Genomic DNA, 72,089 nt, shown 5'->3' with positions numbered 1-72,089 from the left:
GTCAAATAATAGATGTAAAAAAAATTGTTGTGGGTGCCTGCAGTTGATTTGCTGATTCCTATTCCAAACTTTAAATGTATATCAGTAGCAATATTAATTTCTTCTTTTATCATGCTGGCCAGATTTTATCAAGGTCTTGTATGACTCGACATCACTCTTAGCATCCATTATTTTTCTGTATGGATGTTAGGAATTGTCATACTACCATACAGAGGTATAGGCTGGATTATAAATGTAAAAAAACTGTAATGAAACATAAAATACTTACACAGTGGACCCTTCTAAATTTTCTCATACACACGCAAATACTTTTGTGTTTTGTTGTTGAATGTAACGGGGTGTCACACGGCGCAAGCGCTTCTCCTTCATACATACGTCACACATAGACGAGAGACCTGCATATGTGATGTGAAAATCTAGAAATTCTTATTCTGCGTTCGTTTTTAACTGCCAATTATGGCTTATTGTCGGGTTTTTTTTACGCTTTTTATTGAGATATTCACGCTTTGCATTTTGCCATGATAGCTTTTTCATCGACCAAAATCCTGTGCGAGTGGGTGCTGCCTGCAGCAGCCAATAGCGATTCAGACTTGACTTTTAACACCATGGCTCCCCTTCCAGCAGGCCAAGAAGGAGCAAGTATGTCTGCGTGGTGAGCTGCCTTGGCGTCTCGGGCAGAAAGGTCCCACAAGCTATTATATGCTTGCCAGTGTAACCAAAATGTGTTTGGATGCAATCCTTCTTGATAACCTACATATGTTTTTCCTTCTGACCACCACTGGTACACTTTAAGTGTAGTTCAAATGCTTAGAATCATTACTGTACGTTTACACTAAAAACAAAGGTTATGATGATAATGAGGATGAATTACTGCCATGGTGCAGGCAGGTGTAAAACAATGAACATTTGACTGTGCAGCAAAGTATGAATTACATAGATGGTGCCGACACTTCTGGGTAAGCCTACGTTGATATAAAAGTCCACTCAGTCGATACTTCCATGGCTACTAACCCGAAGTCGCAAGATCCACGCAGTCATGGAGAGGTGAAGTGATGGGACTTATGCATGAGCCAAAACAGACTTGGGAGCCACCATTATAGGATCCCCTCCCCACTCAATGTTCATCTCAAATCTATCATGGCTCGTTTCAGAGTTGTGGTTGGATGAGCATGTGTGTGTAGGTCGGCCTGCCTACACACACACCAGCCTTCTGCATTTTAGCTTATTTACGGCAGACAATAATCGTTCATTGTCTCAATAAATATCATACATACTACAGACAGTATTTTTGTTGCAAAAAAATAACTTTTTTGCCACGTCACTGGAAATCACGAGTAACTACGTTCTTCCACAAACAGTGGGATAGGTGAATTCTCAATTGTCAAGCAAAAAACATGCTAGGGTCCACTGTTTTACATTTTTCTTTCCCCGATTATTAAAGGAAGATAAGGGAGATCAAAGGGGGAAAAAAACACGGTGTTTGGTATATCATGTCATTTGAAGACATTGCACAAGCCTAGAACAAGCACCGCAAATACTTGATGGAGAATATGTTGGTCGACTCAGTCACTCTATATTCTTTTGAGTTAAAAAATGATCCAAAGAACTTCACCCAGAGCAAGAAGTACATGTACATCTGTAGCCAACTACTGACAACATTTAATTCTACATTTTAAATTGTGCTTTATTCTGGAATGGTCACGTCTACTACTGACAAAACTTGGTTGTCTTTCTTTTTGTTTTCTTTTTTATGGTACAAAATCTTGTGTAAGAAACTAACCCCCCCCCATACAAATAGTGATTTTGTTTTAAGTGTTGGAGCAAAATCCTTTCTTTTTATGTTACGCAGAGTACCGGTTCACAAATCTTATTTTAACCTTTATGGTGTGATGGGAGTGGGGCAAGCTGAGAAAATGTTAGCTGTGGAACTGTATACAAAGTGTTTTCTGGTTATAAAAACTCTGAAAATGAAAGATGTGTCCATTTAGATATAGACTTCTAAAAGTTCAGATGAAATTAAAAATCTGTTCCAAATCTTATCCATTGTATGCCTGCATTTTTTTTTTTAAAAAAGCCTTTGCAAGTTACTTCAGTAACATATTGTCAGGGCATAAGCGTGTTGGTTGCAGAAAAATGGCACAGATACAAATGTGATCATGAGGCTATAGTTTTTATTGTATTTCAATTGCAACTGAAGCCTTGACTTCTGTGTACTTCATCTCGGTGGTCCTGATAGAGAGACTTATGGAATGTTTTTTATTCAAAAATCATAATTAGTGAATGAGTGAATGACCGAAGCGGTGGTAAAACATTGCCATTAGCTCCATTAGGATACTAAGGGCTTAGGTTTTACACTTCCATCTCCAAACACAGACAGCATGCATATGCCCAAACCACTCAACTTTGGTTTCGTCAGACAAAACAACCATCAATCCATCCATTATCTAAGTTGCTTCAACTCACAATTGTCACAGGAGTGCTGGAGCCTATCCCAGCTGTCTTCAGGAACCCTGAACTGGTTGCCAGCCAATCGCAAGGCACACAAAGACAAACCATCCACACTCACAATCACACCTAGGGACAATTTAGAGTGTCCAATCAAACTACAATGCCTGTTTTGGTAATGTGGGAGAACATTGAAACTCCACACAGGAAGGCTGGATTCTGGAATTCAACCCCGGACTTCTGCATTGTTAGGCGAACATGCTCAACCACCATGTCGCCCGATCAAAGGAAAGGAAAATGTTTCAGATTTTCTATCCAAACATCAATGAATCAATCAAAACTTTATTAAAAATGCAAAATGCAACATAAAAAGAAGACCTATCTACAAGCTCACACACACACGCACCCCCCCAAAACACACTTACACAAAACCTGATAACTGTTTAAAAATTACATGGCAAGAATCCATATGAGAAAAAGCGTACACAAGGGGAAGCCCACGGCCACAGGGAACACCATCATCAGAGACCCATGGCCCAGATTGACCAGGTCGACCCTAATCATGGTGTAGATGCCTCCGGTCCACTGGGCCTTAAGAGCTCCCCGGCGGACGCCCGTCGACCAACCCGCCAGCCACTGAGAAGGCCAGCCACACCTCCCAACGCGGAGGCCAACACGAGGAATCACATACAGACTAATAATAAAAATAAAATTGGAAAAAAAAGTCAGGCTTTTATGTGCCACCGTGAAAGCATCCATTCATTATCTTCGCCTCACAAGGGTCGCGGGCATGTTGGAAGCCATCCCAGCTGTCTTCGGGGTACACCCTGGACTGGGTGCCAGCCAATCGCAGGGCACACAAAGGCAAACAAGGATTACTTATGACAAGGAGCCTCAAACAAACTTCAATTGAAAACATCAACTCCCGTTAATCAAAATGTATTGTTACTGTATCTATGATATACAGTATGATTTGTTCTCTCCAAATGTTGGATGTCTTGCGTTTTCCACCTAGACCAAGATTAGATTTTTAAAGCTGCAAAGCACGGCTGGTCCTTCTTTACAGAAAATGAAAAACTGAGGCATTGTTTTTTAATTGTGGGCTAACAGAATTGATTTTAAAATGAAACAAAAATGATTAAACTTAATATATTGTTGCACAACATTTTGTTGAGGAAACATTTCCCGGTGTCAGAAAACTTGGTCTCAGCTCAACTTTTGTGTCCTCACTGACTTGTTTGCCTTTGCGCATGATGAGATCACTTTTCGCTGAGATTTGGGAGAACTCTGGAAGTCCATTTGTGATTAGGTGCAAAACCCTTTTTGTGCTCATTTACTTTCTTGACCAACCAATTACTATTGAATTGTAACATGTATCTGACAGTGTTTGATAAGGTGTGGTTTCTAATCTAATTGACTCATCAGGTGTGGTTTAAAATTAAACTTCTAACCACAAATGTTTGGAAGCCAACTTCCATAAATCCAGTGCTTTTTTTATGGGAATGAGACCTAATGGGTTATTTACAGCAGTTTATGTCAATGCCAACCACAGATAGAAAAAAATAACTCTTCCACTTAATGACTGAAGGTACATAATGAACCTCTATATAAACATTTGGTGAATCGTTTTTCTAAGTGGCGTGAATTTTTTTTCTAATGTGAAATATATGTCTTGGCTAAGTAAAAGTTTAGAAACATCGATTTACAACATTAAAGAGCAACAGCAGCCCTGCGTAAGCGAGTGACAGCAGCCACTATCAAGTTCCGCAGTCACTAGCTACCTTCTATAGCACCACCCGGCCAACAGTGCTTGCAACCGTCTGCAGGCCCGAGAGGTGAGTAAGTAAGCAGCAGTTGATTTAGTAAATCAAGAATTTCATAAACATATATTTTGGCAATATCGGTAGTAAACTAGCAAAAGGGCACCTAGACATGGTCACTCTGTCCGGGATGGAGCCCACAACCTCGAGTTTGGGAGACAACCATTGACCCATGCATATGGAAATTGCTGTCAACATTTACATAAAAAAAGGTATTTAATTATCTCTTTTATAAATCCAGATTATGGTGGATACAGTAAATTTTACTGATGATTGGTTGTACTCTTTTTCCGGCCTCCCTCATGCCCATATCCTGGACTAGAACACGCTCAATCATATTACTGTACTTTGTTTTTGCTTACCACCTCACCAATCTCAACCATCTTTCACAAGAACTCTGCCACTCAAATTTCTCTCCATTTCCAGGCCTCTCAAAACATTGTGACTTGTTTTAGTATATACATATATATATATATATATATATATATATATATATATATATATATATATATATATATATATATATATAATACAGTTTTTACCCATAACCACAAAATTAATCTACAAAACAACAAGTTGTTTTTCCTACGAAGGAGAATAGTATTTTTCACACAGCCACATTTTTTTTTTAAGAATACCTTTTTTTGGGGGGAGGGGCATATAGAAAATGATTTCATACCCATTCAAGTTATTTGTGCTCCAAGTAGAAATTTCTTACGTTTCCTAGTTACAAATCCAAATTTCCTTGTTCCTTGTTACAAGTCCAACTTATTTTTGCACCAAATTTACCTCCATATAAAACCACCTATGCTATGCACTGGAGGCCCAGGCATGTGCTATCCATCCATCCCTTATCTGTACCGCTTCTTCTCACTAGAGTCGAGGGCGTGCTGGAGCCTATCCCAGCTATCATCGGGCAGTAGGCGGGGTACACCCTGAACTGGTTGCCAGCCAATCGCAGGGCACACAAAGACGAATAACCATCCACGCTCACACTCATACCTAGGGGCAATTAAGAGTCTCCAATCAACCTGCCACGCATGTTTTTGGAATGCGAGAGGAAACCGGAGTACCCGGAGGAAACCCACGCAGGCGCGGAGAGAACATGCCAACTCCACACAGGAAGGTCAGAGCTAGAATCGAACCCACGACATCTACATTGTGAGGCCATCGTGCTAACCAGTCGCCACCGTGTTGCCCAGGCATGTTCTAATAGGCCTCATTCTCTTAAAAGGTAAGGACCGTAACATGCACCTCTCTCCCAAAAGTGAGCGACACAAACGTGATGAAACACTGCGATTTTTGTTTTACCGGATTTTTCAATATTTAGAATAACTGTCATACTATAACACATTTCTACATTGTGGAACTAATAAAGGTAGCCTTTACTCTAACACAACTGTTACTGCCAATGTGCACTGCTGTGTGATGAATAAGTCTTTAAAAACAAGTTACTATATTTCCCACAATCATTTAACGTGAATGTAGTCAAACCCCTTCGTAAAGAAGTGGATGTTAAACCAGATTTCTTTTGTAATCACATATCAATATCTGTCCTTCCTTTTCTGCTCAAGATTCTCAAGAAAGTAGTTGACTTTGTGCAGAGCAGCAATTTATTTGATGATATTCAGTCATGGTTTAGCATTTGCATTTCACTAATTCAGAAATGCGTTGAGCGGAAATGCATCACTTGGCAGTCCAACCCAAAGTATATTTATGTCTCAGAAAAAGTGTGCACTGACATTATTTACGTCACTCTGTCACCCACTTCTGGCGCAAATTACACTTAATAACTCATCATTTAGGTCATCTTCAAAAGGAAATGCTTGTTACATAGTAAGTGTGATTATGTGCTATTTGGAAGCGTAATAGCTCGTTTTCTTTGAAGGACCATCTCATTAATTAAAAAAAAAAAAAACACTGTACTGAGCCAAACCTGTCTTCAACAATTTTCTCCCATTATGAGGACATTCCTAATGAATATGTACAAGAAACCTAACAAAGTCAACTGCGTTATCTACCTAAGGCAGTTTTAAAAACTTTATAAAAACACATTTTATTCAGAAAGACGAGTGTGTAGGAGACAAAAAAATAGTTTCTATTTTTATTTTTTTCTTACTCAATAAATCTAGTCTGTACTTTACATTTTAAAAGACAGTGGATGAAGTTTATGTGAACGTTTGAGTTGCTCACTTTTGGGGGAGGGGTGCATGTTACTGTCCTTACCCCGTACATTTCGACGATCCGTCATTCACCATCAGCCGGCCCGCCAGTCCATCAGTTTTTAGTCTTTTACTCCATTATTATTTTTTCCGCACTTCAGTCAGTACGACTGTCAGTAAAAACAACTGTTTATACAGGTAACAGCACATTATTTTATTCAAGAAGAATCATGTCACTGAGCTGGCTCTGGTCCATGTCATCGTCTGTCACTCACAGGTGTGCTTCGCTCTGAAGCTCACGCTACTTAGCCTATTATCAGGTCTATCACTATCACTAGGCACAACGCCTTACGCCTGTCCTGCCAGCATATCTTATTCATGATCTCTAAAAGTTGAGAAATGCGGTGAAAAACAATATAAACAATGTAGCATAAATTGATCAAACATGGATTGGAACATAACAGAAATTTCGCAGAGAGCTCGCAACAGACAACTTTTTATTGTGAAAGCTACTGATATGACGCAGCGCGGTCACACTGAAATTTCTGATGTGGACAAGGCTAATGCGTCAACGTGTGCTGCAAAACATAAACATGATTTGCAAAGGTAGTCTATGCATTTTGCTGTAAAAGGTTTCTATCGAAGCGCTCAAGCTAGCTGCTAGCTGCTAGTCAAACTGGTTGCGTTGCATCAACCACCCCCAACCTCCTCCCCCCAACCCACTCACCACATGTAAAGTCTTAACATTTGTGCTACATGTCTTTTTTTAGGTTTAGGTTTTTTGTGCTTTTCTTTGTCCTCCTGGAGGTTAAGATCAGGGGGTGTTGTTATTATTTGTCAACTGTGGGCATGTGAAGCTCTTTCAGACTTTTCTGTGATTAAGGGTTATATGACCTGACTTGACAATCAAGTAGCCTTGTTTCAAGAAACACAAGTCAGGGTCAAGACAAGGAGTAGAATTCTTATTTCATCACACTTATGCACGAGACTTTGTGTTAAAGTGGATTCTAAAAATAACTTTTCGTTGAAGCGTCCTGCACAATATTTTGGATTTTTTTACATCATACGGGAGCTCATGCGATAACCTCTACACAATCGGTCTCTCCCGTGATTCCCACCAAGAGATTGGGGGAGGGGGGCGTGGCCATAATGCTCATTACCAGGAGGCATTTTTAAACTTTTTAGTTTTGTATTATAATTTCTACAAAACAAATTTATAAAATAGGAAATGCAAGCTAATATCATTTTCCTGAAAAAAAGAATCATAATTTGAGCTTCTTATTGAAAAATGGACCATCCTGGGTAAAGGATATGTGATCTTGCTCAAGTTAAACTTCTGCCAACTGACTTGATTCCTTGTTTCTCTTGTGTGCTGTCTACAGTGCGTCCTGCCTGTCCGCCCAAGCCCCGCGTCATCACCTGGGAACCCCTGAACCTGCATTGACCTCTCCACGTCCTCTCACCTGGCCTGCATTCCACTGGACCCCCAACTTTAACTACCTTCTCCACAATAAACCTCTGGTTCATGCCACTTCTGACTCAGTTTGCTCTTGCGTCCACTTTTCACCTCCACGGCTTCAACACCGCCGGAACATGTATGGTCAATAGGAGGTGTTTCTCAAAGCAAATGAGGGAGAGACTTGACGTGTGCTAGGGTGGTAGTTTAGAACAAGTGAAACTTATCAGCACACATTACTTTGTGGAGTGCACAGAATAGGTGTCCGGACATTTGATGAATAGTTTTTTTTTTATGTATATACCTACACTCTAAAATTTTACTTGAACAAATTTAGAACCTCTTCTATGCACTCTTTTATAAATGAGGCCCCTGGAGAACACGCCATCATTCGCCACTGATTCAAACTTTTTGCCCTAATTAACATACTTCTCAAATACTCTCTGTGTAAATATAATGAACAATTGTAACTTATTTTTGGCAGTTTGGTTTTACTTTCAGGTACGAGTGAAATAATAATACAAGCTACCTTTCAAGGCTAAATAGTCTGTGGCGCAAAGCTCTTTCATAGTGGAGCTGTATTGTGACCATGTGTCTTTTTTCCCGGACTTGTCAATGATGCTGCAAGAGCTCATGAGGCACACCCGTTTCCTTTTCTTCACAGCAAGACCTCTGTGCTATGAAAAAGAAAAGGGTCTGTTGCCTTCCTCCACTGCTGTTACCGCTCTTTTGAAGCAAAGGGGAGGTGAGGAGACTGAGAGCAAGACTGTGCACACCACAAAATGACTCTTATTGCTATTGTCCTGCACGTGTTTTTGTATTTTTAACTCAAATAACCACAATTGTAGATGTACAGAACAAATGCTCTCACATTATGAATATTTTAAATCAACATTCATTCAGTCTTTAATGGTATTTGCTTATTGATTTATTGTGTCTTGGTGCAGATCATGTCAATTCCCTGTGATGGTTTCAAGTGTAAGCTTTGTTTTTTGGGGTTCTGTCTCTTTCTATCTCTGGGTTTGTTTGTTCTTTTTATATATAGTATATATCCCACCTTTATCTGAAAAAAATGTTTTATTCAAATCTAAAACCCATTTTTCTAAACCGCCCACTTTGGAACACCAAGTGTAAGGGAAAAGACAGAAACAGGTGCAGAAAGTAAGACCAAGGCTGTGTCAGAATGATGGAAAGCATACCATGGAACAAAAAACATGATCCCTAATTCGAGAACATATTCTTCCAATTCTCTTGTCGGTCCCATCTGGCGTATTTCAGTAGGGCAATGGAATAAAATTTGAGGATATACATTGACTTGAGTTGAGAACATACGCAAATGGAATTAAGATCTCTTCTGCAGCGCAACCCACCCAGAAAAAAAAATTTAAGTAATTGGACAGTGAAATACAGTGCTGTGTAAAAGCTTTAGTCACCATTAAACTTGACAAATTTATTGGAGCACAGACCTCCACCAAGGCAAGGGGAAAATGTGGGATAAGAGCCAACTCACCTTTGCCCCTAATGAGGACAAGTGGAAAAGAAAATTAATTGATGGATAATCATCATCTTCACATACTGAACAATAATTAGTTTCACCGCTTGCTTCATGCTGTTTAACTTATTAGGTCAGAACTGCCTCGAATTTTAAGTTGGTTGGGCATGTCAATACACTCAAGCTTTAAAATGGCCTAAATCACTCTGACAACACTTTGGCAATTTCAGCTGATTGGTCAGAATACGAATTCTGGCTCAATGCTATCGATTCATCATTGGGTTCACAAAATACCTCAAATTCACGACAGCGTTTTTTTTATTTTCATATTTTATTTTAAACATCTTTATTTATACAGCACATTTCACAAATATTCTTGAGCAAAATTAGATTTTTATGAATATATTTATTTAAGAGAACCACATCAGGGGTGGGCAAACGTTTTGATTTGTGGGCCCCAATGGGTTCTAAAATTTGACAGGGGGGCTGGACCAGTAGCAGATGGATTGAGTGTTTTGGTAACCAAATCTTACCAGAGAAAAAAATACATTTAATACATAGAGAAAACATGCCTTAATTTTAAATGAAAATGAAATAAAGCATTACAACAAAATATCTGTCTTCGAGTGTGCCTCCTAGTGAGGGTACATCAGACTTAAAGGGAAAATAAAACATTAACAAGGTTTATTCATTTAATTTTTTTTCAAGTTTGGCGGGGCCGGATTAAAACATATAACGGGCCGCATGTGGCCCCCGGGCTGTATGTTGCCCATGATATCTTAGATTGACCGTGATTGATTGTGGATTGTGGTCATTTGTAGACATACTGCAGTGTATGCAGGTTTTTATTTCCCAAGATGGCGTACCTAATGACAGTGACCTCTTTGCCACCTATTGATAGAGAACAGAACAATGACTAAATGTACATTTGGGACACATTGAATTAAAAAAAGTAACAAAGCTGTGGGCTTGTCAATACTACTCATAAATGTCTTCCTAATGAAATTCAAGTCCACAATAGGCTTTGCATTGACAAAAAAGCAAATCTGAAGCAAACCAGACCACTAATACAACATGTTTTATCTAGGATTATACCGCACCAAAACATATCACCATTAAATGAAGACCATTAACTCTTTCAGATGAGCATCTTTTAGTGCTTTTGATTTGCAAACGTGATTCGTTGAATTTTTATGCATTTTATGAAGATTGACTTATTTCCTGCTTTGTTTTAAACTGCATCTCTTGGTTAACATCTTTAATGCCTCAACCACAGTGTTCAATTTCAATTGTATTCTTCTTGTTCTGTGTCGCAGTCCTACAACTCTGCCCTATGAGTGATGTCCACCAATATCCCTGCCAGTAAATATGGAATGATCTCTGCAAGCTTTTTGCAAGGGCACCATCCACACATCACGTCTTTATTTTGCCCATTGTAGGCAACATCTGAAGTAAATTATATTAATTGCATAGTTAATGTCTTACTTGCAACAGTTTACTCGAAAATTTAATTAGGATGCTTCTTTTGCTCTGCCCTTCTGTCTATTAACCTCTTCTGCAACAGTGACTAACACAATGAGTCAGTGTGACGGAAAACCATTCCGCATAAAAATGAACTTTTTTTAAGGACAATGAACACAACAATCACATTACGTCCTTCTTTGCCTAAAAGTTTTCATTTTCAAACCATTTATTCTTGCGACACAAAATAAACAAATTTTATGAATTACAATATTTCACTCTTCCTTCTATGCTTTGCCATAACCCCGTTCAAGAACACATCATTTGGCCGCAACATATCTATCTGACCTTGATTTATTTACATTCCACCAGAAAATAATTTTATGAAAACAAAGATAACATTCATTTTCATTGTCAAGGAAATGTATAATTTGACAGAGGAAAAAACATTTGCCATCTTTATTGTGAAATTTGAGGAGTGAGATTCCTTTTTGACAGGCTGTGTTTATTGGATAATGGTTAAGATTGTTCCTTGTTACCAACGTCGTAATTTCTCTTGGCAGGAGTAAGACAATTGCTGGTCGACAGGGGCACACTGCAACAAGACCGCTCCCACTCCTGTATCCAAGGCTTCTACTTCTGCGATCTCGTAAAAAATTGCTTAAGGCTGACAAACGCTTTCGCTTCTTCCGATGTCCAATCAAATTGGCGTTTAACAGATGTCAGCCTTGACAGAGGTTCTGCTTTACCACTCTATTTGCGGGTGAACCGCCTGAAAAATGTAGAAAATCCCAGAAATCTCAGCAAATGCTTTCTCAATGTAGGACTGGGCCAAAAACCACAGAATGAATTTTGGCAGGGTTGGGTCTCAGTTTGCCTCCGTGAACCACAAAAACTAAACGTCTGAGGAGTGGAATTCACACTTCTCTGTCTTCACAGACAAACATGTTTGTAGAAGATGCTGAAATACAAGACGGACATGCTGTTAGTGTTATTGAATGTTTCTGGAAAAAAATAGACTGTCATCAAGATCGACAAAACAAAGCTGGTTGATCATATCTTGTAGAACGTCCTTACATTATCTAAGCCGCTTATCCTCACAAGGGTCGCGTGGTTGCTGGAGCCTATCCCAGCTGTCTTCAAGTAGTAGGCCGGGTACACCCTGAACAAGTTGCCAGCCAATCGCAGGGCACTCAAAGACAACCATCCACACTAACATTCATAGCCAGGGACAATTTAGAGTGCACGGGGAGAACATGTTGATTCCAACAGCGCTGCGAATATCGGGTTTCGTGAATACGGTAGAGAAATGCAACTGACCAAAAGATGAATCCATCTAAGACCAGGGATATTTTTTTTGTTCTGGTTATATCATTCAGACCCCTCTAATCAACACATGGATGAAGCGTCTTGTCCTTCCTAGTATATTGTTATACAAGATTCCTCCAGTGGGCAGCAAGCCGTGTGATGTTGGCGCCCTCCTTCTGCCTACCGTCTGAGCTGCCACAGTTCCCACAGTCGATGACGAAATAGTCAGACACTTGCTGACACGATTCCCTGCATGTGCGCAGTTTAGGCAAAGATGATGCGATCTAACGACGTCAATCGACCTCCGCCAAACTGCATGTGTTCCTTTGCAGCGAGGGCTTGCCGGTCCGAAATCGAACAGGTTTGGGAATTGTTACGAGTGTACTTGCTTCTGGCTGTAGGTGTCACCTCTGACTTCCACCTTCTGAGCTCCACCACTCTCATTTGTGCTCATGAAAACGGTTGTCAACCCTAATAGCAAGACCAATTAGCTACTCCAACCAGAGGTCTCGTCCCGATCTGCCAGTTCATCCTTTATCGGAGGATCTCATAAAAATTGCCACTTTAGAACTGTCTTGTGAATAAGTGTGGGGCTGTTGATCAAAAATGAGAGAACACTGATGTAAAGATTGATGACATGATCCTAATTCACCATCATAACGAGAGGCGTGGGGAACATTCGTATCACGGGAACAAGAAATACTAGTGTCCTGTAATGCCCTGGCATTGAATCACAAGTTTAATGCTCCTAATTCAGAAGTGAGGGTAGGGATGGCTTACATTGCTTCATGCAACACATCATCATAGCGATCGACCACCATGCTTAGGCTTGACAGTGCCAGACGCAAATGCTCTGAGTCCGTGGTTTCCATTTAGGTGCCGGATAATTCTGTAAAGGATGGCTTCAAACGTGACGTGGAACCCAAATCAAACACAACAACCATCTGCCGTTGAGTAGATTTTACTGTAACCAAGGATGCACTCAAGGTGAAGGCACAAAAAATGGAAAGGCTGAACCAAAAGGTCATTGCAGCCCAACAAACCAGTTATTGTAGTAAAACTGGACACAGCAACAGAGGAAGGAAGGTGCCTAACTAAGAAAGAAATCAAAGAACGAAAACTCAACTGAGATAAAAAAAAAAAAAAAAAAGCACAAATCTCAAACCTACACAAGGTTCAGTGGAAGAAAACTGCGCAAAAACATTTATAATTACTAAGATTTGTAGACTAAAGCAAACTAGAAGAACGAAGTGGGCCAGTGAATATTCAAACCAATCTGCAATAATCTGGCACGTTCCTTCCTCTGTGACCGAGTTTAAATAATGTGGCAAATGATTGCTCAATTACTGATTACTGTGAATAGAAAATAAAACTGAAGCAACAGGAGCGTCGCCACACGCGCTGTCGCATTGTTCGCTATCTTCTGGATAATGAAGAAACACTGGACAAAAATGACATCCATAGCAGAGTTTCAAGGTGAAAACCACTGCCGAAAAATAAACATACAGGCTTGTAACACAACAAAAAAAATAGTCATGATTCCGAAGGCATTTGAGAGAATATTCCATGAACTGACAAGACAAAGGTTGAAATTTTGCAAACTTTGTCAAGCTGTTTCTGCACAACTCAGACTCCTGACTTAACGGACTCCTGAATAGTTTTGGCCGCTGTTCATCCAAATGTCAAGTTCTTTAGCGCAAGACAGCTCATGCTTACCGACAAATCGAAAGACATCAGGTTAAAGCATAACAAAACCCACTACTTGCCTGTCATTGATGCCAGCCCAACAGAGCTCAACACTATACATACCAAATCTTAAGTCACTCCATTGCTGTTGCTGCTATACTGAAAAAAAATGTGGTGATAGTCATAGATCAAGTCATATACGCCAAAGCCAAAGAGATGTAATGGTGGACCACTTCTTTCATGGACAGCCTTGTCATATGGATGGGATGGTTTCACACAGCCACTCCACCTGCATTGTTTTATTGAACTCAAAATGTATGAGAATAAGAATAAACTTATCTGCCGGATAGGGTTTTAGCACCATTTCCCACAGTTATGACTTGAAAGTATTTCCAAGTGGCAATATTGTTAGTGCTTAATGAATTAAAATATCACAATATTGATATGTCACTAAGATAGTTAAAATACAACTTATAATCGACAATGTGTAATATAAGGAGCCAATTCTTTACAATTCCAAGGTAGTTGAGGACCATATGACGGCAATACCAATAAAATACACTTGATAAATCAACCCGTAACATAAATTTCAGTCACACACAGAGTGTGTGGCAAAGCTCTTCATGACTGAAGCTGGCCAGCTAGCAGGAGACTAATGCTTGAGGCAAACTTTACTTGTAATAAATAATGCCAAACTTTACATAGCAAATAGAAAGCATTTATTATTTTCTGCAAGCATGGAAGCTGCTCCTTCCGGAACATTGTTTTTTTCACCTACGGCTGTTGCATATGCCATAGTAGGCTACTGCATTGCTTGCACATTTGACAAACTTTAAAATGTTATTTCGAAAGAAAATGTGCGAGAATTACAAGTGCCAACAAACAAAATGTGATTACAAAAAAACAAACTTCAAAGATCCAGGTCTTCCCTCGCCAAGGTTCATTGGTCTCAAACAAAAGCAGATACACGACATCGGCTCACCACTTTACTGTCGTGGCATTCATGTTTTCAGCCACTTTTGTTGGTCAGCATTTATTTTGATTAACTGTGAATAAAATGTTACATCAACTAACAGAATTGACTTTCAACTTACTGTCAAAGTGGGTCATTCATTTCAATACTTTGATCTATTCTGGAACACCTCAATTCAATTTTAGGGACTTTAAGTAAAGATGGACAGTTCGCTGAACAGTAGAACAATTAGCAGGCTATAATGTTTGGTTTCTTTTACCTTTGAAAGTGTCATATAAAAAGATGAACTATTTTCCAGAGAAGGAATATGTTCAATATTTTATCATAAATTATTTTTCCTAAGCAGACTTCCTAAGCCCAAACAAGCAAGAGGAAAGCAAATGTCCAATAATGATTTGCTACACAAACTTGAAGCATATGCTCGTAGAATGAAAGATGATGAAAGAAAAACATTTCCCTCATTTTCAAATTTAATCCAATGTCTCTGAGGGGGGGTAAAGAAAAATGGGATCCGGGCATTACATGATGTAATTGAATTTCATGATGCTTTCTCTTGCCTGAGGGGAGAGGGCTGCTGACGCAGGTGGACTGAAGCCAGGGTGAGCTGGAGGACAATAAAAGGTGTATGAAGTACTCATTTAATCTCAACTGCAAAGTGTTCACACATACAGCAACTTCAGCTGCTGCCTTCAGGGAGGAGAGTCTGTGTTGCCGGCGTATCAAAGGTAAGATGCTGCTTTGTTCAAGTCATTTAATTCTTGCTGGAAAGACATTATATGCATTGGCCAATTGTTAGTGGAGTCCACATAAAGAAAGCCTTCTCAGTTGGATTACTCGGGGAAAAAAAATATTGATTAGGTAGTTATTGATATCTTTACTTCTTACTTTAATTCTTTAGATGAAGAGGACCTTTGGGATTTTGCTGGTGTCTCTCATTTTTTGTACAATGTTCTCTGAAACCATCGGGCTGGTTATTGCGGTAAGACCTTTTTTTTTATTGATGACATTTAATTCACTATTGCATTCATAAATGAGATTGTCAATATTTCTGCAATTATATTTCTTGCTGTAATATCAGAAATGAAACTGAAAAAAAAAAAAAAATTTTAGATCACTCTATTAGTTGGTTGTAGGAATATATACATAATTTTATGGTACTTATTATACCACCACCCAAAGTAATGGCAATAGCTGGGAATCTTGTCATCTGCATCAAAGGCAGCAAGCATGTATTACGACACTACAAATAATCATATGCATTGATAATCACTAAAATAATTTATTGCATATGTTTTTTTTCTATTTATGTAGTTAATACACCAGTATGCTAAAGATTTATAGATGAATAAAGAATTTTTTTTTTTTTTAATTTTTTTCATTTATCTTTTTTTAAATGTTTAGTTTTATATTCTTGATTAATATCAGACATCTTTGAAAAGCTAACTGAGCTGACTCAAATTTAGAAATTAAAAGGTGAATTAAGTTTGAAATCTGAATTTTTATTCAAAAAAGTTCAAGCTTGGAAATTTAATTTTTACAGAAACAAGCAATTAGGGCCACTGGTCACCCCAAAAATGATCTTCTTTAACCAAGGAAATGGACATTCTTGGTTAACCTTGTAATAAAAAGCAATATATAGCCAAAAAATGATTCTCATCCAGTAATCTGCAATGAGGTTTTTGAATTCATAAAATATTTGACCAGATTAAGAAAGTCTCTCGATCAATATTTGTTACATCCAGTATATGGCGGGAATTGTCAATGATATTTTTCAGCAATAACTTTTCAGTCTTCCATAAATGGAATCATTCTGAGCTGTAACTATTGCAGATATTCAACAATCTTAAGGACAGAACACTAATCTGTGGACCCATTTACTTTTGTCCTGCTTGACCACGCAGACAAAGGAGAAGAGGGGATGGACTCTCAATAGTGCTGGCTACCTTTTAGGTCCCCGTAAGTACCGAGTACAAACCTACTGTTCAACATATCATTACACTATACTGTTTCACCACCATGTGTCTCATAGCTCTTAACTAAATTTCAGTTTTATAGTTACATGAAAGAGGTAGGATTTCAAGAATCAAAATACCCTTTAGAAGTCGTCCCCAACCACCAGACCCGGGGCACGGCCAATTTAGTTGCGGGCCGCACAGAGAGACAGACAAAAAAATGGGACTAAATGGGCTTTCACAATTGCGCTTTTCTACCTTTGATGTATTCAAAGCACTTCCGTACCGTTTCCTCATTCCCCTACTGATGACACAGCATCAGGAGCAACTGGGGGTCCCGTATTTTGCTCAAGGACACTTTGACATGGTCACAATGGCCAGGGATCGATTCCCCAACCTCTGAGTTGAGAGACGACCATGCTTAGCAATAAGCCATGCAGCCAGTGGACCAAAGTAGCAATCAAAAGTGTCATCTTTTGATAACGCACGTTTGCAAGCATCAATCATGTTAACGGCGTGTGTAACTTAACATAAGAACATAACTTAAAAATGATATTTACATTTAAGATGTAGTCATCATTCACTATTATTCTATATTGTTCTACGTTTGTTGTACTGTTGAATGAAAATGTTTGAAATAAACGAGAAAAATACTTTTTTTTCATTTAGTTTTAAAATGGTGATAAAATGTTTAATTACTCTGTAGTTATCGTACTTAAGTACCAATCCTTTCAAACTGGCAGCACAGTGAATGATTGGTTAGCATGCAAGTCTCACAGTTCAGAGATTTGGAGCTTGATCCCGGACTTCGGCCATCCTGTGTGGAGTTTTCATGTTCTGCCCGTGCCTGCGTGGATTTCCTCCAGGTACACCGGTTTCCTCCCACATTCCATAAACATGCATGGTAGATTGATTGAACACTCTAAATTATCCCTAGGTGTGATTGTGAGCGCTTCTGGTTGTTAATCTTTGTGTGCCCTGTGATTGATTGGCAACCAATCCAGGGTGTACCCTTCCTACTGGCTGTAGACAGCTGGGTTGGGCTCCAGCATGCCTGCGACCCTCGTGAGGAGAACCGGCTTAGATGATGGATGCTTTCAAACTGGCAATTTTAAAGCAATCTCTACGTTTACATGCTGTAAATAACCCTTTTAAAACTGAGAATGCGTGCAAAAACACAATTAAGCCATTATATGTGTTTTTAAAAACGCTTTCTCACATTATTTTCTGTCGCTTCAGTGAAAATGACATGTATACAGACATACATCTACATGTGTATAATTCTCGCTGGAAAAACTCAAAGAAAAGTTAAACAAGTTCACAGACGCAGCACAAAAGCACACTTTTGGAGTTTGGAGAAAAGCAGCAACTTTATTCAGAAGTGACATGAATATAATTTGTTTTATTGATGGCAGAGTGTAACAAGCTGAAATTACATCAATTCGCGTCACAACCTGATCCTATTTCACCAATACTGCAATTCCTGATTTGTACAACAAGACGAGAGTCAAATTAGCAACGGCTTTGTCAGCAGCCCCTGCTGCGCTATCTGACCGTTACGGCACTTTACATCACTGCCGAGTGGGACATAAAATGCAACATTATTCAGACACGGCTGCTCAAAAGTCACACGACCGATGATTTAACAAGAAGTTGCGCAGGATGGAAATGGGTGCGCCTAAACGCAACTATACCTGTTTTATTTTATTTATTTAAAAATATTTTGGAGTTGTACAATGCACTCCAATATATATTTATTTGTATACAAAGTACAGTGGTTTAAAAAAATAATTGAAGGGATGAAGGGATAAAGTGTTTATTTTCTGCCGATACTGAAAATATAGTCAAGCACCCACGATGATACACTACTGTATTTGGATGAGTTTTGTGTTATTTCAAATTTTAAAAACAATGATGTTTCAAGTAATATTCTATTAAGAAAGATAATTGTTTATGTATACTTGATGGATAAAGATGAACTGCAGAAAAACATTTGTAATTTTATATATAAAATAAATAAATATTATATAATAAATATTTTTTTACATACCGCATATAGCCTATATAGTTCCAACTTAACTTTAACCCAAGACATTAAGTTTAAGGTCCTGTTTTTGTTTAAGTTGCTGATGCTGAAAATATACTTTACAAGATGAGTATTGTCTAACTTTTTTTTTTAAGGAGCTGTTTATTTGACAACTATACAGTACAGTGAAACCCCGGTTATCGCGGTTAATGGGGACCGAGACCACCCGCGAAAACTGAAAATCCGCAAAGTAGCGGCGCCCCTTCAAAAATGCTTAAAAAAAACCTATACAGGTATACAGTATACCCCCCTGTATACAGTACACCATATAGAATACGGGTGGAGACAGAGAGAGAGTGAAATTCATGTTATAACAAAACAAAACAAATTATTATTAAAACTTATTATTTTTTTATTCCCCAGCCATTATTTTTGTATTTATTCAATTACTTCTTTTTGTATTTATTTAATTACTTCGACTTTTACCTGCTGGTACGCCGTCCGGTGTGCCCTGTGAAATGAAAGGTGGCATTCTTCATTTATTTATTTATTCATTCATAACTGACAGCCTCGCGCTCCGCTCGTGCTCGGGCGGAAGAGGTGCTCCTCTTCGGCTTAATTGTCACGCACGCCGGACCTGCTCCCCCGAAGCGTGTCTCCGTTCGGTTGAACTCGGTTTCATTTCGCCCCGCTCGTGCTTGGGCGGAAGGTGCTCCTATTCGGCTTAACTGTGACACACGCCCGCCCTCCTCCCCCGGAGCTTCCATTCGGTTAAACTTAGGGGCCGCTTGGCACCGCCCGTGCCCGGGGAAGGTGCTCCTCTTCGGCTTAACTGTGACGCGAGCATGCCCTCCTCCTCCGGAGCTTCCATTCGGTTAAACTTAGGGACCGCTTGACACCGCCCATGCCCGGGGAAGGTGCTCCTATTCGGCTTAACTGTCATGCACGCCGGCCGGCCTCCTCCGGAGCTCTCGTACGGTCCCGAACGGAGCGAAATGTCGCCCCGCTCATGCCCGGGCGGAAGGTGCTCCTCTTCGGCTTAACTGCCACGCACGGCGGCCGGAACTCTGGTACGGTCCGAACCGCGCGAAACGTCGCCCCCGATCGGGCCGCTCGGCGAAACTGCAATGCCCCCAAGGAGCGGAGCGAATGGAGAACCCCGATCGTGCCCGGGCAAAAACGTTTTTAATTTTTGAATATTTTTTTTAGACCCGCGAAGCACTGAACCCGCGAAAGGTGAACCGCGAAGTAGCGGGGTTTCACTGTAATCTGTTGCTTAGAATGCACCACAGAAGATGGGTAATTTATTTTGTATTAGTACAATAGTATTAGAACAATATTATTTTTTTTTTTCATTCGTTGCTAAGTATGCACAGCAGAAAACGAGTCAGGTATTGCTAATATAGATTTAATTAAATGTAAAAATGTGTACTTTTCAGTTTAAACAAATGTAAGTGGCTTCAATAAACAATAAATTTTAAAAAATTGTCTCGAAAAAATATCGAACCGTGAAACTAATGTATCAAACCAAATCGTAATAAGAGACCGTAACTGTGACTTTTCGCAAAACGCTGTTGCCGTGGCAATGGGCAGTTTGCCCTTTGTTAAAGCTGCAGCTGTTGTGAAAGCGCTATATCACCTAAGTTGTATTGTATTGTATAATAAAACCACTCTGACTTAGAGGGTCTTAATGTGTCTTATCAAACTTTGCACAGACATTAGGACTGGCAAAATTGGAAATAATTTTTTAATATATAGTAGTGCGATTTGGGGAAAAAAGTCTTTTTAAAAAATTTTAATGAAGCAGCTCGGTTGTACGTTTCATAGTCAGATTTGGTGGTATATTTAGCAGCCCACAGCTTACAAAAAAAGTCTGTTGGAGACAAATGCTAAAACGGAAGTCCACCACTTTGAATTTTAAAATTTGGCAGGAGTGCTATTTATTGACATTTGCCTGTCATTACAGCTACATAAAAGTTTGAGTTTCATAGAGAAGTTGGGCAAGGTCCTGATACACAACTACCAGTTGAATGTCATGTCTGACAAAATTGTTGGTGGCAGGAAATGTGTTTTTGCCAAGATTATTTTACACTCCCCCTTTAAAAAGATTTTGTTAAGGCACTACTGGAAATACTAACGTTTAACTTTGAGCACTGGTTTCCATTTGGTATTGCATATATGCATTATGTGCTCAATTTACGACGGGCATATCCAGCTCTGATCCTCAAGAGCCACTCTCCTGCATGTTTTCAATCCCTCCCTGCTGCACCATCATTCAACCCCTACTCCTGAGGCATCCAATTGTGTTTGATCCGAATCTTACGGTTGGCTACCAGTGTGCTGAATCTTTGCTTTGAATCCTTGAATTTTTGAGTTGTCTTGCTCACCTTTTGATGTCCGCTTTGATTCTCATTAAATGTTCTTTAATGAAGCAGCAGTACCTTTGAGCTTGCGTCCCAGTCTCAAAAATGCCACTTTGTTCTTCCGATTTATTAAACTCACAATGACATCCGGTGTTCTTTTGCTTCTTCTGGGCAATGGGTGACACGCCTCGATGCGTGAGGAACAGGATTTGGACAGAACAGAGCAGAAAAGGACCATAGCAACTGCGTCGCAACTGATATGTTAAGATATGTCACAACAGTACCCCCCTCCCCCTCAATGGACACCACCTGGTGCCCAGAAACTAAAGGACAGAAAAAAAAAGGCAACCCATGTTAAAATCCAAAACAAGAAGAATTAAAGTAACTAAACAAACACTGGGAAATTATCTTGACCTGGGGTACGCCAGCAAACAAACAACAGTTAGACTTGACAAAGACTAAGAAAACAAGAAACTAAATGCAAACGGACTAGACAACTAGGAGCAACTGAACAAGACACAAAGTGTATAGTGGTATAATCTGGTAACACAAGGGATTGGGTCACACAAGCAAAGGGGGATGAAACCTGCTTGACTTAGACTAAAACAGCAAACAACAGCAGTTAGACGTGACAAAGACAGAAAGAAGGCAAAGAACTAAATACATACAGATAAAACAACGCGGAACTGAACAAGACAAAATGTTAGAGGGAGCTAAAAATGGGTAACACAAGGGATCGGGTAAACTTGCACAGGTGGACATGATAATGTAACGGGTCGGACACCTACAATGGAACACAAGGAAAGCATGAAAATGCATTCTAAATATGAGGTTCTTGAGGCAGAGGTGGATGGACAAGGGGTTTTTGGCAGGGCAATCATGTGGCCGCCCTGGAGGCCAGACGAGCGGTGATGACGCCGCAAGAAATTGCGCCACCGGAGCAAGGTCAGAGGGCAGCCACAGGGCTTGCGTCACCAGAGCAGAGTCAGAGGGCGGCCTCAGGGCTTGCGCCAAAGGAGCAGAGTCAGAGGGCGGCCACAGGGCTTGCTCTGCTGGGGCAAGGTCGGAAGAGGGCTGCAGGGCTTGCGCTGCCAGAAGAGAGTCAGTTGGCGACCGCGGAACTTGCGCCACCGGAGCAGGGCCAGAGGGTGGCCACAGGGATTGCGCTTCTGTAGTAAGATCGGAGGGCGACCGCAACACTTTCACTGCTGAAAGAGAGTCGGAGGGCGTCTGCAGGGTTTGTGTCACAGGAGAAAGGTCAGAAAGAGGCTGCAGAGCGTGCGTCGATGGAGGAATGTTGGAGGCCGGCTGCGGAGCTTGCCACGCCGGCGGAAGGTCAGAAAGCAGCCGCGGAGCTTGAGCCGCCGGAGGGCGAACGCAGAGCTTGCGCAGACGGAAGAAGATTGGAGGGCAACCACGGAGCTTGCGCCACTGGAAGAATGTCAGAAAGCAGCCGCAGAGATTGCACCGCCAGACAAAGGTCACCGGGCGACTTCAGACCTTGCGCCACAAGTGCAGAGTCAGAGGCTGCCTGCTGGGCATGTGCCACCGGAGTAGCGTTGGATTTTGGTGGAGCCGAGGAGCCAGGATGGGGGCTGCTGCCAAGATGCTGGTGCGGGGCTCTGCCTCATCAGCCTACCGCCATAGAGATAAGCAAATAGAAGAGACAAGAGGGTCCGCGAGCAATTGGTCTGAGGAAGTCAAACTAGAAGAACCGGGGCAAACGAGACTTTGGGAAGAAGTACATAATGGACGCGGTGACGAGAAAGGCAGGGATTGAAGTGACTTGGGTTCAGGTTCAGAATGACGCAACTTGAAAACGTGGGATTGTGGGAGACCAGAATGTTTACTTGGGCTCCTCCGTCGGCCACCCCGCAGAAGCCCCGTGTAAATGGCCAACCGGGGACCCAAGTAAAGGTCTGAAGGGAAGGGTTCAAGGGTGTACACTCAGGGTACAGGTTCTGATTGACACAAATTGGAAAAAGCGAGATGATGGGAAGAGCCAGAACCGTTACTTTACTTTCTCATACTTTCTCTATAGATTACTTGTAATGCACTTTATTTTGGAGTCAGCCAGTCTTCCCTCAACCATCTTCAATTGGTCCAAAATGCTGCTGCTTGCCTTCTAAATGGAGCTCATAACATGGAGCAGATAACCCCAGTCTTATCTTCCCTTTACTGGCTCCCAGTCCATTTTTGAGTACATTTCAAGATACTTTTGTTTATCTTGAACTGGCCTCGCATCAGGGTACCTCTCAGAGCTCCTACACACCTGCCCGCTCCCTCAGGTCTGTGGAGCAAATGCTACTGGAGGTGCCGAGGACTAAGTGGAGCCTCAGAGGGGAGCGAGCCTTTTGTGTTGCAGGTCCTTCTCTATGGGATGATGTTCCATTAAATGTTAGGCATTCCCCCCCTCTGTCCACTTTTAAAACTCATTTGAAGACACATTCTTATCCTATGGCTATCAACTTAACATGACACTGTCGCTGTTCTGATGTTTTTCTGGAATCTACTATAAACGTGTTTTAATTTGAGTTCTAATTGACTGCTAATTTATATTACATAATATGTTAAGTGCGTTGGTACAGCTCCAGTATTGTGAAATGCACTCTATGAATAAAGTTGTATTGAATTGTATAATGATATTCACATTTTACATGTATAAAAGGGAATGTGTATTCATTCGGAAGAGGGACCTGCACACACCATGAGTTGCACTTGTCCACACTTAACCATGTTTGTACTGGTTGTCACTTCTCTAGTACAATACAACACTAACTGCAGTACCTAAGTACAATTTTCTCGACTTGTGGAATGATTGCATTGAGTAGCACATCCAGGTTGAATGTCCATGTGAAAGTCCTCTGTGGGAGACTCATTGGCAGAAGTGATTATTGAAGTGATGAATGTTGATGTGCCCTTGAGCAAGTGACCGAGTTAGTGTGATAGCACAAACGCAGATTATTTTACTGAGAACTGTAACCCTAACAAGTACACATCTAATTAGCTTTTTGTCCAATTAAGGCCACCGTAGTGTAGTTAAAGTTTGTCAATGTGTGTGAAAAGCATGTGTTGACGTGAAAGAATAACAGTGAAAAGCACACAGTGTATATAACTACTGTCTGCTGCTACAGAAGTGATTTGAGTTTTTTTCCTCAATATGGGCTGCTCAATTCCACTATCAGTGGCCCATTGGGAAAACTTGATGCGCTCTGTGGCCGGTTCACCCCCATGTGTGAGCGTGTTTGTGAATATGTGACGCTCACATAAAGGTTCCTCCTGCCTCATCCTGTGTTACAGGTCGGATTGATCACCTAATTCAGATAAAGGATTCACCCAGTGCCAGAGGCAGAGACAAGCTGATCACTCAATGTAAGATAGAAACATACAGCCACTGAAGGACCTTGCTTTTAGGCCAGGAATTGCTTCATACAACCATCCTGTCGCAGCTATCATTGTAATTCTGTCTGATCTTATCCATCCAAACCCAAAAAGTATGTCTTCTCTGTGTTTTAAACGAATATTTGTATATTCTGGAAATTTTGACTGAGTAGGGTCACATTTGCTGTTGCATACAATGGGGAAAAATCAGGAATGTTTTTTTCTTTCTGAAATGGATTATCTCAGGCTCTCAATGTTCTCACAAAGTGACCATTTGTTTGTCTTTTCATTAACATATTTGGTCAAGAGTATTTTTAGTAATGTTTTTTCTTTTTTAAACAAGACTTTATTGTTTATGGATTATCAATGCTGCTGCTGTCATTTCATGAGTGGCTTTGCTTTGTGGCACATTTGTCGTGGTTGCGCGAACCGGGTGAGAGGGAAGGAGGACCCAAGAGCGACAGGAGTGTTTGAGACAGGGTTTATTGGGGAATGAGGAAGGGCGGCAAGCCCGGAGGGAAGCACCGCAAGGCAGGCGTCGGAGCGGTGAGCACCGGGAGGTGCTGACGGGCAGGCGTCGGGGCGGCGTGCACCGGGAGGTGCTGACGGGCAGGCGTCGGAGCAGTGGGCACCGGGAGGTGCGGACGAGCAGACGTCGGAGCGGGGTGCACCGGGAGGTGCGGTCGGGCAGGCGGAGGTGCGGAAGACGCGGCGCGGCGGAAGCCCGGGCACGGCGTGTTGCGGAGAGCGCTGGCGGGATGAGCTCCGGGCAGGAACTCGGGAGCGGTTGCGGGTGGAGCGGGTCCGGACGGGCTCGGGTCTGCTGGACGGGGAAACAGAGAGCACGGAGGTCAGACAAGCACGAGGGCACGAGGAATCGGGCGATCGAGAAGCGTGACGTGACATGGGCCAGTACCACACGAGATGACGAGATAATCCGGCGTCGAGCTCCTGGCGTGGCTGGTTCTTATGCTGCCCGTTGATTGCAGACAACGAGCCGCAGGTGCGCCGGAGCCGACGCCCACTTTCTCCGGAGGAGAGCCTGGCTGGAAGGATCGCGAACCTGCAAATAATCAGAGACTGCCAGGCCCTCCTCCCCAACCCGAACCGTCACAACATTCACGTTTCAGCTGAACTAAGATGAGCAGACACTCAAGGCAACGGCGTTATTATATATCCTGAGGATGAGGAATTTGGATAATGGATGTATGGATATTTTTGCTTGTGTGGAATCACACATTTCCTTTTCATTTGAATGTACATTTCTTAGCCTCATTGACTATTCAGTTTTGACAAAAAGAAAACGATTTATCACAATTATTTAAAATCAGTCATTTTAAAAAAAAAACATTATTAGAGTCTTGAGCATGAAACTCCATCGTCTTAGCGTTGTCCGTCAACTACGTCTGTGTCCTGTTGCTTTAAATGTTGCTGCCGAAAAGAACTGTGGGCAATATTCTTTCGGAAAGGTTGGTCAGGAGTAACCTATGCTAAAAGGGGCTTAAGGTTACATCCAGGTACTTTTCCAAAGCATTTGTTGAATTCAAAGGAGCTTAGGAGCTCTTCGTACTCCCTGGTCATCTCGCTTAGATAGCATAGGAAAGGAAATTTTCTTGGCAAAAGCAAGCATTCAAAGAGGGCTCAAAAATGACTACTGAGGAGCAGATATTTATGGTGGGTGAGCCCCTGCTTGCCCGAGGAAGGACAGGGGAGGGGCATCCCCACCCCTTAAAAACGAGGGTTCTAACCCTCAGGCTTAATTTGGCCAAGTCTTAAAAAAAAAAAAAAAAACTCCAGTCCCCATCTCTACGTTGCAGCCCTACATCAACCAACCCAGCATCCACCCTCCACCTCAAAAACCTTGGTTCATGAGAAGTAATTTAAGAGGAGGAATACACAACAGTAGACCTAGCAGAGCAACAATAAAAGTTAGTACAATGGAGCATGGGAAAGGGCATTAGCAATAATATTATATTTAGCACTGATGTGCCTTATGTCCAGTGTGTAGGGCTGCAAAAACAAAGCCCAATTAGCCTTTGGGTGGAATTCTGCAAATACTTGAGAAAGTTAAGTGGGTTATGGTCAGTAATGACTGACATGGGAGTCAAACCTGAACCAACTTAGACCTCAAAATGCGGTAGAGCCCAGATAAGACCTAAAGCCTCGTTCTCTATAACTGAATAGTTTTGTTGATATTTAAAATAACAGAAACTCAATACACTCATCATTTTCCTGCAAAAGCACAGCCCCAGCGGATTTGCATGGGATTTTGTAAATCATGTTGCATTTATTGTCCAGTGTTATACGGTCTTTTTCGTGCATGAGTTGTTGTCAAGTTTTTGATCTGGTTTTATTACTGTGCGTGATGCGTCCTCATGGTACGTTGTATGGATTCTGACATATGGAAGTGTTATTGTGTCCTTATTTTTGGTATTGGTGTCTTGTTTGTTCTTTGCTTTTCTTTCTTTTTTCTTTTGTTCATTTTCCCTGGCTTGTTGTTTTCCTTTTTTGATGGCCCATTTAGGGTGTTGCCAGAGAGTGAAAACATGATGCATATGGTTTTCTTCCTCCATTCTGTCTTTACTGTCTGTTATAATGCTGGTCCGATTGCAAAGTGTTCTAACTACTGAAATGTGTGCGGTGGGGTATTCTGATGTCCAGAGGAGGTACTGGTTAGTGTGCGGGAGTTTTTATATAAATGGTGATTTTTATACTGCCGTCTTCATTGTGAGTTATATATAGGTCTACGAAGGATATGGTCCGGTTCTTTTCTTCTTCAAATCTGAATTTATCTTGCCAATAGAGTCGATGGGATTGAGATGGCATGTGAGCTCTTGTTTATGTCCAGTTTTGGTTAGTTCTAAAATATCGTCTACGTAACGTTTCCAGAGTCGGTTTGTATTGCGTGGCTGCGGTTTGAATGGCTTTTGCTTCTGAGTCCTCCATACAAAAACTGCTCATTATTACAATGACAAGAGGGTTTTGTGTTGTTGAGATGCATGTGGACATTTTGTAATTGTATATTTCTGTCATAGTTTTTCACCAAACAATGGTGTTCATCAGCAATGGATGTAGAGAATAAAAGCTGTTGAACATTGGTTGACTGGTCAAGTCTTTCTAAATTAGGAATAAAAGAGCAGTTAAAGTGGATAGTGGATTTCCTATAGCGGAGCCTTCTTTTTGTCTGTATGTTATTGTATTGGACATCACAGAGAAGTGTGACAGCTCTGACCAAGGCTGAAGTGACAGCTGATGTTTTTTGCTTTCCACCAAAAACTGTTTTTTTCTCAGAAAAGAAAATTTTAAACCTATTAAAAAAGAAGACAAGATGAACACCATAATGCTAAAAACCACTTGCTTGACCTTCTGACATAAGAAGGCAAGTTTTGAGATGGGTATAATTTGCTAACAAAGAGACATCCATTGATCTTTTTTTTTTTTTCAAAGGGGCTTGGAGGCGGCTACGTTCAGAGGTTTAGGAAACTTGCCTGACTTAAGTGAGCAGTTGATTATTTTGCACTGTTCGCCCAGATTTCACAATAGTTTTGAAAAAGTCAGATGGTATTGAGTTAAGCTAGTTGATGGTTTCAACTGCTGAACCAAATCTGCTATATTTTGTTGTTGTTTTTTTTTTAATACACTGTATCAATTTCTGTCATGGCAATTGAATTATTCATGGGTGATTTTAAGTGCCTGCCATTTGTGAGGTCCGCTTTCCAGCCGAGGCTGGAAAGCGGTGAATGTGGATCCTTAAAACACTGACAAGGAGGAAATGAGATATGGCAAGATAACGCAAAACGCTGGTGGACCAACTCACACCAGGAAATCAAAACGAGAAATCCAAAAGAACTTGCAACGCAAGATGACCGAAACGACATTTGCTCACCTCCGAAGGGTAAGGGAAGTCCAAACGCGAAAACGAGAACGAAAAGCGAGCCGAAGAATAACTGAATCCTAAATAACATAAACATACAATACACCATACACGGGATCAAAAACGAGGCAAGAACTATAACATGAGCACTAGGTTGAGAGCAACGTGGGAACAATAATCCGACGCGGACATGTCTAGCCGGCATAACAAAAAACGAGCGCTTTTCGATGTGGTTCCCTGACAACTTCAACGTAAGCGGTTCAGTGAGGCGTCGTATGTCAGCGGATGGACCCGTCGGCGGGTGGAAGTTCGGGAACCCGGAAACGTGGTGGCTCTCGGCGACGCTGTAGCTGACGGGAATCCATGCGACTCGCTCCCAGATGCATGGGCTCGACGGCTGGCAGAGGTTCCGGAACCCGGAAACGCTGTGGCTCGGCTCCGCGCTGCTCCACCCCTCCCCTCGCTCTCGACGATGCTCTCGCAGACGGTTATCGAGACGGATGGCCAGGGTGATGAGCTCCTCCAGCGTGTCGGCGTCATCGCGGACCGCCAGCTCGTCCTTCAGCGCAGGATTCAGCCCTCTCCGGAAAACAGACCGCAGGGCGCAGTCGTCAAACCCACTCTCGGCGGCTCGAATGCGGAAGGCGATGGAGTAATCAGCTACTGATCGGGAACCCTGGGTACAGTCCAGCAACTCTGCTCCGGCCTCCTTTTCCCGAATCAGATGGTGGAACACTCTTTGGAACTCCGCAAGGAAGGCGGGGAAGGAGGAGCGGAGTTCTGGGCGTGCGTTGCTCACAGCCATGGCCCATGCACTCGCTTGACCAGTCAGGAGGCTCATCATAAACGCTACTTTTGTACTCTCGTGCGCATAGGTCAGGGGCTGCTGATCAAAGATCAGCCTACAGTGGTGGACGAACGGGCCGCAAAGGCCGGGTTCTCCGCCGTAGCGGTTGGGATGAGCCAGATTAGGCTCCTTGAACGGGTAACTCGGAAACTGGGTTCTGGGAGGGGAAACGACCGGGTTAGGACCCGGAGTGACCGGCGGTAACGGGGAACTCAAATGAGCATCTAAGCTCGTGAGCTTGTTCGGCAGCTTAAATAGTCCGTAATCACGGTCTTCATGGGTCGCAGCTGTGTGGCTCGGGAGCGCGTCTCGCTCGCGGCCGGGCGCCAGGATCGCGCGCCGTCGGAACACGCCCACTCAGCTGCAACAAGAACAGGCGGATCGTGACACCATTGACTGGTAACCTGTTCAGGGTATTCACCGCCTACTGCCCGAAGACGCCTGGGATAGGCATCAGCACGCCCGCATACCTTGTGAGGATAAACGGTTCGGATAATGTGGATGGATCAATGGATTTTAAGTGCTGCAGTAATTTTGCTGGTTTGTCACGATTTGGTTTGTGTATTGTACTTTTCAGAAAAGTAGCAGGCAAATACATTGCATTTATCTGTTGATTTTAAAGTCATTATGTTCGTAGTTCAAGATGTGTTAGATCAACATTTTTTTTTGGAGAAGGTTAATAAATTCTTGCTTCAGAAACTTTTTTTGTTTTTGTTTTTTTTTGCTCAGTAGCAACCTTTAGCAAAACACAGAATCTTTGTGTTCTTTCTGCTAAATAGATATTTGACACCAAGGCATCGTTGCCTATTATCAGTGTTTGTGGCGGGTAGCTGATCTCATTTGCTGAAAAGATCAACTTTCATAATCATTTACTGCCATCTTCTGAAGGAGTTTGTGGTATTCGTCAGTGGAGAAGGGAGGCATCGTGTTTCTAGCCTAGTTTCTGGTAGCAGCCATGTGTTAATTAGAAGGCTGTGTAGTCAATGAAAAACATGGCCCCAGGTCTAAAAAAAAAAGTACAATAATACAGCCACACGAATATGAAAACTATCCAGTAGAAGTCCAGAAAAAGGGTAACAAACAACAACAGTGCTGCTACACACTATGCACACAGGGGAGGATGCAGTAAAGCCTGCATAGCTGTTAAGGGTGTGTGTTGAAGCAAGGTGGACCCAACAAAACTGACAGAGGCAGTGATCATACAAAGTAGAGGTTTATTTAAACTAAGGGAGTACGTCCGACGAGATTAAGAAAAATAGACAAAAAAACTACACTAAACTAAATGAGCGGTGGTACACTGGATAAACTAACGAAGGGGAATGGGTGGAAGAAGAGGAGCTAGCCACTAAAAACAGGACCAACTAAATAATCGAGAAAAACTAAGCGAATACTAATTCCACTATAGGAAATACTCAGTCACACAGGAACACTAAAAGTACAAGAACGGAAACTAACCTACACAAGGTTAGAAAACAAGAACGAATAACGAGAGTTAATAATTCGGGAGTGAGACTGCCGCGATACTGGACAGACACGAGAACAACTGCGCGCAGGGAAATGGCAACAAGAAACAATATTCCGGCAACTAGATCCTCTGTCTCCAGCGCTTAAGAAGCCAACTAACGGTGATGGCCATCAGGTGTGCGCTGGAGACTCCACCCTCTCCACAGGCTGAAAGAAAAAACAAATAGATCTTCAAACAAGCTAGATCACAACAATAGCTTGATCATTGTCATTCATTCAGGCACTCCATATGCATCAAGCTCAAATGCATATATTGTTGCTAAGAAAAGATGCCGAGTATCCAGCTCTGACCAAAAAAAGGAAGCAAAGACAATTTTGATTTATTATACTAGTATAATTTTGACAGATATTTTTATGCATGATCTAAGCCACTTATCCTCACGTTGAGGCTTACTGGAGTCTATCCCAGCTTTCTTTGGGCTGCAGGAGGGGAACACCCTGAACTGGTTGCCAGCCAATCGCAGGGGACACGTAGCCAAACAACGAATCACATTCAGAATCACACCTAGGGGCAACTTAGAGCATCCAATCAACAACCACGCACTTCTTCGGAATGTGGGAGGAAACTGAATTACCCGGAGGAAACCCACGCCGGCACAGGGAGTACATGCAAACTCCACGCAGGAAGGCCGGAATCAAACCCTGTACCTCGCCACTGTGAGGTGGACGTGCAAACCAGTTATCCAGTGTACCGCATAGCAGCATAGTTTAAGTTGCATTGATTTTTTTTTTTTCATCAAATTATTTCTTGAACTGAGATGCATTTTAATTTGTTTTGAATTTGAATTATATGAAGCAAGTGCAAACAAAAAATATTGAGTTCAAACTTATTTTAGGTATTTGTCAGCTCATGATATAGAATCTGCACAAATAAGCAGAATGAGATTGTGTTAAAGTTTTTCTAGCATGCTTGCTGCCTTAATTTTTGACAACACCAAAAAACTCTACTCTTGTCCAGATGGCATAGATGGACACAGGATACTGGGAGATAAGCCTGGTCTTGCTGGCAAGAGAAACATGGACTGGGAGGAAAACTTCCAAACAGGTAGTTTTTTTGCACATAATGTATGTAATAACTATTCATGCACCACAACACCAGTGTTGGTGGTGAGTGTCGTTCTGGGGGGGAAAGTGTCATTCAATGAGCAGTTAATCTAAGATCATTTATGAGTAGATGCAATATACACTTGTGAATTAAACTCATATTGCATATTATACGCATGCTGGTATTGGTCCGGTTCCTGGACCTTGAGAGGTTCTGGAATACGGACTGGGGTCGTGTAAAACGTACCCAGTGAGGTCCCATCAGGAGAGGTCCAAAATCCTCAGGGAAAAGTTCTTGCAGCTTTTGCTGCAAGAGCTTTTTTGTTCTTACATTTAATGTTGAAAAAAATTTTCATGTGTTTTTTGTTTTTGTTTGTTCTTTAATGTTCTGACATGATTCTCACAGGTTTTCATCAACTCTACATACTTTAAAGTAGACTGAATTTGTGTGAATGTGGTTATTTGTTGCTCTACTTTTTTACAGATGACCAAAGGAAAGCAGAGGAAGACATTGTGCACACTGTCATTGACTTCCTGACATATCTCAAATATAAAGGTATTCATATTGTCTCTGCCTAGGGTGTTATGAATACTTTGCAAATACCTTAGTTTATTAATTGGTGGTGTTGCACAAAGAAGTACACTTCAGCCACCAAACTGGGGTCGGAAGGCATTGGTTAGCACCACTGGACTTCAACCTCAACTGGAAAAGTAGTACAGAAAATGGATGAGAGATGGGGCATCTATAGATTTTATCTATTCCAAAATAAATCTGTGAATGACAGTGTACGTGACTATCCAGAGTGGTTTAGATACTATTTGACTGGCAGGACCTTCTGTGTTCCCCTAGGTTGCTCTGAGTCCCACTCAGCCCCTTTGTCGTATGGTGTTCCATAAGTTTCTGTTTTGGGACCCTTGCTGTTTTCGTTGTAATTGCTGCCCTTAGGTTCCATCTTACGAAAACATGGAATTTCTTTCCATTGCTATGCAAATGATCTATGTCGCGCTGAGCGAAAAATACACTTTCTCCTTGAGACCACTTTTGTCCTATCTCTAGTAAATCAAAATCTGGATGTCAATTAATTTCTTGAATTTCAATGAAAAATGAAAATAAGACAGTTATAAGTTATGGTGTTCGGTCCCAGTGGCCCTTCTACTTTCAACCCTGTTGAACTAGCCCCCCTGGCATCTTATCTAAAGCCAACAGTCTCAAACATGGGTTTTAAACAAGACAATGTTTTTAAATATGATCGGCAAATCAGTGCTGTTGTTCAATCCATTTTATTTCATTTTAGGCAGCTGGCTAAAGTGAAGCCCTTTCTTTCCCAGCAGTACTTAGAAACAGTAATCCATGCATTCGTCGCATCTAGGCAAGATTACTGTAATGCACTTTACTTTGGAGTCAGCCAGTCCTCCCTCAAAAGCCTCCAACTGGTGAAAAATGCTGCTGCCCGTCTTTTAGCTGGAGCTCAGAAGATGGATCACATCACCCCAATCTTAGCCTCTCTTCACAGGCTTCCACTGCACTTTAGCGTTTGCTTTAAGATACTTCTGTTCGTCTTCAAATCTTTAAATGGCCTCGCCCCAGCGTACCTCAGTGAGCTCCTCCAGCCCAACGCACCTGCCCGCGACCTCAGGTCTGTGGACCAAATGCTGCTGAAGGTGCTGAGGACTAAGCGCAGCCTCAGGGGGGATCGTGCCTTTTCTGTTGCTGGTCCTTCTCTCTGGAATGACCGCCCATTAAATGTTAGGCAAGCCCCCTCTCTGTCCACTGTTTAAACTCGTTTGACGACATTTTTGTTCGTTAGCTTTTGACTCAACATGAGACTGTCGCTCTTCTGCTGTTCTTCTAGGTTCTATTGCATATGTGTTTTAATGTGTGTTCTAATTTCCCGCTAATTTATATTACATCATATGGAAAGCGCTTTGTTCCAGCTCCAGCTGTTGTGAAATGCGCTATATAAATAAAGTTGTTGTGTACTGAATTATTGTATTGAATACCATACTGTATGCAGGCTATGTGTATCCCAGTGGTTCTCAATTATTTCCTGTCATTCCCCCCCTACCAAGAAGAAAACAATTCGCGCCCCCCCACCACCATTTCGTACTAATGTACATGGCTTTTTTATATCAATGTTAGATTGTCAATAAAATATCCCTTAACAAAGCTAAATTGATAAAAAAATATATCATTTTGAGAACGACTATTGTGAGGATCTCGAAACTGTTGGGCAAATATTAATGAGATGATAAATATTTACTATACGTTTTTGTTTTGTTTTTTTAACTTTATTAACATGAACAAACCAAACTGTTATTACATAATATAGAAAAGACAAAAAGAGCCAGGGGGATTTGAAGCAAAAATTTTATATAAATAACATAAAGCAACAGTTTTAATGTTTGTAATGGCGACACCTTTTTTTAATCAGAACTGCGTGACAGGGCGACACTTTTTTTAAAAACCAGTACTGCGTGAACTAGGGGCACAAAAAGCTTTGACGAGCGCAAACTCACGTTGTCTGAGATCGCCTTTTTCGGTCCCAAAACCATGCAAAAAAACATGTTCCCCAGGGTGCCACGCACCCCCCCCCCTCAGCATTGCACCGCCCCACTATTTGAGAATCACTGGTGTATCCTAAGTGACCAGTTTGATGCAAATTCAATTTCCATTATTTATGATGATTACGATATCAATATAGATCTCTACTCTCACAAACAGCCTCCAATGTTGAACGATATAAAAATTGAAGTGTATTTTTTGTGATTTGTAGAAATGGGAGCCTTGCAAAGCCTGACTTCTTCTGAGACATCAGATGAAATGGCTAACCCATAGCCACGACAGCCTTTGCTATCAAACCTTCTCTACCCAACTTTTTAAAAATTCTTTTGCAAAAAGATCTTCACAGCGGGGATGTCCAATTTTAGGTACAGACATCAAATGTAATATCAGAACAGATGCCACTAAGACCACGCAACAATTTGTTTGTGTTGAGTTGATGTTATTCTGGCGTGTTGGCAGACACACCGAGACCCTAACGCTTTTTAGGTTTATTGCATAGCATTTGTTTAATATACAGCATTTCTAGTTTCATTGACCAGAGAGAATGAGAAGAAAGCAAATTGGAATATTCAGTGTCATGAAATTTGTCAAATTTGTTTTAAAAATGCTGATTAATATTCGTCATGATTCTTCATGAAATGCAACATAATTTGTCGTGAAATTAGTTTCATATTTATTTATTTAAAGCCTTTACAATTACCTGGTTTTCTGTATAAATTGGTAAGAAAATGGGATCTAGTCTTCATCTAAATCACAGCATTAGTGAAACAGATTCTGTTTGAACTACTACCACACAAACAAAAATATGCTTTCTGACACTGGGCAACACATTTCCTTCTTGTTTTCATAGTCTTGATATGTCACATTGCACCAATTCAAGACACCCTTTGTTGGATGTGGCAAAGCAACACCAGAACATACAGGAACAGAGTTTCCTCCTTGTTTCACAGTAGGTAAGCGGATGTATTGGTTTTAGTGTTTCATAAATTAAAGGCGAAGAAGGTTAACATGGCAACCTTAAATTTTTATCTTGGACAGCCCTGCTTTACAGTCATTATGTTGTTATTTTTTACACTACTGTTAATTATTTTGTGTTTAGCAAAGCTTGGTTGTCTCCCAGTACCTATAATCTTATTTGATGAGATTAGTAGTATACTTCTCAAATGTAAATAGATAATTGAGCCACAGAGTCACAATGATCTTGTTTAATGGTTACTGAAAGCAGATTCAATATAAAACCCAGATTCCTGCTTCTGTATTGCAATCTATCCCAATGTGCTATTATCTGATTGAAAATTATGGAATTAAATAAAGAAACAAACAAAAAAATATTGCACTCCAACTCTTCAAATACCTGAATCTGTCATGATCCTTGTTTTGTCATGCCACGTGTCTTTTATTTTGTTTTCCCAGCTGACCTGTGGGCGTGGCCCCCCGGCATTCTTGTCATGCCATGTGCTCACGGCCGGAGAGTCACGCCCACCGGCAGCTCAGCTGTGTCTTGTCAAGCCTTGATTACCCTGTCTATTTATTTATTTTCTCCTCAGCGTCGGATTAATCCTTCCCAACGCTCACGACCACGGTCCACGTCTGTGTAGTTCGCTCATTGTATTCTTGATCTGTTAGGGTTATGACCTTCGCCTCGTTCCTCGATTACGCTCTCTGCCTGTCGCTTGTCGGATTCCTTTGCTCGATCTCTTTTTGTTACTTTCAGTTTACCTTGCATGTGCAAGCGCTTTTTGTTCTCGTTACTGTTATGTCCCTGGAGTGGCTTTTCCCTCCAGCGCTTTCTGTTAATTCTTGTCGGCTTCGCCTCCGTGGTTTGCTTAATTTGATTCTGACAATAAACCTATTGTCAACTACCTTGTCTCCCGTGTCCGCGTTTAAGGAGTTCCATCCTCGCTGCTTTTCCGGCCACGGCTGGAAAAGCAGCCAGACCTTACAGAATAATCCGACCAACATGGACTCCGCGGACGCGGCGAGAGTTCACAGAGTCTTGGCCAGTCAAGGCGAGATGGTGGGACAGCAGGCGACGGAGCTGGCGGAGCTCCGCAGCGCCGTTGTCCAGTTGGCCCGCCACCTCGACGCTCTCGACACCCACCTTGGCAGTCTCCTGCCGCGGACCGTCGAGACCCCCGATCCGACGACTCTCGCGAGCGGAGCCTCCCCAGCCGCCTTTTTCGGACGGGAGCCAAATTTACCGCATCCCCCACGCTATGGGGGGGAGCCCGGCACATGCGCCCAATTCATTCATCAGTGCCGCCTGATTTTCGATCAGCAACCGCTCACTTATGCCCACGATAGCGCCAAGGTGGCCTTCATGATGAGTTTATTGACCGGTCAAGCTAGCGCCTGGGCCGTGGCCGTGAGCAACGCGCGTTCCGATCTCCGTTCATCCTTTCCCCTGTTCCTGGATGAATTCCAGCGTGTGTTTCACCACCCGATTCAGGGGAGGGCGGCGGGCGGGGAACTCCTTGACTGCACGCAGGGCAGCCAATCCGTGGCCGATTATTCGATCAGCTTCCGCATTAGCGCGGCGGAGAGCGGGTTTAATGACTGCGCCCTACGAACCTTGTTCCGCCGTGGACTCAATACGGCCTTAAAAGACGAGCTCGCCGTTCGCGAGGACGCCGCTTCCCTGGAGGAACTCATCTCCCTGGCAATCCGTCTGGACAATCGCCTGCGGGAGAGACGCCGGGAGAGGGGAGTGGAGCAACCGCGCACAGAGGCAGCGCGCCAGCCGGCCGCCACCTTCCGCCCTGCCGATGAGCCTATGCAGCTGGGAGGGGGCCGGTTGGATTCTACGGAACGCCAGAGACGCCTTCGCTCGGGGTCCTGCTTCTACTGCGGCGCGGCTGGTCACCGCGTGTCCTCCTGCCCGGCACGCCCTTCACGCAACCCTTCTCAAGCAACCCCCGACAAACTATGTAAGTCGCCCGCCGTACCGCTCGACTCCTCCATCTCTCACGAGGAGGAGTCCGACGAACCGCCTGCCGACCCCGGGGACATGGGGTCCGAGGGGCCCAAGAGACTTGAGCTGAGTGGGGAGGTAATCGGCCCGGCCGCCCGGCTCAGGGTCCAGTCCCTAGTGGACTCCGGCGCCGACGATTGTTTTATTGACCCCGGGTTAGTCGCCAAGTTAGGCTGCACCGTCGACACTCTCGCGAAGCCCAAAAGGGTTTGTGATCTCGACGGACGGCTCCTGGCGGAGGTCAGGCAGGTGACCTCGCCTCTCACGTTAAGGTCGTTAGGCAATCATATAGAGAAACGGTTTTTTTTTGTTATGCCATCCAGAGCAGCTCCCATCGTTCTGGGGCTTCCCTGGTTACGGTTCCACCAGCCCGTCATAGATTGGGATAAGTTGGCGCTCGACAACTGGAGCCCCTACTGTCACGCACATTGTTTACGCGCCGCGGAGGAAGGGCCGAGCCCCCGATCCTCAACCCCCGAGGTCATTTGCCTCAGTAACGTGCCCCAGATTTACCACGACCTCAGAGGGGTTTTCAGTAAAGACAGGGCCCCGTCCTTGCCCCCCCACCGTCCTTACGATTGCGCCATAGACTTGGTGCCCGACGCGCCTCTCCCGTCGGCTCGCCTATACAAGCTGTCCCTGCCGGAGCAAGCAGCCATGAAACAATATATCTCCGAGTCCCTCGCGGCGGGGTTGATCAGGCCGTCCAAGTCCCCGGTAGGTTCGGGGTTTTTCTTTGTTCCGAAAAAAGATAAGACGTTACGCCCATGTGTCGACTACAAGGGGTTAAACGACATCACTGTCAAGAACCGTTATCTGCTCCCGCTGCTCGACTCCGCCTTCGCCCCGTTACAATCCGCCACCATATTTACAAAATTAGATCTGCGCAGCGCTTACCACCTGGTGCGCATTCGGGAGGGGGACGAGTGGAAGACCGCGTTCAAGACCCCCATAGGGCACTTCAAGTATCGAGTCATGCCCTTCGGTCTGACTAACGCTCCCGCGGTTTTCCAAAACCTTATTAACGACGTGCTCCGCGACATGCTGAATATCTTTTGCTTTGTATACCTCGATGATATACTTATCTTCTCGCGCTCGGTCAAGGAGCACCAGCAGCACGTGCGGGCCGTGCTGCAGCGTCTTCTCCGGAACCGCTTATACGTTAAAGCGGAGAAGTGCGAGTTTCACGTCCGTTCGGTCCAATTTTTGGGTTTCATTGTGGAGGAGGGGCGGCTCAGGGCCGACCCGGCCAAGATTAGTGCCGTAGTGGACTGGCCGACACCCATTAACCGCAAACAATTACAGCGATTTCTCGGGTTTGCGAACTTTTACCGCCGTTTTATTCAAGACTATAGCCGCCGAGCGCTACCGCTCACTCGCCTCACCTCCACCAAGGTTCGCTTCTCATGGGATTAGGAGGCCGAGGAGGCGTTTTCGGTCCTCAAGAGGGCTTTCACCAACCCCCCTGTCTTACACCATGTTAATTCTGATCTACCTTTTATTGTAGAAGTGGACGCCTCTGATTCGGGAGTGGGGGCGGTGCTGTCCCAGCGCTCCCCGGTCGACCAGAAGCTCCACCCTTGCGCCTTTTTCTCCCGCCGCCTCACCCCTGCCGAAGCCAACTACGACGTGGGAAACCGGGAGCTCCTCGCCGTCGTTCTCGCCCTCCAAGAGTGGCGCCACTGGCTGGAGGGCGCCGCTCACCCGTTCACCGTGTACACGACCACAAGAACCTGGCATACATCCGATCCGTAAAGAGACTTAGCCCACGCCTGGGACGGTGGTCCCTGCTCCTCAGCCACTACGACTATGTCTTGACCTACCGCCCCGGCTCTCAGAACGCCAAGTCTGATGCCCTGTCCAGGGTCCACGATCCCGTGGAGGAGGAGCCCGAGCCGGACAGCGTCGTCCCGGATCACCGCCTGGTGGGAGCTCTGCGCTGGGAGATCGAGCAACGCATTCTGCGGGCACAGGGGGAGGAAGGCGAACCGTCCGAGTGCCCAGCTGGTCGGCTGTTCGTTCCAGACCATTTCCGCGCGGAGGTGCTAAAGTGGGGGCATTCCTCCAGGGTGGCTTGTCATCCCGGAATTCGTCGCACCCTCGGTCTCGTCGCCCAACGCTTCTGGTGGCCCGACTTGCGAAAGGATGTCCAAGATTACGTCAAGGCCTGCTCCTCCTGTGCGACGAACAAGGCGTCGCACCAGCCGTCGGCGGGGCTACTTCACCCACTACCCGTTCCGGCCCGACCGTGGTCACACATCGCCCTGGACTTTGTGACCGGTCTGCCCACGTCAAAGGGCAACTCTATCATCCTCACAATCGTTGATCGTTTTTCTAAGTCTGCTCACTTTGTGGCCCTGCCCAAGCTACCATCTGCTCTTGAGACCGCTAAACTGCTCGTGTCACATGTTTTCAGGCTCCATGGGATTCCTGCCGACCTAGTCTCGGACCGAGGCCCACAATTCGTCTCACGGGTATGGAGGCTCTTCTGCCGAGCACTGGGGGCCACGTCAAGCCTGTCCTCCGGATACCACCCCCAGTCGAACGGCCAGTCCGAAAGGGCCAATCAAGACCTGGAAGCCACCCTACGGTGCGTATGCGGCGACCGCCCGTCATCATGGTCTGACCATCTGTCCTGGGTGGAATACGCCCACAACACGCTGGTATCATCTGCCACGGGACAGTCGCCCTTCATGGCGGCCTACGGCTACCAGCCGCCGCTTTTTCCATCCCAGGAGGGGATGGTCGAGGTACCCTCTGTCCAGCAGCACCTCAAGCGCGCCCACCACGTATGGCGGGAGGCCCGAGCGGCCTTGTCCCGCACCGCCGAACGCAACCGGCAGATCGCCGATCGCCGCCGCCGACCGGCCCCGACCTACCACCCAGGCGACAAGGTATGGCTCTCAACGCGCGACCTCAATCTCGCAGGCACCTCACGCAAGCTGGGCCCACGCTTCCTGGGGCCCTTCGAGGTCGAGGCCATCGTCAACCCGGTGGCGATCAAGCTCAAGCTCAAGCTCCCCGCAACCATGAAAGTCCACCCCGTCTTCCATGTGTCCCTCATCAAACCCGTCTCCTCATCCCCACTGCTTCCGCCACCCGCCCTCCCTCCGCCGCCGAGGATCATCGATGGAGATCCGGTGTACACGGTGCGGGAAATTCTGGACTCCAGGCGCAGGGGCAGGGGTGTGCAGTACCTGGTCGACTGGGAGGGCTACGGACCGGAAGAGCGCCAATGGGTCCCCCGCTCCTGGATTATGGACCCCACGCTCATTAATGACTTCCACAATAGTCACCCGGGCAAGCCCGGTAGTCCGCCAGGAGGCGTCCGTTAAGGGGGGGGGTACTGTCATGATCCTTGTTTTGTCATGCCACGTGTCTTTTGTTTTGTTTTCCCAGCTGACCTGTGGGCGTGGCCCCCCGGCATTCTTGTCATGCCATGTGCTCACGGCCGGAGAGTCACGCCCACCGGCAGCTCAACTGTGTCTTGTCAAGCCTTGATTACCCTGTCTATTTATGCCTCCGACGCTGACTCCTCAGCGTCGGATTAATCCTTCCCAACGCTCACGACCACGTTCCACGTCTGTGTAGTTCGCTCATTGTATTCTTGATCTGTTAGGGTTATGACCTTCGCCTCGTTCCTCGATTACGCTCTCTGCCTGTCGCTTGTCGGATTCCTTTGCTCGATCTCTTTTTGTTACTTTCAGCTTACCTTGCATGTGCAAGCGCTTTTTGTTCTCGTTACTGTTATGTCCCTGGAGTGGCTTTTCCCTCCAGCGCTTTCTGTTAATTCTTGTCGGCTTCGCCTCCGTGGTTTGCTTAATTTGATTCTGACAATAAACCTATTGTCAACTACCTTGTCTCCCGTGTCCGCGTTTAAGGAGTTCCATCCTCGCTGCTTTTCCGGCCACGGCTGGAAAAGCAGCCAGACCTTACAGAATCCCCTCAGATATGTTTGATATTTGCTGTCTGAGTCAATTTCTGACTGGCTTAAGACACTTTCAATGCTGAGCTCTGCCATACTCCCTTGGTATGAATATCACACTTCCAGGTTTGTCGCTTGGCCGAATTTAACTTCGGAAAAACTATTATTTTCTCAAATATACCAAATACATTTTTTTCATGCTTTATTATTTGTGTTATCGGTGATTACTTTACTTGTGACACAAATAGATTTGATTTGCAATTTTTCTGAACTTAACGTACTTTTATGCCAACAGACGTGATGTGTCAAAGGGCACAGTAACAGTTGAGAGTGCTATTTCTGTATTTAATACTTATACTGGGCGCCGCACAGCGAGGCGCCGCACAACGAGGCGCATGCTAACTCACGCATGCTAATAAGGGACCGCTGTCAGCAGCAGCAGCACCTCAGACCGATGACAGATGCCATGGCAACACATAATCGAGCGTGTCAGGGGAGAGATTTCACTGGTCACCACACTCCTTAGAGTCACGATTTCAAATCAAAACCGAAAATATCTCAGCATACAAGCAAACAATGAAACAAAGAAATAAAATTAACACGAAACATGTGTCTCTCATGCCATTCATATCCCCAAAAGAAATAAAAATTACAGCAATGCCATTCAGTCTGTTGTCTAAACCTGTAATGTTTCTTGTTTGCAATAACATGAATAATAAGACAGACTATGACATCGTGTACAGCTGTCATTTAGTCCAGCTTTCTCCTGCACCCACAGAACGTATTCACATAATGTATTTGTCACAGTCAATTCAAAGCATAGATGTTTGAGACTTTGGCCAGCAGGGTGTGCTAACATGCACTCTGAAATACTACAAGGGACGAGGCTCAATGGTCCAGAGAGTCAGTATATATAATAGGTGTGTTGTATTACAAGGCCCCTCGTTTGTTCTGGGGAAGATTTGAGATTTTACAGTGTGCCACATGGTCGCGAAATTACGGTACTTCACACGTGGCTTTAACATGACAGGAGTTGAATTCCTCTGTTTTCAACTACTTTTGTTCGTGGATGTTGCTACAGACACCAAATGCTGCTACAATGTAACGTGACCAAATATGTTAAATGATTGATGAAATATGTGAAATTGGAATTGACTTTTATCTATAGGGGATTTAAATATCGACTGAAAAACTGAAAGTGGCGTATTCAGAAATAAGTTACAGTCATTCACCAGTAACATTTGCAAATTGTCAATAAATTGACAAGATAATATTTAAGGCCTGATCCACCCATTACTAATGGGCTATTAGTAAATGCCTGACCATAGAGACACAGCAGGGTGATACTTTACATTTTGCCAGTAGCCAAAATATGACTCACCCTCATCAGTTAAGATATAGCCTTGACAAATTAACAGTAACTGAAACTAATGCCCTATGTCTGCCCTGTGACTGGCTGGCGACCTGTTCAGGGTGTGCAGCATCCTTCGCCCGTAAGGCTCCAGCACCCTTCCGCGACCCTGTACAGGATAAGCGGTGTGGATAATGAGATGATCCGAGTCCGGGATATCGTTTATTTACTCGACAAAATATCAGTTCCAATAGTTATATTAAAAATGTTATTGACACAAATATTGATCAAAGATAGTAATCTCCCACCATAGAGTTAAAACATTTAATATTATAGTCCACATTATAAAGTTAAATATCTTCATTACGAGTGAACTTTGCCAGCTACAGTATGGTGGAAAATTTAGCATTTTCTTTTTAAACAGTCAAAAGTACTGACAAAATTAATATAATTATATCCATTATTCCCCGGTAAAAAAAAAAAAAAAAAACCTTGACAGTAACTCAACTTGAGTAACTCGTTACTCTACAAAGACAATTCTTTTGAAAAGCAACTTACTACTTTTACATGCAGGTAACATGTAATATGTAAGGTATTACACGTTGGTTAAAGTAAGTAAGTAAGTTGCCCAACACTGAAAGGGGCATACGTCCAAGTTCTGATTGTTCACCATTTCTGTTAATTATGGTTGCTGAAATACTATCCACTTTGCATTTTAATTAAGAATTATCCTTTTCCGGGGTTGAGTGTGTTGAAGAGAAAAACAGTAATTAATCAGTTGGCAAACAGCTTATCCTCGGTTTGAAAAAAAATGTGATTGAAATTCCCTTACACTTGAAAACATTCAACCATCCATCCAACATATGTACCGCTTAATTTATGTGGCAATCACTTTACCTGTTTCAAAGAAAATTATAAACAATAATAGCATTATTTTTAAGTTGATTTGGATGAATAGATATCTGTACATTAAGAAGGTCCACGTGATTAAACTTCATGAGGAAAAAGTTGTGAATGCTTTTGTTTTTGAAGTAATGAACAGTGTTTTTAATTTGAAGTGCTGATTGTGTCATGATTTGTATTTGTTATTTTTGGTTTAGTAGTTGGTTTCATGTTTTGGCCTTGTTCATGTGTCTTGTCTCGTCTTGTCTATTGTGTCCACCTGTGCTCGTTTACCCAATCCCTAGTGTCAACCAATCCGGTCCTTCCAACCCTCCATGTCTTGTCCAGGTGCTCCTCGTTGTCTCGTCAATTTGTGTGTATTTAGTTCCCTGGTTGCTTTCAGTTCTTGTTGGTTCATTGGCATTTTCACTGTCGCTTGTCCCTGTCGCTTGTCCCTGTCGCCTGTCCCTGTTGCCTGTCCCTGTTGCCTGTCCCTGTCGCCTGTCCCTGTTGCCTGTCCCTGTTGCCTGTCCCTGTTGCCTGTCCCTGTCGCCTGTCCCGATCATTAGTTTCCTGTCGTTGTCTAGTTTTTCCAAGTTCCCTGTTTGCCTTAGTTTTCTGTTAATTAAATGCCCTTTAAGTTACCCCTGCCTTGCTTCCTTGCGTTTGGGTCCTCACCTTCCTCAACCTTGACAGATTGGGTTGATTAAAAATCGACTGTTTTTTTTTTTAAAATATTGTCCCCTATATGATTTTTTTCCAAAAATGGGTGGGATAAATTTTTTCTTGTTGTTGTGATGTGATTTTGCCAACAGCCTTTTACCAATAAAGCTCCTGGCTTCCCATCAGCAGTTTCTCCTTAGAAGTTCATTTTCAAACATAACTTCTCCGCATAACTCCACATAACACTCCAGTCTATAATAACTGTTATATTTTGTAGAATAGAAAACCAGTTCATACAGAGGATTCGAGGATTAAAGCAGTTGCTCATTTACTAGTAGGTAATGGGAACCTATTAAAGTAAGTGGATTAAGTATAATTGTCAATGTTCTATTAAAAAATATAATGGGATTATAAGAGGCATTCCACTGATATGGTTAAAGAAGGCACTTTGCGGTCGAATACCTTACCTGGTCTAAAACAGCAATGTATATCACTTTTGCGTGATGATAAAAATTACTAATATGATGATCTGAACCATTTTAAATCAGGATTTTTTTGGGCCCAAACAGTATGAATTTTAGAGAACATAAAATTGGTCAGATTAGACAAATTAGTACTCAATATCTTTCATTCCCAAATTCCCCGATGACAGAAGAACTACATTTGAAAATTTTGAATGAGATTTATCCAGCTATAGAATGCTTGAGACGAACGTTAGATATTGAGCCTAATTGTTGCGCCTTATAACTGCTTTCAATGCAGAAGAGAATGAATTTAATTCAATTTAAACTTTAGTTTAATGTTAGAATGCCTTATTTTTATTATTTTTTTCATTTTATTTTATTGTATTGTTGCTGTTGTTTGTCTTTGTTACGTATGCTGTTAAACTGCGGTCAAACCAGCCTCCACTCGAAAAATCCAAGTCAAACCAGCCGCCCCTAATTTCCTCCATATCAGGCATTACGGTAACAGATCGCCGGTAACAGATCGCCAAAGAGCAGCGAAAGCCCCCTTCAGAATAAACGCTCACTATTACGTGAACCTGACTTCATGCTTCGGGTTAGAAATAATTATATCAAATGTGCTCTCTGTAATAGCGCAGCTGGTCCACTTTTGAGAGAATGTAGAATTTTAATTTGAATCTTGAGATGCATTGAAAATAAAGAGCATTTTAACTTTGGATCTATGTCTGCAAGTATAATTTGGTTGTATTTTTTATTCAAACTGTTGAGTTATATGCTCTCATTATATTCTTTATTTTAAGGAGTGATATATTTTGTTGAATGTCATGTCATATTTATTGCAATGTTAATTATATTTTGTAACTGTCGAAAATCACTCATGTTTTACGTGCGGACACTTTACGTTAGGTGTAATGCCCTTTTATGGAAGTTGGCTGTGAGAAGGCTTGTTGTGTCGTGTGACAAAGAAATAAACGTTGAGATGAAAACATCCTGAAACTATCGAAGTGTTATGTCGGTGCGGTGAGCAAAGAAAGAAATATGGATTCCGAAGCTGCCAACGCAACACAAACGAATCTAATTGACATTTTAACCCCAGTCCAGTCGTGAATGACGCTAGACACCCCGCGAGCTTTGCAACTAAACAAGTCAAATTCAAATCTGATGTTACATTTTTAAAATAAAAGTGCTTATTTCACTGTCATCGGGGCTGACTTTTAACAAAAATATCATTAGAAAAATATCCATTAGCTATCGTGATAGCAGACCAGTTCTGGGGGACACTAGAACACCTCACCTGTCCACCAATAGTAGTCCCAACAAAATCTGATGTGGTATTTCAAAATAAAAGTCACCTGAAATATGCTTATTTCGCTGTCATCGCCACAGATTTGGTTTTTTGTAATCATTAAAAAAAAGTGTTGCGCCACACTCCATTATGATAGGTGGCGGTAGTGTACCTTCACGTTGGTTGCCATCATTCTTAACTGAAGAAGAAGAGAAGAAGAGGAAGAAAAGAGAAGACGACGACGAAGAATAAACGCATGCGCTGTGGGAAAATATTGCACCTAACCTTCGTTATTGTATAGCAAATGAAAGAAGAACCGCTCCGCATTTACTATACATGGTTATTGTATTCGTATTCGAAAACGTTGTTTGTAACGCTCTGTGTTACCTTTTCAATTCACTTCCCCCTCCGTCAAGCAGAAGCCAAGATGAACTATTCTGACGATGACTCCGACGGGTATTTATCCAGTGAGGATGCCGATTATGTCCCATCTGGTAAGAGCAGCCTTCACCACGATGTAAACAAGGCGTCTGTGTTTTGGAGAATGTGTACCATCTCGTTGTAGTTGAACTATGCATTATTAACTGTTGGCCGTCATGAATTACAAGCATTCGTGTGTTACCTTTAAATAGCTTTGCATCTCATCTTGGTTCTATTCAAAATGCGCACTGGTTATTTTGCCTTGTCTTAAATTCTGTGGCGGTGGAAGTGTGTCAGCTCGTGGAGTATTGAGTCGAGCGATCGCCCAGAAGGTGATGTTTAGCGATCGCGAGCGACTGCTTCTGTTCGTAGAAATTAAAAATGATAATTAAGGGTGTCCCGATACAACATTTTTCACTTCCATACCGACAATGCAGCCTAGAGTAATATAACTGCTATTTTGAGTGTCTAAATCGGGGCATACATTCATGAAACTTTGCACACACATCTGACCTGGCTAAAGAATATTTTGGATAGACGTGGGATTTTCAGAAAATGTCTCTATACCGCCCCCCACAAATTTTCAACAACGCATTCTCGGTTCCAAGTTTCACCTAAATCTGCGAATTTTGGACGTACAAAAAAGTCTTTCAGAGCCATACGCTAACCTTATTAGAAAGCCACCATTTTGTCTTCATTCAGGAATTGGCATGTCATATTTGATCTAGCGCTTTCATCCGATCGTTTCCAAACTTTGGGCATCTAAGGATGTTTAAGATGAAACGTAATTTTTTTATTGCGTAGCACGCAGTTGCCGTGGCGGTGCACTTTTTATACACAAAAAATAAGATGCTGTTTTTGAGGGTCTAACTCCGGTGTTCTGCCAAAATGTCCGACCGATGCGAATTGTACTACCAGAGGTGGATTTGACAGCCTGTTCTGCCAAAACGTCCTACCCATGTGAAACTTCATACCAGACGCTAATTTGACAGCCAAAGTACTACCGTGTGCTTTCAGATTGTTTTGTTTACATGCATACCAGTAGAACTTTAAAAAAAAACACAAAAAGGCGGAACGTCCTGACAATTTAAGTTACCCATTTAGAATATGTTTTTGCATAGATATAACTTAACAAAGATAACTTTTACTGGCAATCTCAAACGAGTGTGGGATACATACACATATTACACCAGTTTTAAAATCGCTGCATTGGCTCCCCGTGTGTTTCAGGATTGATTTTTAAGGTGCTTCTATTATTTTTTTAAATGCCTTAACAGTCTTGGGCCATCTTATTTATCTGACCTTCTTTTCTCGTATCAACCCTCGCGGACCCTGAGGTCCTCTGGCACCGGCCTGTTAATTATTCTTAGGGTGAGGACTGGAACACATGGTGAGGCTGCATTCAGCCATTCTGGTCCTCGTCTATGGAATGGCCTGCCGGAGGACATCAGATCCGCAGAGACTGTTGATGTTTTAGTTTGGCTTTTAAATAATTTATCTTAGTCTTTTAATTCAGGACTGTCATTTTATCTATTATCATTGTCTTTAATTTTTAGCTTCTTTGCCTTTTAGTATCATAATATTTCTTATATATTTTAGCTCCGTCGTTTTATATTATTGTCTTTTAATTTTTAGCTTCTTCCATGTCTTTTAGTATCAATTTTTCTTAGATATTTTAGCTCTGTCTTTTTATATTATTGTCTTTTAATTTTTAGCTTCTTTTTCTTTTAGTATTATCATTTTCTTTTATATATTTTAGCTCCAGTGTTTCCTCAAGGGGGGCCTCCGCGCTGGGAGGTGTGGCTGGCCTTCTCACAGGGGGCTTCATCCCGGAGGCTCCTTAGGCCCGGCGGACCGGGGCCCTCTGCACTATGTGTAGGGTCAACCCCGGTCAGTCTGTGCCGGGGGTCTGTGTGTTGGCGGAGCTCCCTGTGGCCGTAGGCCGTCATCCCTCTCAGCGCGGATGACCTACCCTGGGTAAATTTTCTTATATGGTTTCTCTGTGCCTTGCCATGTCTTTCTGTCTTTCCACTAAGATGGTTTATTAAGTTGTGTCAATGCGAGTGTTCTGTGTGTTTGCGAGTTCAGGCGTGGATGTGTCTTGTGTTTATGTTGGGTGGGTGAAATGGGTTTTAGTTTTTTTGTTGTAATTTGGATGTTTTTATTGTACAGCACTTTGAGCTGCATTTTATGTATGAAAAGGGCTATATAAATAAAATTTGATTGATTGATTGATACATGCACTGCGTGAGTAATGTGGTAAACAGAAACACACGTCAAAAGTATTTTGAGGCAATGAAAAAGTCAAATAAGACTTAATGAAAATGAAAATATTAAGGACGCCCTACGTTTATCCGAACAAACGACAGGTAAGACAAAAAGTTCCAAACGTCCCGCGAAATCCCAATCGCCATTGTGCGCATTGGTGCGCAAGCACTCTATAGGCATTGGTAGGACATCTCAATGGGTAGGAAGAAATTTCAGAACACCGGGCCAAAATCATGAAATTTTACACACACATCATTTACGATTAGGGCTGTCTCAAACAATTATTTTTTTCCCGATTAGTCTAGTGACTAATCTTACGTTTAGTCTAAAAAATCATTTTTGAACAAAATTTTCAAATAATTCAGCATTTATTTTGGCATTTGCAATTAATAATTCACAAAAACACCCGTGAACACAAAAAACCCTTTTGAAATTGAATCAACTGTCACATCTCTTTTAAGCAAGTATGTGAACCCGAATTATGTATTTCTCTGTCGATGCATAACAGTGAAACAATGTGTGAGCGCATGTTCAGCAGGCAAAGTAAAAGAATTAACAAGAATAAATAACTAAAAAATAAAAACCAATGAGGTCAAATACTGTAGACCAGTGCAAGTGAATACAAACTGAAGTTTTTACTACAGGATTTAACAATTTGACTTTCAAAGTGATTTCCATGAAAGGACTCTTTTGAATCTCCTAAAAATATTCCCAGTTTTATGTTTCACCTAGATCTGTGAAAATTGAAAAACACATGTGACAAAGGCTAAACCTACCAGGAATTGCGCCATTTGGATTTATTTTGGAATTGTACAATGTTTTTTTTTTGTTTTTTTTATAGAGGTCTAATTTAGAGCCAATCCCAGCTGTCTACGGGCAGTTGGTGGAGTACACCCTGAACTGCAATTGCTGGGCACACAAACAAAAACAACCATCCACGCTCAAACTCATAAGTTTAGAGTGTCCAATCAACCTGCCATGCATGTTTTTGAAATGTGGGAGGAAACCGGAGTACCCGGAGGAAACCCACGCAGGCACGGGGAGAACATGGAAACTCCCCACAGCCCACAGGAAGGCCGGAGCCGGAATCGACCCCACAACCTCTGCACTGTGAGGCAATCGTGCCACCCTTATTATACGTTGCTATAGGGAGCCACCAGTGCTAGAGCGCTCCACTACTCCAGTGTTCTGTACAGACAAAGTGGAGGGAAATCTAGCTCTTAGAAGCGGCAGTCACTCTGATCTTTTTTTTTTTTTTATATATATATATATTTGAAACAATCACCATTAGTTTTGGATGTAACAAGTTCTGATTTCTGTAAAATTTGGCAGCATTCTTACAGTTTTGCTTGAGATTTTCAGGAAATTTTGACTCGCAAATTGCGATGCAAAACCGGGATGCAAAACCAATTTATTTCAAGCCTTGCGCTGCAGCGTTCCATTTGATTGACTCTCACGTTATTTCAACTAACATTGTATAACATCATTTTATGTGTCAATTGTTGCCCACTTGGCATCCATCACAGTCTGATCATCCTGGAAGTGGGATTCCCCCATCTGTCGTCCCTTCTCAAGGTTTCTCACTTTTCCCCTAGTGGGATTTTGAGTTTTTCTTTGCCCTCCTGGGGGTTAAGATCAGGGGATGTCGATTGTGTGTATGTAAAGTCCTTTGCTAATATCTGTGGTAAAGGGCTATAGCATACAGTGTGAAGGAGCACATCATAGATCCATCCGCTCGTCCCTGCAAAGATCGTTTGAATCCAGTAAATACGACATAAACATAGGTAATTTTTCTCCAAACATTTTGCGTTTGGAAAAAAAGTTTATAACTTGATGTTCTACTGTATTGGTGTGTGCTTACAAAATCATCCATCCATCCATCTTCTGTACCGCTTCTCCTCACTAGGGTCGCGGGGGGTGCTGGAGCCTATCCCAGCTATCTTCGGGCAGTAGGCAGGAGACACCCTGAACTGGTTGCCAGCCAATTGCAGGGCACACAGAGACGAACAACCATCCGCGCTCACACTCATACCTAGGGGCAATTTAGAGTGTTCAATCGGCCTGACATGCATGTTTTTGGAATGTGGGAGGAAACCAGAGTACCCGGAGGGAACCCACGCAGGCACGGGGAGAACATGCAAACTCCACACAGGATGGCCGGAGCCGGGATTGAACCCACGCCCGATGTTGTCTCTCACTGTGAGGCCATCATGCTAACCAGTCGGGCCACCGTGCCGCCCGCTTACCAAATCGTTCTTGCATATAAAACCAATCTGGTCATAAACCTAGTCACTTTGAATTTACATTTTCATAAGCTATTTTGGAAAACAATATGGTAATACTTCATTTGAATATCATAAAATGTGTCATAGTTATAATAAAATCAATTTAATAGATTAAGTAGCAGTATGAAAGTTATCACATCGGACTGCACCATCCATTATTGGCCTCAATCGAATGGGCTCATTCAATGGTCAATGTGTAATCCTTTTCAACAGCAAAAGTGGTATTAAAAGCGTACAAATTTTTATTGAAACTCTACATTTGACGAGTGCAAGTAACCAGACTTTTGTCTGCAAAAAAAACCATATATATATATATATATTTTTTTTTTTTCTTTTTTTTTTCTTGCATCTGAATGAAAGGACTATGGAGTGCATTTGTGGTTTAAATGTGTTGTTCTTGTACAGTGTTTTATATCAAATGGCATTCCATTTCTATCCTTTTTGTGTTTCTCCTCAGATGATAATGTCAGCGAGGATGACATCAATGAGTGTGAAAAGGAAGACCCCTTAGATGAAAATGAAAGTGTGCCTCACCCCGACAGCATGACAAAGAAGAGGGTCAAGAAGAAAGACTGCAGTTTGAGGTTGGTTGAGTTGGCTGCGGAAGTTAAGAATTTGTGGGATTGCTCAATGGGACTTGACCTATCCATCAAAGTTAAGATTTGATTCTTAATTTCGGACCGGTTTGAAACACAATTTGTCGTGTTATAGATAAATTAATAAATTCCATCCAACCATTAATAAAATCAATTGTATAAATATAATCAACATATCTAGTATAAACATACAGTGCTGTGAAAACAAATATTTGCCCCCTTCCTGATTTTTGTGTTTTTTGCATATTTCTCACTCACAAAGGTTTAATTTCATCAAGCCAATGTTCATATCACACTGAAACAGCACAAGAATAAATAAAATGCTGATCATAGGTGTTCAACTCCAGTCTTGGAGAGCCACTCTCCTTCATACTTACAATCTCTCCCGGCTGCAACACACCTGATTCAAATGACCAACTCATAAGCAAGTTCTGAAAAAGCCTGAAAAGTATCCTGCTTGTTTGAGTAAGGTGTATTGCAGCCAAGAGAGATGGTAAACTTGAAGGAAAGCGGCCCTCCGGGACTGGAGTTTTACACCTGTGGTTTAGGTGATGATTTTATTTACCAAGGGGGAAAATAATACCAACCTTTCTGGCCCGATGTGAAAAAGTAATTGCCCCCCTTTGTTAAATCATCAAGCTACTGTGACTCACCACAGTTTTGGGAGAGCTAAGTTCAATTTCACAGGCAACACCCAACCTCCAACTTTGTTGAAGCAACAAATTACTTAAATAGAATTTGGCTGACAAAGTGAAATAGCCTACAAAATTTCAACATTAAATGCATCATCCACGATCCAAAGAAATTCTATTGAAATGTGGCAGTGTTGAAATCATTCTGCAAAGAAAAGCGGTTCAAAATCCTTCCACAGCGTTGTGACAGACTCATCACATATTTCTGCTCACGTTTGATTTCAGTTTTTGCTGCCAAAGGTGGCAGAACTCGCTATTATTTGAGGGGGCAATTACTTCTTTCATATACAGCCAGATAGGTTTGTATTGTTTTGCCCCCTTAGTAAATAAAATCATCATCTAGAAACTGCATTTTATATATCCTTGGGTTGTCTCAGTGTGATATTAAAATTAGTTTGATAAAATGAAACCATTGTGATTGATAAGTGATATGTAAAAAAAAAAAAAACTAGGGCTGTCAAAATTAAAGCATTAACTCAGGTGATTAATCCAAAACATTTTAACTCGGTTAAATATTTTAACTCAGTTTGATTTACTAAAAAAATAATTTGCATGCTTTGCAAATATTGTGCCATATTAGCTGTCTTTAGCACGTCTCAGAACGAAACACTGTGTTTAAGTTACCACCGGGTCTTGCAAATCAACACTGCTGGAGTGTGGTGCTTGTGGCCAGTTTTGAGAAATGTTTCAAAAATAAATGTCTGCAAAGATGTCTCCATTTAGATCGGATTCAAGAATCCAAGAAAGCTATTAGAACAGTCTTTGAATTAAATATACTTCATATTTGGTTATTTTGCATCGATTCCAAGATACTATTCAAGTAAATATCTGTTATAAGCTTCACAAAAAATAGTACTTGAAAAATGTGATTAATCATGGAATTTTATGTGATTAATTAGTTAAAATAAATTCATCACTTGACAGCACTAAAAAACAGAAATTAGTAAGGGGGCAAATACTTTTCCACAGCACTGTATTGTAATCCCTTGCCACATTTGTTTCGCTGTTTCCTGGATTTTTCCAAAATATTTAAGATTTATTTATAATACAGCAGCGCAAGATAGCTTGGCACCGAGTACTCAAGCAGTGGTGAAAGCAATTACTTCCGGGACAAAGAGTGGCTGCCCGACATTTTTTTTTTTTTAATCAGTACTGCGTGATCTGCTGCGTGAACGTGGACGCGTGATTGCTTTGCGGCCGCTAACTCAACCAAATGAGAGCACAAGTGCATTTACCCCGTGAGCTGATTAGCTGCACATCATCCCAACATCTTCCCTTGTTGTATCTGCCAGGCTCATCCACATTAATAATTGAACAGCACTTTTGAACAGTGTTCTGTTCAGAAACTGATAACGTTAATCAAATGGTGGCGCTCAGTTTGAGTCGAGCTGGATAAGCGGATAATAAACAGCTGTGTTCAGAATTTGAGCGGAGCGTGCTAAGACATCTGACGAGCATGGCTCGCTCAGCACAAGAACGACAAAACATCGGCAAGTAAAATGTCGAAGTGTTTGTAACTAGAATCCCGCGTTGAATTTTATCCAAAGGTCCTTGTTAATGTTAATGTAAACCGGTACATGCACCAACACGGGGTTTCACACTTGCGTACTCCGCACAGTGCTGATGGACCAGTGTTGCTCGTCCCATCACTAGTAGATGATGAAATCTCAAAATTCTTGCAATTGTCCATTGAGGAACATTGTCCTTGAACTGTTCGATGATTTTGTCACTCACTTCGCCCCTTCTTTGCTTGTGAATGACTGAACAAATGAGGGAAACTCCTTTTAAACCCAATCATGACGCGCACCAGCTTCAAATTAGCCAGTTCACCTGTGAGATGTTCCAAACAGGCATTTGATGCACATTCCTCAACTTTCAAGTGGTTGAAATGAGGAGTTGGACAGCCCTGGCGACAAAGGTTGTCTTACTACTCTTTAAACCCAACACTTTCATTTATCTTTATTTTTCATGAGCTGAACTCAACAGTCTACATTTAACTACACAAAAGACCTGTTTGGCTGGAATAATTTTCACAAATTCTCTGCAGCATCTGCACAATTAGTGTTGTAGTGGGAGCAAAAATCTAAGTGGAAATTGATTTTTTTGCTCCCATTTTTCATGAGCTGAACTCAAAGGCCTACTGTATGTCTCCAGGCTGGGAGGCTTAAAATTCAGGTTGTCAACCAAGTGCCAGGGAATGGTTTTAAATTGTGTTACATTAATATTGAATTGAGCTCAGCATTTTGATCTGGCCTTGAACACAAGTTTCCCATGTGTCCCCTTTGGACAATTTGGTGCCCACCCCTGGTCTATATACAGTATTAGGGCTGAACGATGTATTGTTTTGGGACCAGAATCGCAATCTCAGACAACGCGATTCAAGATTGTCATAGCTGCGGTTTGTGAAGCAGGTCACACGAACCAGCGCCGTACTGATTAAAAAAAATAAATAAAAAAAAGCGTTACGCAGTCGTGCGTAGTCCCGGTAGTAAGTTATTTCGCCACTGCTTGAATGCCGAGCTATCTAGCGCCGCAGCAGTCTTTATTTCTACTGCATGCAAGTCCGTGCACAGCAGCAGCAACGAGTTGCGTGATTACAAATAAACGACCCCACTAACAATTAGCAATTTAAACGAGGAGGCAAATGAGGGGTCACTATGCGTGCTAATCGTAAAAGTGAAATACAGTGTCATAAAGGAGACTAAATATGTACATAGGTCTACAGTCGACTTTTCACAGATGTCTGGTTAGAACCGCGTTTTAGAACCGCGTTAGGGCGGAGAGCCAACCGCTATGAACAGAAATATTCTATTTCAGTCAATACGTATCGAGACATAATATAAGATGACAGCTGCAATAGCAATTTAGCAGACGCTCTCAGACCGGAACACTTAAACGACGTCATCATGACGATGTAGGGCTGGGGGGGTAAAACGAAAATTTACCATTACCAAAATTTAATACAATGACCGACATAATTTTGCCCATGTCGGTAAATTCGGTGTTTAAAAAAAAAAAGAAGTCTTTTCTGTCTGCGGCTATGTTGATGCCCCTTTAAGACGGCTACAGCGGCTGTAGTCACGTGACTCCACCCAGCTGAAAAAATAATAATAATAAAAATAAAAAAACAGACGACGCGGTCGTAGCTGTCGATTCAAATCAAGAAGCGGCTGACACGGCTGAAGACAAAGTAACGTTAGTTGAAGTTGTTCCTATTGTGCTTGTCCCGAAAAGAAATTCGACATCTGTCGTTTGGAAATGTTTTGGATTCCATAAAGACGATGTTTGAGCAAAGAACACGAACTGCAAAGTGTGTCGTAAGCACCCAAAACAACGCGTCCAACCTTTTCTTTTTCACCACCCACAACACAACCATGCTGTTGACTTGGAGCTTGTGCTGAAAGTTCAAAGGGAGAAGCAAGGTTCGACTAGGGACAACAGCCCATAACGGAGGCGACACCATACGAGAGAACGTCTAAGAGGTGGACGCGATAGCCTAGCACATAGCTAAAGATTTAGCTCCTCTAGTTACAGTGGACCGCACAGGATTGAAACGCCTCATGAAAGTAGCCGACAAGAGGTACGCAAATATTTGTCGCAAACCGTACTTCCCAATATGGACAACATCGGGATGGGAGCGGAGACGTCAAGCATTTTGCAATCCACATCTGACTTGTGGTCGAGTCGCAGCATGGATCCCTGTATGAGCCTGACTGTGCACTACATAGACGACAAGTGGCGACTGCGCACCAGAGTACTCAAGACGGCACATTTTCCCGATGATGTGCACTTATTTGCATTGACTTTTTTCCCATTTTATTTAGCATTTTATTTGCCGACCACACTAGCTCCTTTGCACATGGCATTATTTATATTGTTTACAAGAGACCTTTACACAAATCTTGGCCTTTGCACATGGCATTACAGCACTTTGGCGCAATCTATTTGCCGAAAAGATTTTGGGAGAGGTACTCCCTTTCTCCTGTTCTTTGTGACATTGATCAAGTCATGCAACGCAAGCTATTTGGAATGTTTATACAAATGATTTTTTTACTTTTATTTTTCATTGAAAGTAATGTGTACCATTTGGTCAATAAAATAACAGTTAATATGCATTTCCTGCATCTATTTTGATTTGGTCCACGGGCGGAGATTTATCGTGCATTTATCGTTATCGAGGTAAAATTGCTTAATTTATCGCGATATTGATTTTAGGTCATATCGCCCAGACCTATAATGAAGCGGTTCAATGTTGAACATATATTAAATATTTATCATCTCATCAATAATATTTCCACCACAGAGTACTGAGTAGATCTCAAAAATATTTTTTAATCATTCGGTTTGCTAAGGGACAATGAATTTATTGATATGATATGACATCTATGTAAAAAGAATTGAATTATTTTATTTTTAAAGAAAAGCACTATTTATTAGGGGTGTAACAATACACAAAATTCACGGTTCTGTTCGATACATTAGTTTCACGCTTCAATATTTTTTCGATACAATTTTTTTTTAATTTATAGTTTATTGAAGCTACTTACATTTGTTTAAACACAAAAGTGAACATTTTACATTTAATTAAATCTATTTCAGCAATACCTGACTAATTTTCCGCTGTGCATACTTAAACGTTAAAAAAAAGTGCACCATGAAAACAAATTAGAATATTGTACGAATACAAAATAAATGATCTGAGAAATGACCCACCCTCTGTGGTGCATTTTAAGCAACAGATTACAGCATATTTGACAAATAAACAGCTCCTTAGAAAATAAAAGTTCGACTATACTTATCTTGTGAAGTATATCTTCAGCACCATTACCTTATTAAACAAAAACAGTACCTTTAACTTAAACTCTTGGGTTAAAGATATAGGCTATATATGGTATGTAAAAAATATTAAAATAATTATTATAACATTTATTTATTCTATATATAAAATTAAAAATATTTTGCTGTAATGCATATTTATCAGTTGAGTATACTTAAAAAAACAATTATCTTTCTTAATAGTGTATTATTTGAAACATCATTGTTTTTAAGATTTGAATCGTCGTAACTCAAAACTCATCCAAATACAGTAGTGAATCATCTTGAGTGGTTGACTGTATTTTCAGTATAGGCAGAAAATAAACACTTTATCCCTTCAATATTTTTTTTAAACCACTGTACTTTGTATACAAATAAAGATGTATTGAAGTGTATTGTATAACTCCAAAATATTTTTAAATAAATAAATAAAATCAAACCGGTGTAGTTTGGCGCACTAATTTCCATCCTCCGCAATTTCTTTCAGACTTGTGGTTAAATCATCGCTCGTGTGACTTTCGAGCAGCCGTGTCTGAATAATGTTGCATTTAATGTCCCACTCGGCAGTGATGTAAAGTGCCGTAACGGTCAGATAGCGCATCGGTGGCTGCTGACAAAGCCGTTGCTAATTTGACTCTCGTCTTGTTGTACAAATCCGGAATTAATCGGAATCGGGCCGGCCCACAAAAAGCAGAAATCCACGAACTGATACCCTTTCAATTGCATTGAAAGAAAGAATATCTTTTTTTAACTCAAAAATCGTGGGGATATACTGGGGAGATGTATATGTATTAATGTTGTGGAGCCACGGGTGCTGAACTATGGTTGTGTGTGGGTTCAAAAAAATAATAATGGGAATCAGAAAGAGAAACACAGGCTCGATATTGTAATGCGGTGTTGTTTTAGGATTACAAATAAAACCCCATAAAACTTTTGAACAATAGTTTGTATATTAGTATTTGTTTACCGTTATCAAATAACTTTTATTCTCCGCAGAAAGAGGCCAAAACAAGCACCAAAAGTAGACCAAGAGGGGAAGAATGGAGGTGATACTGAAGATGTGAAAAAATTGACACAAATACAAAATAATGAGGAAGCTGGAAAAAAGAAACAATCAGATGACCTCTGGGCTCGTTTCTTGTCCGATGTTGCCCCCGGGCCCAAAGCATCGATGACCTCATCGCTATCGCACACCAAACCAGAGGTAACTTAGTAATGTTGCAATATTTAACACCCGTTTATTAACGTTTTAAAATCAAATCGCAAAACGATGCAGTCACCACCAGCGCTTCAAGGATTAACACCAGAGAGGTGACTTTCCATGTCACTTGAGCCAGCTTCTGCAGTCGGGGATCAGACTGCCAATGCCCTTGCCTTCGGCCATCACCCAACTCGTACTGCACCTGATCCCCTTGGCCTCTCCCTCAGGTGGTGAGCCCTTGGGAAGATGAACCCACATTACCTCTTCAGGCTATGGCCAACCGGGCCCTGCGTGTGCAGGCCCAGCCACCAGGCGCTTGCCAATGAGCCCCTCCCCCAAGCCTGGCTCTCGTGGGGGGCCATGATGACATGCTGGGCAAGGGAAGATGAGGTCCAGAATTCGTATTCCTGTTTGAGCAGTCCTTGGTCTGTTCCCCCACCTCTGACCCGTTTGCCCTGGGTGACCCTGCCAGTGGCAGGATCATTGGGACAAATCAAACAGGAATATCGCACCGCGTAAATGTTTGTTTATTTATTTATTTTTTGCTATGAGATATACAAATTGGCATGCCCCATTTTGGAGCTCGGCTTGTAATTTTTTTTTCCCGGTCTCTGCAGCCTACTTCACAGCAGGGAAGCAAGTGTTGTAATATTCCTCGCTTTGTCCGTTCTGATGTCTAAAACGGCGACCGATCACCACCAAAAACAAATGCACATGACTACTCTTGTCCACTTCAACCTGTGAAAGTATAAAAGTGTTCTGCACAATAGTTTCGATTTATTGACATCAAATTTGAGCTCATATGATCACCTGCACAAAATCAAAAATACCGTATGGATCTCTTCACCAATGACACAGGCTGAAGCGGACAAGACCAAGAATGTGCACACAAACCCCAACAGAGTCTGAAGTATGTCTGTCTGAAGTTCAGACATTGACTTACGCTAACGCCGTGTCAACTCTCAGAAGGCAGATTGCGGCTGACGGAGCAGCAGCAACCTGCAGGCAGGCATGGATCTTTTGAGTGTCGTGTACTTGCTAGAACACTTAAGAATGTGAACAGGTTCACTGTGTTTTATGTTGTTGTACATTTGTTATAGTGTTGAGTATGCATTGTTTCAATATTATTTGTCTTCATCTTTTTTTTATTTTGTAATAAAAATTCGCTCAATCTGTTCATAAAATGTTGAACTACTCATTAGTTTTCAACTAGCTGTTGTTCTTATTCCTTAGACTTCTTCTGCTTCCAGTGTATGTATGAGAACTGAATCCCAGGAGTTGGATGCAGGAAAAGTCACTATCGTTAAAGTTTTTGATTTTGCTGGAGAAGAAGTCAGGTACAAAATGTCATTATCCCACTAAAGATGTTTCGTTTTTTTTTTTTTTTCGTTTTTTTTTAAACATAGGTACGTACATAACAGGATATATCACAAACGGCTTGAAAAGTAGACATAAGAGAAATGTAGAGTGGTAAAGAGGAAAATCAAGGCTTTTATGATTAATAATCAGTGACACAGTGCAGAGGTCGTGGGATCGATTCCTGCCCTGGCCTTCCTGTGTGGACTTTGCATGTTCTCCCCGTGCCTGCGTGGGTTTCCTGCGGGCACTCCGGTTTCTTCCCACATTCCAATAACATGCATGTCAGGTTGATTGGACACTCTAAACTGCCCCGAGGTGTGAGTTTGAGCGCGGATGGTAGTTTGTCTATGTGTGTCCTGCGATTGGCTGGCGACCAGTTCAGGGTGTACCCCGCCTACTGCGCGATGATCCCTGTGATAGGCTCCAGCACACCCGCAACCCTCATGGGGAGAAGCAATTCAGATAGTGGATGGGAAGTTTATTTTTTAGTTAATAGTACATTTGTCCCACTCCGTATTACAATACAATACAAATTCTCTGTCCGAAGAGTGGGTTACTAAACAATTCACATTCGATTGTAGGTTGCTTTCATGGAAAAAAAAAACACTTGGTTTGTCAGCTATTTTCATCGGCCTATGCTGTCACAAAAAAGCCAAAGAAAATGTATAAAACATGATGCATTATTAAAGTTGATGTTTGAATATAAGTGAGACATAAAATATATTCAGGAATCACTCAAACAGTACCATCACATCATGAAATATTTTTTTAACATAATGTAATTGATGTTTTTTATAAATGACATGTATGTATTTTATTCAAATTTTAATAATTTAAGGTTGCATTTTAACCAATAACTATTGGTGTGTTGGTATATTGGATGAGGGGACTTTTCTTTCCTGTGTGCAAGACCGTTTTGATGTGTCCTTAATGTCTTAAATTAGTTTTTCCAAAATGTTTGCATTAATTATGCTTAAAAGCAGCGATGGGGACTCTCAAACCAGACTCAGACTCGTAGAGCGACTGAAGCCGCTAATATTTTAGACGTACAATTACACTTAGACTCGTCCACTGAAGACTTGGGACTTGACTCTTGACCCTTCTTTTGGGACTTGTGAAAATTAAGAGTTTACATGGTGTGGCTTGCTTTTATTTTTGCTATATCTTTGCGTGTGAGGGGGGAGGTTCGGGGGAGAGGGGGGCTCAGGTGCGGGCTCGTAAGTTGTCCCTTTCTCTCTAACTTCCTTTCTGTGGCACTGTTCAGTGGTAATGACTTAACGTAGGCAAATGCGAAGACACACATTCACCAGCATAGCAAACTCGGAGGAACAGGCTGTTTGTTATAGCTTTTGACTTGGACTCATATTCAGACTTGTAACTTGACTTGCAACCTAAAGACTTGGAGTTGACTTGAACTTGTTGGTCAAAGACTTTGAGACTTGACTTGGACTTAGCCTGAGAGATGTGCCCAATCTCAGACGCAGAAGTATACTTCTCAGTCTGTGTTTTAATTCCCGATGCATTGCAAAAATAAGACAAAATAAATTTTAAACATGCTTTTTTTGTAAAATATTTTGACATTATTGCATTGTATATTTCCTCTATCCTTACAATTTAGTATATTTCCAAATTATAATTTGTGTGGTTTTTAGTTGTATTGTTAATGTTGTTCTTATCTTGAAACTAAATTTCTGTAATGTTGCCTTTGACTTGCGAATTCTCTTGCTCTTGCTTTGATAGGGTCAATAAAGAAGTATTAGCGGACTCCAGAGAAGCAAAGATCCATCTAAAGAGCCAATGTACAAATGAGAAGCTGGTCAAAGAAAATCCCACATCCTCCAGCCAATCAACTTGTCCTGGCCCCAGGTATGAACAACCACACAAATACCGTATTTTCACGACCATAGGGCACATTCTTCATTACGGGTGCTATTTCCGTATTTAACGCATACATAGGGCGCACAGTATTATTGGGAACAGCCAGGTCAAAACATACCTTATCTTAACATGCATACAAGCCAAAACATAGGATAGCATTCATGCTAACCTGTGTTTTTAAAAAGGCAGCGGGAGCAAAACTGAGTTTGGTTGTACTTTATTGAAGTATGCAGCTCCTCAGATATGATGCGATAAGATTTATGAGTGCGAGTGTAGGCATGTGATAATCATTCTATGCAAACATTTGAGCAACACTCGATAGCAGGCATCACCAACCAGATGGTTTGGACCGGACCCATGACCAGTCTATGATTAATTTTTTTCAGGGCACATTCGCAAACGTTGACGCAGCAATTCTAGTTAATACGAAAAAGGCGTCACTGATTTGAGCCAATCAAATCTTTTGTTTACGATCCACAGCCAATTGCGCAGCACACCGGAAGCGAGTGCTGCTGACTGTATGCCTTGCTAAAAAGTTAGCAAGGTCGATGCATGTTGTTTTAAATGAATGGACGGAGAAATTCAGTTTCGTTCTGGCTGCAGCCGATTCAAAACCAGCGTGCATCATATGCTCTGAAACCGTCGCAACATTGCGAAGCGCCACTACAAAACAAAGCACCGCCCTTTTGTGCAAAATTATCCCCTGAAGTTTGAGGTGAGCGCACGCAAAAACATCGAACTTCGAGTGCAGTTTTACAGACGTTTACATTTTCGTTTACAGCCCAGCGGCATGCAATCGAATGTTCACTAAAAGTATCGTGGATTTTGGGGAAACATAAGAAAAGCATTCAGTGATGGGGAAGTTGCGAAGGAGTGCTTGAATGCTGTTGCACAAACATTATTTAAAGGAAAACACAAAGCCCAGATGTGTGAAATAATCTACCAAATCCCAATGGCCCTGACTCCGTTCCAACCCAGATTTAAGTCACTGGCAGGGCAGTCACAAACTCCTTTTTCTGATTAAGAGAAGTTTAAAAAATATTCAAAAGAAAAGGTGGTGTCAAAGCTCATTTTGAATTAGTGTTTCATGAGGACAGCCATTTTTATTGATTGTGTACTGAACATGTTGACCTGTTTTACTTGGATAATTAGGCTTTCCGTTTTTTTTAGGCTGATAACTCTTTGATTTGAGGAAAAAAGGCAAATTATGTTAACTCAATGTTTAGCACTTGATATATTTCCGCAGGAGATATTTTACTATTTTTTCCGGAAGTGGCACCCTTAAGTTCCTGGAGCCACATTTTCTTGAATGTGAAATAAACGCCTTATATTTGTTTGACTGGCAAAGGTGTTTAATGTGAACATTGCCAAATATTTTGTATATAAGTGCACTCTGTTGAAAATGACTAAATATTGAAACGATATAAAAATGTGAACATAGGCTAGACATTAAGGGAAGTCGGACTTTGGTTCGGACCTTTTAATTGGAAGAAATTTTCATTGTGGACCTCTGTGACTTTTAATTGAATACCTCTGGTGTAGTGGTACATCGTATGCGGGCAGCGTGGGTTCAGTGACACTCAGTGACAGTGTCTATGTCTGCTCTGTCACTGGCTGGCGGCCTGCTCATGGTGTGGTGCGCCTTTCGACCCTGTACAGGATAAGTGGTGTGGAACGTGACATGACATATGTATTTGTATGTATACATTTATAAATATATATGTATATACTATTTATGTTTATATATTGTCACTGTCCTGTGAATGAATGAATGTTCAATATTGTATATATTTTTTAATTTTCAGGTAAATGGGATGTCTGTAATGTGGAAATTTTAATGTTAAATGTTAAAAGTTAAAAAAAAAAACTGTATTTTTTTTTCACAAGACAGCGATTGATATGCTGCACAGTGATTGTATCAACTGTAAAGTGAAACATCTTCATTTTGTGTTTACAGTTCCAAACGGCCAGCAGGGATGTCCAGTTTACTGAGTCGTATTGGGGCAAAGAAACAAAAAATGAGCACACTGGAGAAGTCAAAGATGGACTGGGATGCTTTTAAATACGAGGAGGGTATCACTGAGGAGCTGGCAATCCACAACAGGGGTAGAGATGGGTAAGAGATGGTGATGATCTGTAAAATCCCTAAATTTTACTATAACTATGAAACAGGTTGAAATCTTGTTTTCCTCCCAATTTGTGTCTACAATACCTTTGTGAAATTGTAAAAGTTACTGTAGAGTAAATTATTATATAGTAAACTAAAGTTTTTTTTTAGAATAATAGCAGTGCTTTAAAATAGTAAATGTTTTTGGAATGTGGGAGGAAACCGGAGTACCCAGAGGAAACCCACGCAAGCACGGGGAGAACATGCAAACTCCACACAGGATGGCCGGAGCCGGGATCGAACCCACACCCGATGCTGTCTCTCACTGTGAGGCCATCGCGCTAACCAGTCGGCCACCGTGCCGCCAATTTCCAAAAACATGCATTGTAGGCTGATTGAACACTCTAAATTGCCCCTAGGTATGAGTGAGCGCGGATGGTTGTTCGTCTCTGTGTGTCCTGCAATTGGCTGGCAACCTGTTCAGGGTGTCCCCCGCCTACTGCCTGAAGATAGCTGGGATAGACTCCAGCACCCCCCGCGACCCTAGTGAGGAGAAGCGGTACAGAAGATGGATGGATGGATAAATTAGTAAATCTCAAAATCCATATATGGTTTTGTTTACATACCTGTAAATATATTAACACGGCATATTACGAAGCAAAAGGAATAAAATAAAATTAATCAGCTGAGTTAGTTATTCCTTCACAGAAGGTGGTGACAAATGATTATTGGCCTGTTTAAAAATAGCCTCTCTATTTTGTTTACTAATCAAATATTTGTGCATATAAACTAAAAAATTCATATTTTGCTGTCCTGTAAGTGATGTCAAAATATGACATTAAGTATTCTGATGTATTCAAACTGATCCATTATCCTTGATACATATGCCCAACAACTCCAGGGGTGGGCAAATGGCTTAAAAGTGTATCACAATATAAGTATTTCATATTACATATTATTGAATTATCATTAAAACTATTCAAAAAATAGTGCCCTGGAGAAAAATAAGGCAAAATGTAGGTCTTTCGGCCCAATTTGGTATTTTAAAGTTGTCATAAACAATGGCAACAAAATGGCTCTGTAGCACCACCTACTGTGGAAAAATAAAAAAGACAATCCCGATACGGTTGACCCAGGCCTACGAAAATTGGCATGCATGTGTAGCGCACTGAGACGACAAAAAAATTCCATTCCATACATATGATAAACTAAACAGGAAGTGAACAACCACACAATGGCCCATTTTTTCACATTTATAAGAGTCATACTTATAAGAGGGTTCATCCGGTTGACTACATTCTCGGGTCACTACAGTCTTTTAGGGAGCATTTTAGTGCTGATGTCATTTTTACATGCAAACCAACTATATAAGTGCCAATGTTAACATCAATGAACCTTTAAGATGTTGCTCAAGCTCTACGCCAAATATTGTGACTTCTCAGCAAAAGACGTGGCCATTATATTGCCTCAAAGTCAGATTTTTCACAATGATAATTAAAACTGCTGTTACTTGGTTCAGATAAATTTCTCACTTTTGACAATAGTCCAGGCCTAAAGACCTCTACACCTACTGGCTAAAGCAAAGGAAAATATGTTAACATTTATCCCGAGCGGGTTAACCTGGTCTACCTAATATTTGCTAATATTTGCAAGGTAAGATTTTAAAGAACTCCTCCTATATACTTTATCCTTTGTTTTTAACGGTTGGTGAATCATCTAAAGATTATTTTTTTTAACGCTGTTGGGGGCAACGCTCTATTATTCTTGAAAAATTATGCTGGTCTTAACATGCATGTAGCCATGAAATTTTTCATAGACTTAAGTCTTGGCAAAAAAAAAAAAAAAAAAGTATTTTAGAGGCTCGCTTGCATGTTACAAATACTTAAACAAGCCCCAGTTCTGTTTCACCTTGGTTTACGTGCCGCTTAAAAAATAAAAACTTAAATTAAATACTAATGTACCACTATCCCTCTAGACCAGACTCCCAAAAGGCCAATACCCCAAATAGCGCACACGTTTATTTTTTACAAAGTGGAAGATACGTGATGTCAACTGCGAAATAAACGTTTACAGTTTTTTATTCCCTGTGACAAGTTTATTCATTATCTTATTCAAATGGTAAACCTGTGGGTGATTTGAAACAGTCAAGCAAAACATTTATATTTACTTCAGATTAGGGCTGGGCGATATGACCTAAATTCAATATCGCGATAAATTGGGCAATTTTACCTCAGTGACGATAAATGCACGATAAATTCCCCCTGAGGACCAAAATCAAAATAAATGCAGGAAATGCATATTAACTGTTTTTTTTTTTATTTGACCAACTGGTACACATTACTTTCAATGAAAAATAAACATTCAAAATAGCATGCTTTGCATGACTTGAACAATGTCACAAAGAACAGGAGAAAAAGGGTACCTCTCACAAAATCTTTTTATGTAAATATATTGTGCCGAGATGCTGTAATGCCATTTGCTAAGGCCTAGATTTGTGTAAAGGTATCTTGTAAACAATATAAATTATGCCATGTGCAAAGGAGCTAGTCGCCTGTAAACAAAATGCTAAATAAAATGAAAAAAAAGTCATTGGAATGCCAATGCCAAATAAACAAGTGTGCTTCATCAGGAAAATGTGCGGTCTCGAGTACTCTGTTGCGCGGTCGCTGCTTGTCGTCTATGTACCGCACAGTCAGGCTCAAACAGGGATCCATGTTGCGACTCGACCACAAGTCGGATGTGGGTGCAAAATGCTCGACGTCTCCGCTCCCGTCCCAATGTTGTCCATATCGGGAAGTGCTGTTTGCGGCAAATATTTTCGTATCTCTTGTCGGCTACGTTCATGAGGTGTTTAAATCCTGTGCGCTCCACTGTAACGAGAGGAGCTCTATCTTTAGCTATGTGCTAGGCTATCGCGTCCACCACCGAGACGTTCTCTCGTATGGTGTCGCCTCCGTTGGTGGGCTGTTGTCACTTGTCCAACCTTGCTTCTCACTTTGAACTTTTAGCACAAGCTCCAAGTCAACAGCATGGTTGTGTTGTGGGTGGTGAAAAAGAAAAGGTTGGACGCGCTGTTTCAGGTGCTTACGACGCACTTTGTAGTTCATGTTCTTTTGCTCAAACATCGTCTTTATGGAACCCAAAACATTTCCAAACGACAGATGTCGAATTTATTTTCGGGACAAGCGCGACAGGAACAATTTCAACTAACGTTACTTCGTCTGCAGCCGTGTCCGTCGCTTCAGGATTTGAATCGCCAGCTACGAACGCGTCTTTTGTTTACATTCTTCTACGGCACATGAGTCACGTGACTACACGCGCTGTAGCCGTCTTAAAGAGGCATGAACATCGCCGCAGACAGAAAATACTTTTTTTTCTTTTCTTTTTTTTTTTTTAGACACCGAATTTACCGACATGGGCAAAATGATGTCGGTCATTCTAATACATTTCGGTAACGGTAAATTTTTGGTTTATCGCCCAGCCCTCCTTCAGATGCAGGCATGCCCACTGCTATCTCCCCTACAATATAACATCAGCGGTCAGGATGACATTGACTTATCTTTGTAAACATTATATAAAAAAAGAAAATACATACTCCAGTGAATGATGGCCTTAACTTTCCACTTTACACCGCTGTACTTTTCACAAGTACAAATTAATATCATGTTCAATTCAAGCCTCTTCCATTTTTTTATCTATTGCATCCATATACCTTGCTTTATATCTTTGCACACATTTAAACATTGAATGAGCATCTCCCTTCTATTTTTATTTTCACAACACTCTTTGGACTTAACGTGCCTTTCTTTGTGGATTTGCGCAGGTAAAAGTTGGTCTCACACACTTATCTTATCCTCTTTTCTCTGTTAAGGTATGTGGAGCGGAAGAACTTCTTGGAGCGCGTTGATCACAGACAGTTTGAGATGGAGAAAGCAGTGCGTCTAAAAAACATGAAACCTTCTACATAACCACGGGAATATAATTTCCTCTGTAAAGTGAGCTCGAGTGCTTCTTTGTCTCAAGTATATTTCGTTACTCGAATGTTCATTGCTGAGTTTGTAATAATGTGATATCAATGACAAGTACTGTACTACAGGATTTAGTTGGTGATGGTGAAAGCCTGTTTTTGGCAGTGAATGTAAGATGGTTCGCTGCAATGGAAAATCTACGGGCAAAATGTCAAGTCAACGCTTCTGCTATTCTTATGCTGTTCTTGTGTTTCTCAGTGGTTATTACTGTTTGAAATAACATTGACTATTTCATCAAATCTCAACTTCCAGTGTACCCTCCGCCTCCTGCAATTGTGAATAAAACACAACATTTCTCCAACTTTTAATTGACCTGTTATGCATTGTTAGACGGAATACGGTCCATATTATCCTAAAATCTCAAGCCATTTTTCTCTACACAGAATTCATCCTACTAACATACAAAAATCCCAATTCAAATTAATTTAGTTTGAGCAATTACATGCATTTATAAAAGGAAATGTGGCATTCTCGTTATATATGCATCTCTTGAACATTCATATACCGGTAGTTCATTTCCAACAAATACTTGAATGGAGTTGTTCAAAACATTCACAACATTAAAATTTAGTATAAAATCCACCATCCCTCCTTTTGACACTTGGAAAGCATCTGCTCCCACGGAAAACTAATGCACTCTCAATTCAATGTGACTTGCAGATCTCATCTGTGCATGCATCAGAATTGAGTTTAAAAAAATAAAAAATAAATGGCAACCAAATAAACGGGTGGGCATTGAAATTATTTATGCTTGTACAAAGATGTATGCCTGACTGTACATTTTAAAGCTTGCAGGCATTGTATAAAAGGTTTAAGACGTAAGTGACAAAACGAAAAGTGCACTTCATGCCATGTTTAACTACTGGTACTCTCCTGGAAATTATAGGTTTTAATTTTGGTGTAAAAAAACAAAACAAAAAAATTACACCTTCCACCAAGCGGTTATAAATGTGTGTCAATTCTTTCTTCACAATTTCCCAACAGAAAAGAAAGATCCAGACAGATGTAAAAGATGGACTAAAATTGAGGATTTTTTTTAACACATTTATTTTGTCAATATCTTTAAGCCGAGGGTACGGACAGAGGCCAAGTATGGTAAAATAGCTCGCGGACAGCAAAAGTAATGATGAGACAGAACATGGGATTATGGGGGTAATTTGGTGCAAAATTAACTTTTACCAAGGAAATGTAGGTGTAGGAAATTATGTATCTGGAGCAGAAAAAATGTAGTTGAAGTAAAATTAAACGCTTGTGGTGAAATAATTTCTACCTGTAGGAATTGCAACTTGAAGTCGAAGCAGTGTTTTTTTTCCTGTTGCTGTACGACAGTGTTTCTCAATTATTTTCTGTTAAACCCCCCCAACAAGAACAAAACAATTCGCGCCCCCCCCCAACGCCACCCACTCCCCGCCGCGACTAGAAATAATAGCGCGCCCCACTATTTGAGAAGCGCTGCTGTACAGACACAGGACTTTACCAATTTGCCCCAAACATCTCACTAAACTATATAAGTAGTTGCACAAATAATTTATTTGTACCCATACTCTCAGAAGTGGACCCTAGGCATGTTGACCAATCTAGTAAGAAGGAAATAGGATATATCTGAAGATCAAGTTATTTTGCATTGTCCGTAGCTCCGAGTCCCGAGGTGTACCCAAGCTATAAGGCAAACTGACTGTCGGAACACTTTAACTTGCGCCCTTGGATGACCATAATTCAAAGCAACGTTTGAGTTTCAATGGTTCATTTGAATTAACATGACATTTATAATAATAATAAATACTATTATTATCATTATTCTTATTATTATTATTAGTTCTTTATCAGAGGGGTACCGACAATTTTCTCCAAGTGCAGTTTGCGTTTGTGGATTTAGGCTGGCAATGTACATATCACCAACTCCTGGTCAGTAGGAGATGCTGTTGGTGACAACTTCCGGGAATCTAAAAGAAATATGCGGTCACTGATGGTGTAGTGGTACACTCGCCCGAGTTGTGTGCGGGCAGCGTGGGTTCAGTTCCCACTCAGTGACGGTGTCTATGACTGCCCTGAGACTGGCTGGTGACCAGTTCAGGGTGTAGTGCGCCTTTCCCCCGTAGTCGGCTGGGATATGCTTCAGCACCCTCCCGAACCCTGTACAGGATAAGCGGTGTGGATAATGACAATGACGTGACAAAAGAAATATGAGCCGTATTTGTGTCACGTGCTATATTCTATATTTGTTTTAGATTTTAAAAAAGTACAACTATAATCCAAACAGTTTTTCGACTTTGCGTTACTTGTTCCAAACAACAAACTAGAAAATCAAGCTGTATTTTATTTTCATGTTTCTATTTTGAAATGAAAATCAAACACCATCCATCCATCATCCAAGTCGCTTATCCTCGCATGGTTCACTGGTATGCTGGAACCTATCCCAGCTGTCTTCGGGCAGTAGGCAGGGTACCAGCTGAATTGGTTGCCAGCCAATCGCAGGGCACACAAAGAAAAACTACCACACATGCCCAAGATCTCAACAAGGCAAGAGAGTGTTTGATTAACTTACCATGAACCCTGCACCTCTGATCTGTGAGCCCATCATGCAAACCAGTCACCTATGATGCCGCTGTTGGAATTTGTCACCAAGCAAATGTGAATTACTAGGGAATGAACCCTTAATTAGTTTTTTTCTTCAAAAAGGAAAATGTGCAAATAAGGACTTGACAACTGATCAAAATTTGTTCCGATTGTCTCTTTAAATTCTATGGATTTCAGGAAATAGTACAAGTAAGATATCTGGGCTACTTCTCTTATCCTCGCACCCAAGATGAATGCAGCCAAGAGAAGAGCACTCCTAAAATTTCGCCCTCACAATATATAGCGTCCCTCACAATAGACAGATTTTTTTTCATAGTTCATGTCGGTTTGCAATCATTCTTCCACTCTTCCTCCGTCTCCCGGGTCCAACATCCCCGTCTGGTCCCACGGTTTATCCCACGACTTGGTGTCTCCCCCTAATCTTGCCTTTGGTGTAGGCGTGGGTATGGGTGTCCCAATCTCAAATTGTTGTGTCTTTAAGTGTTGGTGCCGCGACTAAGCCCTCGCGGGCCGCCATCAGGACCCTGTTGTGCACTTCAGATTTGTTGTGTCTTTGGCTTTCCTGTGTCTGTGGGAGATTTGCTTTATCGGTGTTGCACAATATGAAGTGTTGTCACTTGTGTTTTTGCACGCTGTGTGTGTGTTGCAATTGTGGCATGCAAATCATGAACAGTCTATGGAATCCAACACATTTAAACTGAATAATATATGAATATAACCTGAGAATAATATAAAACCAGTAAACATAATCACTTGTCATTACTGTGCACGGTACTTCAAATTTCATTTGATAAATGATTTTTGTTTAACAAAGCCTTAACACCTGATGTAAATAGGAACATGTTAATGATTGACCTTCTTTCACATAAATGCTTAATATAATGGCACTAATATAATACAATCCTTCACTGCCCTATCAAATAACCAGTGTTTCTTTTTTATTTTATATCCAATGACCAAAAAAGACACGGACCAAAGTTGTATCGAATTTGTATATTGCCAAAGAACATAATACGTTGCCATAATTTGTATCGCCTAACCTTGAATTGGAGGGGAGAGGCAGGAGAGTCGTTCACATGGCAAAATGCAGTAAAACAATGTGAATTGTGCTTTTTTTGTGATAGAGGATGCACATTTAAGAATAGCATGCATCTGAGTGACGGGTCACAACATTTCTCACTGTCTGCTCTGCTGTTGCTTTGGCGCAACACATCCCAAAATTTCTTTTCTTTCCATACAATCCACATCCACCTCAACTCTTACTAAATGTCTTGCTTCTATGTCTGCCGGCGTAAACGGAAAAAGGCTTCCTGCCCCGGTAAAATAAAATACATATTTTTCATTATTATTTTTACTGGCGTGAATACATTTAATCTGGGCGGCATATAAAGACGGTCTTTGGTTTGACGATTATGCCCCCCCCCCCATTTTTTTCCCTTCTTAAAAATATGCATGAAGTTGGGACAGTTTGACGTACACAATAATTGTAATGAGGTGTTCCCTTTAAGGTCTACGTCGGTAAATATCTGCCGACAGACATGGTGCTCTGATCCAGTTGACAAGCGTCCGGTGCGTATTATTGAGATGTGTTGGGGCTTTAGAATGTACGTAGACTGTGTGCTGTTTTTTTTGTTGTTGTTTTTTTTAATTGAAAACGTTTTTGTTGTCGCTCGTATTCGTACAGAAATTAAATGGAGTGAAACTGCTGACTTGCAGTAAAAACACGAATGCCACATTAAGGGTTTATCCAGGATTTACGACGCGGATTTGTTTTTCGTAAATTATGATAAGAGGAAGAGGAACGAGCTTTCCGGGAGCGGGTCAACCCTTTTCCGCTGGGAAAGGCTTGAAGGAATCACCGTGCGTGAAAAAGGCTTAAAGGAACCACCGTTGGTTTTACAGCTAGGACAAGGACGGAAATCAGCAAAATGTCTGTCCCCGTAAG

At 41.7% G+C, this 72,089-nt stretch overlaps 4 protein-coding genes across 6 annotated transcripts in view; all 4 read left to right on the top strand.

Annotated features, from left to right (window-relative positions):
• The window catches only part of pard6a (par-6 family cell polarity regulator alpha), a 22,441-nt gene extending 20,402 nt beyond the window's left edge, over positions 1–2,039 (top strand). The window contains exon 6 of the mRNA XM_088298855.1: positions 1–2,039. This exon is cut by the window's left edge and continues 295 nt beyond it. The gene's annotated coding sequence lies outside the window, so the exon portion shown is untranslated.
• Positions 2,040–15,407: 13,368 nt separating this feature from the next.
• On the top strand, positions 15,408–35,680 carry gal (galanin/GMAP prepropeptide). 3 transcript variants are annotated; one of them, XR_015844101.1, is made up of 8 exons: positions 15,408–15,528; positions 15,702–15,782; positions 16,705–16,759; positions 24,445–24,516; positions 31,729–31,815; positions 32,299–32,370; positions 34,589–34,742; positions 35,228–35,680. XR_015844101.1 is itself a non-coding variant. In XM_088298858.1 (7 exons), the coding sequence occupies exons 2-7, from the start codon at positions 15,702–15,704 to the stop codon at positions 34,648–34,650; spliced, it is 429 nt and encodes a 142-aa protein (XP_088154984.1). In that variant the 5' UTR covers positions 15,408–15,528; the 3' UTR covers positions 34,651–35,680. The 3 variants fall into 3 exon arrangements, 2 of the variants coding, with proteins under 2 accessions (XP_088154984.1, XP_088154986.1); XM_088298858.1 differs by having other exon boundaries at positions 34,589–35,680; XM_088298860.1 differs by lacking the exon at positions 24,445–24,516 and having other exon boundaries at positions 34,589–35,680.
• A 10,438-nt stretch (positions 35,681–46,118) lies between these two features.
• cfdp1 (chromatin remodeling protein CFDP1) lies at positions 46,119–67,875 on the top strand. Its single transcript, XM_088298856.1, has 7 exons — positions 46,119–46,412; positions 51,349–51,475; positions 57,991–58,198; positions 59,429–59,532; positions 61,295–61,420; positions 63,390–63,548; positions 67,411–67,875. Exons 1-7 carry the CDS (start codon positions 46,223–46,225, stop codon positions 67,505–67,507), a joined length of 1,011 nt encoding a protein of 336 aa, XP_088154982.1. The 5' UTR covers positions 46,119–46,222; the 3' UTR covers positions 67,508–67,875.
• Positions 67,876–71,658: 3,783 nt separating this feature from the next.
• The window catches only part of bcar1 (BCAR1 scaffold protein, Cas family member), a 40,197-nt gene continuing 39,766 nt past the window's right edge, over positions 71,659–72,089 (top strand). The window contains exon 1 of the mRNA XM_088298853.1: positions 71,659–72,084. Coding sequence (XP_088154979.1) covers positions 72,073–72,084 — 12 coding nt within the window. The 5' untranslated portion in view covers positions 71,659–72,072. The remainder of the gene's footprint in view (positions 72,085–72,089) is intronic.

This window comes from Idiotropiscis lumnitzeri, chromosome 6, assembly GCF_059441095.1.
Source record: "Idiotropiscis lumnitzeri isolate Australia: NSW breed Sydney's pygmy pipehorse chromosome 6, RoL_Ilum_1.0, whole genome shotgun sequence".
Classification (NCBI taxonomy): domain Eukaryota; kingdom Metazoa; phylum Chordata; class Actinopteri; order Syngnathiformes; family Syngnathidae; genus Idiotropiscis; species Idiotropiscis lumnitzeri.
The sequence above is the reverse complement of the archived record's forward strand: the minus strand, read 5'-3'. Positions and strand labels throughout refer to the sequence as shown.

Coding starts and splice junctions, on each gene's coding strand:
- cfdp1 (XM_088298856.1), top strand. CDS start 46,223: ATGAAAGAAGAACCGCTCCGCATTTACTATACATGGTTATTGTATTCG. Junction 61,421..63,389: donor TCAACTTGTCCTGGCCCCAG/GTATGAACAACC, acceptor TTGTGTTTACAG/TTCCAAACGGCCAGCAGGGA. Junction 63,549..67,410: donor CACAACAGGGGTAGAGATGG/GTAAGAGATGGT, acceptor TTCTCTGTTAAG/GTATGTGGAGCGGAAGAACT.
- gal (XM_088298858.1), top strand. CDS start 15,702: ATGAAGAGGACCTTTGGGATTTTGCTGGTGTCTCTCATTTTTTGTACA. Junction 31,816..32,298: donor GGAGGAAAACTTCCAAACAG/GTAGTTTTTTTG, acceptor ACTTTTTTACAG/ATGACCAAAGGAAAGCAGAG. Junction 32,371..34,588: donor GACATATCTCAAATATAAAG/GTATTCATATTG, acceptor TGTGATTTGTAG/AAATGGGAGCCTTGCAAAGC.